We start from the raw sequence: 69,930 nt of genomic DNA, 5'->3' as shown, positions 1-69,930 counted from the left end.
TATCAAATCCTCATCCAAATTGGTGTGTACCACAACTTTTTTTTTTTTAACATTTTTGGATTTGCAAACCTTTGGCTTATAATCTTAACTATTTTAATTTCATGGAATCGATAAATAAAGAAGATAAAATAATAAAAAGAATTAACATATTGATTCACATGGTACACTATTTTATTAGAGGAAAAAAATTAGAATACATAACCAAATGTGCCTCCAACATATGTTAAAGCCTAGAGTCAAAAAGTAAAAAAAATGTAAATAACATAAATATATCAAATAAAATGATTCTATATTTGATTGTTCGAAACAATATATATGAGTTTCAAGACATTTTATCACCTAAATTAAATGATAATAAATATCAATAAAAACGATCTCTACTCAAACCTTACATCCCTTAATTGTGAAAAGTATTTAATTAGTTTAGTTATATTCCAATTGACTAGCAGAGATTCTGTGTGAGGATAATTTCAGAGATTAAATCAATTATTTTATTTTATTTTTCACTTATGATTATTCGATTTATCAATTATTATATACAGCAGGTTGACTGGAAAATAATGTTCACAACTTCCTAGGCATATTTGAATGAAAAATATATACCCATTTCATAGTTAATTTTGAAGCACCAAGCTGCTCATGTGTTAGCCAATGATATTGGAAGGCTCAAATTAGAGTGAAGAATAATGTAGCCGTACATAGAAAGAGTATAGTATTACAACGTGTCCCATAAAATATTACTTTTCTGCTCACAAGCAGACTCATTTCATCACATTCGACCAATTATATGTCATCAGATTCACATATTAGTTGGAGATTCTCTTTTAGATTTGTACTAATTAATTAATCTCAAGATATTAGTGATTAGGAAGAGTGTGTTTGGGGCGAAATTATCGATCAAATCATATTTGGAACTCACAAGAGATGACTAAACTCAAAAGCATGGTGGAAAATTATTTGTTTATATTGTGTAAACTTTTTATAAACTCGATACTTATAACATAATTATTAGAGTGTATGTGCGGGTACGTTGTGTGAAAAAACATTTTCCTCGAATGTGTACAATGCAAGTTTTTATGTAATGTATGTGTATCGTAGGTGAGTTACATATGTTTTATCTTTCCGAGACAAGGCAAAGGAAGAAAATTGATGGGAAACAAAATTAATTTTCCATAGGTTATTAATTTTTAAGGTCATAACTGATAACTCTCTTAAACATAATTAATTCTTTAATTAATTAAGTGAGAAACCTATGTATATTTAATCTCTATTTAGTTTTACTAAGACAGGGAAGATTTAATCTCTAAATCAATGATTGATCACTTGATTTAGATTCATACTCACACAGTATAGCCAAAGCCTCTTCTAATTCACCTTCTTTAGAGTATATAAGATTTGGAAAAATAACCTTCAATTTAAGACTCAAAGTGTAAAAACATTAACATTACATTCAACGATTCATAACCATGACGATCAATTCTTTACATAAACTCCCAAGACAAATAGTCTAGTCATCCATATCCATAAAATAACAACAAATCCAACGTAATTTGCAATGAAGTGATCAATGAAAAAAATTCAGGTAACTTTTCAATACCACTAATAAAATCTCGTGCTTTCTCAAAATAAAAAAAAAAATATGGCATCGAAATATCATGAATATTAGGAACCAATAAGTTGATGTAAAATGCACCTATGCACTTATGGTTGATAAATAAACTTGTATTTGACATCTTCATAGAGTTGAGTCGTTATCACTCTATATTAATAGGTTGTTTGGCTTGGACTTTTGACTTTAACTTTGTGAGACCGCTTGAGATAGATTCTCTCGTTTTGATTTTTGTTTATCTTTTTCGATTATTTAAAAAAATGATTTCCTTTTTCATTATAACATCCTATTAAATTATGTTTTTGCTCCAAGTACTTAGTTTCTATACAAACAAACTGTATATATACTTGAATCCAATGAGTACCAACGTAAATATCTCATCATCGTGTGCACCATCAAACTTAGCACTACATAACTTGTGTGCATGCTTGAACTTTATCAAATAAAGAGTATCCATCATACAAATTAAATGAAATTGAAATTTGAATTAAAGTAGGATTCACATTTGGACTAGCTTTATTTTTGATACTTTGAGGCCACCTAATTTGAATCAATATTAATGGAAGACAAAACCTTTTCTTTGTTGAGGGCTTGCTATGAGTGCCTGAGTAAAGATAATCTATCTAAATATATAGAAAAAGACTTTTTATTAGTATAAGAAAAGATGTTAAAACTTTAAATCAATACTGTGTAAAAATTGAGCCAAAATTTATACTTTAGTGAAAAGATTGGAAAACTTATATATAAATTGTATTTTTATGTGGTTTCAAAACAGAAGTTGATTGATAAGCCTAATGGAAGGGGTTTTCTCAATCAAAAGGGGGAATAAAATTGATTAAAGAGAGGTATAGAAAGACTCATCCATCATCATGGTGTCTCAAATGCTCATCCTAAATTGTTGCCTATTTACTCAATCTTCTTTTCCTATAATTATTCCTAATCACCATCAACCATTTCCCAAAAGAATAAACATAAAATATCTCCAAGTATGTTTGGATATTGATCGATGGTCCAAATTCTGTTATTTTTTATTTTTGAATTATTAACTTCAACAAATATAATTCTAAATTAATATCCAAAATTTATTTACCAAGAATTTTGTAATCCAAAACAGTGTTTTTTTTTTGTCTTTTTATTTCATCAATATTATGAATTTTCAAATTTAAATCGTAGAATTATGTTAAATTAAGATAAAAATATCTAGCATTAGAAACTCAATTCATTTAAATAATAATAAAATGCATTATGTTATGTATGTGTTTTAAATTATATAATATTACACACTAAATTATAATTAAAAATTGTTTTAATTTAAAACTATTATCTTAATTTAAAATTTTGATTTTAATTTTAGTTGGTACCTAAAATTCCAATCAATAAGAATATTTCTAAACTTTTTTTTCATATCAAAAGTATTTTTTAAAATTTTCAATAGTTTAAGTATATTTTTTAAACAAAATTTTAACAATTTCAATCCAAAAAATAGTAAACATTTTGATTTTTTTCATATATATTTATATATTATTTTAATTTTTAACTATTAAAATTCTTCATTTTCATTTTTATAAACAATTTTCAACTGGTCATTAAACTTGCTAACACTTGTTTTATAGTTTTTAAGTTTTGAAAATTATGACAAATAAATTTTCAATGATTCAATTTTTTATTTTTTAATTTTAACAAAGTCTAACTCTCAGTTTTATACCTAGGTATATTTTTAAATAAAATAATATAATATAATATAATATAATAATATATCATTGATTTATAATAAATATTTCCTACAATTTTACCGTCTACGATAATTTTTCTAATATATATATGAAATATTAAAATGTAGAAATGACCAAATTTTAGACCAATTTTTTTTCCTATTACACAAAAATTAAGAAGGCATGTATCTACTTAACATTTTCTAAAGTTTAAAAACTATATGTGTATATATATATATATATATATAGATACAAATCTAAACATTTAAATTAACATGTTTGTTCCTCTATAATGAATTTTTAGATATGCAATCCGGTAACACATTTTATTTCTCTAACTATACTAATAATTAACTTCTGCATTAATTTTGAGATTATGCCCAAAAATAGGGTTGAGGTTGAGTATCAAAACCAACATCAAATTAATTTTAAAGTAATTGAGAAACAATAATCTAAACCTAATTTATGAGGTATAACATGAGTATTAAACCTAGATTATTGAAGATTAAGAATACAAAATATCAAATTAAAACATAATTAAATCATTAAAAATTAGAAAAAAAGTAGGCTTAAATTTGAGGTGAAAATCGATCATTTATAAGAAGTCACGTGCGTTGTCAAGTGGTCACGTGCTACCACCCGACACGGAGACAGTTGGGATCTCATGCGACAAATACTCATAGGACTTTGCAGCTTAGTGTGGTTTTGTCAAAATGCCTTTTTTATTTTTTATTTTTTTCCTAAATTGTTATACTTATATTTATTTTTAAAATTCAGCTCTCTTTCTCATGTGCCCAAATACAATTCGTTAAAGAAAAATCTATATTGTTATTTACTTCACCTTTTTAGCTAAAATTTTGCTTGCTTTTACAGATAATAAACAAAATTATTGATGCCCATAACTTTTCCTTTATTTATCTTATACATTATTGCCACCAATAACATTTTACTTGGAAAAAAAAGAAACTTTTTGGTTTAATTCTTTTAACCCAAAAAGGTTAGAAAGATATCTACTCAACTCTATCTATCAACTGACTAAAGTTAAAAAGATTTATGAAGTCTCAACAAAGTTGATTTGGACAAAAAAAAAGAAAAAAAAAAGAAAAAAAAAAGAAGGAATTATCGCTCGAAAAAATTTATATTTTTAATGTTACACTTCAAAATAATTCCATTATGATTCTAATGATCTTGTACAAATTTATTAATAAAGTACATATTTAGTCTACATGGAATTAATTAATTGTGAAATTGAGCCTTCCATACATAAATTTTTTGAAAATTAACATTTTGAAACAAAAAGGTTAATTTTTTTGTAATGAAAATTATTGTCTGACTTCCATGTAAGCAACATTTAGGTGATTGGTTCAAAGAGAAGGGTATAAAAATTGCTTCCAATTATATTAATTGTTCAAGAGAGAAAAGAAAAGAAAACTAAGAAACAAAGTCATAATTAATTTGAGTGTAGGAATGTAGGGTTTTATGGAGTGGATTACTTTATTTAATTGATGTGTTGAAAATTGTGGCAAATGTGGGGCATTTCTCCATTTTTACCATAATTATATTTGAGTACACTAACTACTTTGATTTTTGTATTTTCAAAATTAATAATTTGCTCTTTTTGCCTTTAACTTTATGACCTCTCTCAATTATCATCCTTTAATTTATTTTGGGGTCATTATACTCTCTACACATGTAAGGTATAATCATTTGTACATGTGCTTAAATGAATAATAAATACAAGTAATTAGTATTTGATGACCAAAATCCATTCACCCTCCCCCCATTATTTAAAATTTGGCAAAGTTCAAAAGTACCCTTTCCTTTTTGACCTAAAGTACTAGCTATAAAAAGTTTGACCTCCATTTTATATTATTTATCAATTGAAAGGCTAGATCAACTAATTTTAAACACAAACAATCAAAAATCAAAAAATCAAATTTCCTTTCCAAAAATTTGAAGTAAGTCAATTTTAAAAATAAATATTATATCTTGTAGAGATATACTTTCTTTTAAGATATATAAATAAATAAATTTTTGTTTCTAAATTTAATTAGTTGGCGGTATTAAATTAGTTATTTGAATATAATTTATAGAGGGTGAAATGGTGATTTGAGATGGGGGCAGGATGCCCCTAAGTTCTAAAAGAGGGTGGCTATATGTCTTTTAAGACATTGTATAGAATCTTATAATGAGATATGGTAGGTGTAGTAGCTTAGCAAAAAAGCAACTTATATAATTGGATCCTTCTTTTTTATTTTTATTTTATTTATTACTAAAATAAACATATTATTATTATCATTATTATTATTATAATAATAACAATTATTATTATTAAAGGAAATGCCACGTGTTTTTTTGTACGGTTCACGTGACATTATTTATTAAACACATTATTCTAATTCTATTTTCAGGTACAAAGTTCTTCAACAATATGATGAGTAATAATCACTATTTCTTAAGGTTCAATCAAAACTAAATATCATTTCATATCATATAAATTATACATTAATTATTCAGTTTATATTGATTCATTTATTTGTCGTTGACATCTATTATTGAAAATTCCTTTCTTCCCACTTTATTGAATTTTCAATTTGGGATAAGAAAAAAAAAAAAACAATAATGAATCTATCTAGTGTGTGATGATTTTCTTTGATTTAACTAGGAATTTTTTTTTGGCAAATTCTAATAATGGTGGGTACTATATATAGACCATATATATAAATTAAAGTTATTGATTCATAATTGATTAGTTGTAAAATTCAAGGAGTGGATAAAAAATGTGATACAATATTACATAAGTCTATTGAAGGGACAAAAAAATGTGTTTAATTAACATTCTTACAACGATAAACTATTGGAAAATATGAAACTTTAGAAGTAGGAACTAAAGTCGTATAAATGCAACCAACAACGAATGAGTGGTTACATACCAAACAACTTTTGGTAGATAAAACTGGTTGTTCTTTTTTAAAAAATATAACTTATCATATGATTTCTTATAAATTTGGATTAAATTAAAACTCTTTCTTGAGAAGAAAAATATAATTTTTTTGCCTCGTTGAAATACTTAATCAAATCGAATTGATTCAACATTATATTTAATTGATTTTAAGATGTAATATTTTTCAAACGAATGATGAAAGATTCAAATTTAGTAAAAAGAGGGAAAATAAAAAGGCTTGGAAATTGTAAGTTACACATTTGACTAAAGAATCAAAGGACAAATCCTTAAAAGAAAATTAAAGGGAATATCTTTAGAAAAGGCTAAAGTTGGTTAGATGAATCGGAGGGGTTGTTAGGACTCTTAAAGTTCTATTGATTATTGGATGAGGAGCCATATATATTGATTGAAGGACATGATGCTTTTATATATGAAGAAGGTCAAAGTTCTCAATAACACCACTCATTATGGACAAAAAAAAAAAAAAAAAAAAAAATAGAATCTATGTCTAGGGTTTTAATTGAAATTTAGATCTGTACCATTTTTTTCTCTCTTAATAATTTCATGATTTCTTGAATAAAATCTCTAATTTTCTAGTTGATAATAAAAATATTATGTTAATTAAACTACGTCAATTTGAATTCTCTAAATTTTAAAAATATTGAAAAAAATCAAAAACAACACAAAATTATCATCTAAGGATCCCAAAGTTTAAATTTTGTGTTTTTAAAAATCATATAAGATGTCAAAAATAGTTCAAAAAACAAAAAAGGAACCCCAACAAATTTTAATTTTAAAAAAAACCAAAAACACTACCAATAAAAACAGTCTCATATGTGTGGGTTTTATGAAGTCACATGCACATGCATGTTATTCTAATAGTAAGAAGGGAAAAAAAAAGACAAGTTTGAGATTTATGTGTATGACTTGAAATGGAAAGAAGTATAAATTATTGATGGGGTTGAAAATATGAGAGGATGTGTAAAAGATATAGCGAGTGAGACAACAAACAAACAGCATTTAGGGTTATTTAGGAACTTAACTTTGCACACCTAATTAGCATGTGATTCATTTTTCAAACATTAATTGCTTTTGACTCATAATTTCTACTCATTTTCCACCTATATAATTATTTGTTTTAGACCCAAACCAAAGTTATAGAATTTGTCCTCCAAGTAATCAATTTTTTTCCATCTCAAATTTATGTAGGAGGGTGAGACTCTCTACCTACATATACATATTAATAGAGTTGCAAAGAAACAAATTTGAAAAATAATTGAATCAAATTGATCAACTGGTTTGGTTTCATTTTGGATTAGTATAAAATCGAACCATTTGATTTATATTTGGAGAAAACAAGAAGTTACAAATTTGAAACGATTGTTTATTAAAAATTAACACCGACCATATGTCTCTTTTAGAATTTTAATTATTATGGTGCATGTGCATGTATTTTTGTCATTGTTTAGAACAAGAATCAATTGTTATGGTAAATGTATGTTTGTTCTTTTTTTTTTAATAACCCAGAATAAAAATGTCTATCTTTATTCCATAGAAAAAGAAATAGGCTAAAATTTAACTTTAAAATAGCAAAAATGAACAATTTAAAATTAAAAGTGAGAGTTTTGAACACAAAAATATAAGATAAAAATTCAAGAACCAAATTGATAATTAACCGAATCAAATAAAACTTAATTCATTGGTTTTGTTTTATTATTATTATTATTATTATTATTGGACATTGGTTCAACCTTTTCTTTTTTATAAAATCCAATTGGTTTAGTTTGATTCTTAATTGATCCCAAGCCCATTCAAATTGAATCGTTAAGTGTTCCAAAATTTCTATTGTTGATGTCAAAATCTGGAAAGAAAAATTCGTTTATAACAATCATATATATGAGAACAACGGTAAATTTATAATCCGAAAAATAACATGACTTGCAATATGGAAAAATTTGCACGACGTTATGGTGCTTGTCACACATGCCCAATGGTTAAGTCGGGAAGTTGTGTTCAGAAAGTAGAGAACTTGTGTATTTGAAAGAACTTTAATTTTCTTCAAAGTTATCATGATGAAACTATAGGTGCAGCTGATCACCTATGCCCTTCCCCATTTGAAATTTTGCTTTGGATTGGAGTTATCTTTTGACTTTTGGATTGGGGCAATCGATGACTAACGCTTCGGTTAGCTTGGCCTCAACTAATTAAGTCGAACTCTTTTGGGCCTAAAGCAATTCCTTTGGTCAGAGCATATGCATGAGACATGTCTTATTAGGACTTTTGTTAGGGTTAACTTTACCTTGATTTTGGTCGAAGTCGAGCACTCTAGCTTGGCCCAAGGCCTATGCTAGCCTCATTCTTTAAATCCAATTTAAGAAGGTTTTAGGGTATATTCAACTTCGACTTTTTTTTTTTTCCATCTTTGTTATTTTCGTCTTGTTGATTATGACCTTTTATCTAAAATCGCCCATGACCACCTATTATAACATAAGTTTTAAAGAATGGAAGAATTAGAGGCCATGACGATAAAGTTGTTGTATCTGTATAGACGATGGTAGTTAGTCTTCCTTATAACTCTTCCAATCTTTTTCATCTATGGATAGTGTCTTATTTGTCTGTATTTATCATAAATGTTTATGAACACTATAACCCTTAAACTTGAATTTTGGGTTGTTGGGTCTTGAAACTAACAATAATCATAACTAGTTTAAATTAATTTCAGATATATGGATCGAGAGAATATAGTTTACTAGATAAGACGTTAATTACATTATAATCTTAAAATGTTTACAATTTCAATTTTTTATTATTGTTGAATAAATAAAAATAAATATTCAAATATATGAGAAATTCTAAATTTACTCACACAAAATATATATAGTCTGTCATGATAAAACCAAAATTTTATATATCAATAGTCATTGATTAAAATATCTATCAAAATGTTGATATATCTTTAAATTGAAAGGCTCAATATCAAGCGCGTTTATCTTTTATAAATATTTGTAATACGAAAAAAAAAGCCTATTTAATCTAATATGAACAGCAATACAAACACGTACGTTTTAGTTTGAGCGCAAAAATAACATTATAATTAGTCAAAATAATATTTATAAATATTTTATCAACATACGAGCAAAATGCAAATATTGATACCATCGATATTAATACTTAAAACTTTGGTTTCCTAGAAAAATAATAATGACAATAATTTTTTAAAATAACATAAAGAAAGAAACGTCAATACATTAAAATTTATTTAAAATATGAAACTCAACGATAAAAACGTCCTTCAGACACGTGTCGCCTAGTTAATTGTCCACGTTTTGCTATTCAAAACCACAACTTTCACTCCTCAGTTTCCCTCCACTTTTCTTCTCTTTCCTCGCCTCCGAAGTCCGATGATCGCACGCAGGTTCGAAATTTCTACAATTTGTCTTAACACTCTCTCCGCTGCGCTGCCGCCCCATTTTTCCGGCCAAACTACTGGCAACTTAAACTCCTCTTCCAGGTTCCTTCCCTGTTCGAACAGGAATGGCCTCAACCCTCTCGAATTCTGTTCAACCGGGTCGGTTTCGGGTTCTCAAAGATGGAACGGGTTCTCTTGGTCCAGTGGTTTATTGGATGTTCAGAGATCAAAGGGTAAAAGACAATTGGGCGTTGATACACGCCGTTGATGAAGCGAACAGAGCAAATGTCCCTGTTGCTGTTGCCTTCAATTTGTTCGATCGATTTTTGGGGGCGAAATCCCGGCAACTAGGGTTCATGCTTAGGGGTCTGCAACAACTTCAACATGATATTGAAGAAACGCTTCAAATACCTTTCTTCTTGTTCCAGGCAAGTTCATTTACTGTAAATGTTTAGGCACTAATGTTATTTGTTACCATTATCCTTTTCTTATAGAATCTGGGAAATGACGTAATTTTTTATTTAGTTTAAATTCATAAATATACATTTTCTGTGACTGTTTGGTGCAGTAACTACAATTTAGTGAATGAATGAAGGGGAGTGTTCCCTCCTGCTAGTTTGTGGTACTGGGTTCTCATTACGATTTTATACGGTGATTATTTTTTCTGTTCTCATTTTGGGCTCTATGTCGTCTGGGCCTACATTGTTTAAGGTTTAGGGGTGTAATATATAATCCTCTATTCTTTAAATGTAGTGATTTTTGTACTTTATACTATGTTCCTTTTCGAGATAATAAAACAGTTTCTCTTCTTACTATTGATCTACGTAAATCTGTGTGTCAATTTCTTCTTATTTGATTCTTTGCTTGAGTGTTTCTGTCATCACACATTACCCATGTTGTATGTTTCACCATGCCTTTTAGATTTGTGTCATTGATTTCTTTGAGATAAATTTTGCTAGCAACGCGAAGATAGATTGCTGTAGTTTTGTATTACATTGACTAATAGTTTTCAGGGTTGACATTCCTTAAGGGGGAAGCTGAACAGACTATACCAAATTTTATTAGAGAATGTGGGGCTTCACTTCTAGTCACAGACTTCTCACCCTTGAGAGAGGTTCGAAAGTGTAAAGAAGAAATTTGTAAGAGGGTAGAGGAATCAGTTAAAGTACATGAAGTCGATGCTCACAATGTAGTACCTATTTGGGTTGCATCCGAGAAATTGGAGTACAGTGCAAAAACTTTAAGGGGGAAGATAAACAAAAAGCTCCCGGATTACCTTATAGATTACCCTTCTACGGTCATACCAACTAGAAAATGGCCTTCCTCTAATAAGTTTATTGATTGGGATAGACTTATTGTTGATAACTTGAGGTTAGAGCATTGTTTTCTCCTTCATTTTATTATTGACTTCAAGTTTGTTTAAGTTGACATTTCCCCATTACTAGGAAAGGAGCAGATGTTCCTGAACTTGAATGGTGTAAACCAGGGGAAAAGGCTGCAATGGAAGTATTGATGGGTAGTAAAGATGGGTTTTTGACTAAGAGGTTGAAGGGCTATGCAATTGATAGGAACAATCCATTGAAACCCAAGGGGCTCTCTGGCCTCTCCCCATATTTGCATTTTGGGCAAATATCCGCACAACGTTGTGCCTTAGAAGCACGCAATGTTCGAAAACTTAATCCACAGGTAAACCAAAGAAAAGGATTGGTAGTAACCCTTTCTATCGTTTAATGGAATACTATTGCTGCAAATGTTAGCTTGTAAGTATACGTTCATTTAAACTATTAGTTTAGTTTGTCTAATCCTTCTATTATCTTCAATTTTGCATCATTTTTAAGGCAGTTGATGTGTTTCTTGAGGAGTTGATTGTTAGAAGGGAACTTGCTGATAATTACTGCTACTACCAACCTCAGTATGATTCACTGCTTGGGGCTTGGGAATGGGCACGTAAAACCCTGATGGATCATGCTTCCGATAAGCGAGAATATATTTACACGTAGTGGGCTTTTCCTGTAATTGCTTTACTATTATCCAATTTTAATCGGTTTTGAAATTATGAAGTTGCTGCTGAATTTTCAGGAGGGAGCAACTGGAGAAGGCGCAAACTGCTGACCCAGTTAATACATGAACTCTTAGAATTATTATCTTCTCAGTACTCGTTGCTTTGATTCTTTTAATTTTTTGCTGTTGTTTCTATTGGAAAACTCACCTTTACTATAACACTTATCAGCTCTGGAATGCTTCTCAATTGGAGATGGTCCACCATGGGAAGATGCATGGTTTTATGAGGCAAGTATTGATGAATTTTGCAGTCACAGTATTGTTTTATTATATTAAATCCAGCATCTTCTGTTTGAAACATTAGTTCTCCTTTTCTCTTTCGTTGTCCTTTGATGTTATTTTTCTGCTCCCAAAGCCCTGGAATGTAATTAATAGAATTCCATTCATCGTGCAGAATGTACTGGGCCAAAAAGATTTTGGAGTGGACAAGAGGACCTGAGGAAGCCCTTGAAATCTGCATATACTTGAATGACAAGGTATATTGTTACTAATTTACACTTTCATTCGCTTCTGTTGAAGTATCTAATCAAGAAGGGGAAATGCAGTATGAAATAGATGGAAGGGATCCGAATGGATACGTTGGCTGCATGTGGTCAATCTGCGGTGTTCACGACCAGGTTTATCATCACTTTTCATTTAGTATCAACTACTCTTCCTCATTGAATAACCTAGTTGCTAGGATATTTTTCTTGCATAGTCTACTTGTTTATGTGTTTATTTCTCAAGTGACTACCTTGTTACGTTTTCAGTTTGGTCACAAAAAACCGATAGTTGATCTTATAAAGTTTGTGATTTTTGGCGTTTCAGGGTTGGAAAGAGCGACCGGTATTTGGGAAGATACGATACATGAACTTTGCTGGGTGCAAGAGGAAATTTGATGTTGATGGCTACATTGCCTATGTGAAGAGACTAGTGGGCGAAATCAAGAAAAGAAAATCAGAGGAAGCTCTGCTGGTTAGAAAGCCAAAGGAAATTCGTTGCTAGTTAATGAATTTCAAGGCGTTGAGAAGCCTAACAGTGGTGACAGTTACATGAAAGGTAATACTAATACATTTTTACTATGAGCAAGCTCTCTAGCCCCTTAACTAAGTTCAATATGTTACAAATAACATATTGTTATTTGTAACTTGTAAGCCATAATTCTTTGATAAGCTCCTTTGTCGTGGCTTTATTTCACCTTCCCTTTTGCTGATGAATCCATTAATTGACTTTTTGATTTTGTCGTCTTGAATCTATTTTTTGTTTTTCAAAACGTTTTATTACTGTTTTCCCATTTAACATGTTAAAGGTTTTCCAAGTTTATGTGTTAAAAGTTTTTTTTTTAATCTCGAAACTGTTGGTCTTGTGATCTTAAAACATTTCTCAAATGGATTTTTTTGGCTTGCACGTGACGTAGAGGTTTCTTTGGCTTCTGCTGCTTCTTTTTTTGTCGTTGTGTTCTTTTGAGCAATGTATTACCTTTTCTTTTCTTTTTCTCGACGAGTGTTGTTTATTGAAGGTATTGTGTTAACATTAGGTAGCAATCAACATGAGACGGTTAACACTAAATTCGGATCAAAATTATAATCAGAAAAAGCAAATTAGACATTGAGGGATGGAAAATGACGATAGTGATGAGAATGCTAAAGAAACTACACGTAAAAGTGGGAGAAAATTAGTAATTTTGTGAGTTTACCTTGGTATTTTGAAAACCTTTGATGAATGAAGATTTGCTGTTGCCTTATTGAGAGTGGATGTTCGTAAAAATCACCGAAGCAATATAATCCTTTGCGGATCCTTCTTCCATCGATATTTATACCTATGTTCTTGCTTCATTGTTTTTGCTTGAATAGTTCTTCTCTACTGCTATATTCACAAGTTTTTGAGCTCCATATAATCCTTTGTTTTGCTTCATTGTCTTTCCTTGCAAGTTCGAGTCTTTGACAGTAAATACACAACAATTAAGTAAAGTTTCTTTTGATATGTTGTTTATGTGATTTGTAGTAAAAACGTTGAGGAAAAGCAAACCATAAAAGTGGATAGAGAAGTCTAATGCGAGATAATATTTTGATTGACGGCTCACTTTTCGCTAGCAACTTTCTAACCAACACATTACACCATGCAAGTAAACCCTTTTTTTTTTTTTTTTTTATTTACACAATGGACTTTTTTACACAATGAAGGACTCAATAATTTCGTTTTTCATGAGAGGATAAAGAGATCTAAGTAATATTACAACCAAAACCAAGATAGGAAGGTCCTTAAACTATGGCTTAAGGGATATTTTTTGGTCCATTAAAATTTTAAGAAATTTCTGGATTGTTGTAAAATTGAAAAATATTTAGAAATGTAACAAAATGTCATCTCTATCTATGAAAGGATAGACTATAATATTTTGATATTTTTATAAATATTTTTGTTTATTTTATTACATTTCAAAATGATCATATTTTAAAAATAAAAATTGACTATTTTTTAAAATACATTATTTAAAATTTATTTAGATATTTATCTTGACCCTACAAAAGTTTCTCGTTGAATGGGCTTTTATTATAGTTATCTGTAAATTATATAAAAATGAATAATAAAACATTTCAATAATATTTCATCAAGAAAAGGGAAACTTTCATAAATGTAATAAAACATCAAACTATTACTCCTTGATTTTTTTACATTGTCTTTCTTCCTCTCGTATTTCTTTTTTACGTCGTTTAATCTTTTTTTAATGTGATTTCTTTTCACCGTCTTTTTTTTTTTTTTTTTTTTACATTGTTTAAATTTGGGTAATCAAATATGAACGACCGTATATAGCAAAATCTAACGGATTTTGTATAAAGAAATTTGAAAAAAATATCATTTAGATAAAAATAAAAGATCGTGTATAAAGAGTCTTGAAAAAAATAATTTAAATTGGAGTAGCCAAATGTAAATGATCGTGTAAAAAAAATAAACGACCGGGTAGAAAAATAAAATATTGTGTATAAACAATCTCGAAAATAAATCATTTAGATTGAAGTAGTCAAATGTAAACGATCGTTTTAAAAAATAAATTATCATTTAGAGAAATCTAAACGATGGTGTACAAGAAGAATTAAGAAAATCGTGTACCAAATTTTGAAAAAAAAATCGTTAGATTTGGGTTTCCAAATTTAATCGATCAAATCTAAAAAAACTAAATTTAAACGTAACTAAATTAAATGATCGCGTAACAAAATTACATCATAGAGTTAAAAAGATAAATTGTAGTCATATGTAAACGATCACGTACCAAACAATAACCAAATCTAAACGATAGCAAAAATATTACGCGCACGTCGTTGAAGATGTGGTTGACGAGGCATTTTTGGCATTTTACATGATGAGTCTCTTTTTTCATTTTCGAAATTGTTTTATACAGTATAAATTACTTTGCTGCTTTGTTATATTTTTTAAAAGATTCCTTAAGAAAAATCTATAATATGGTCTCGAGATTTTAACTTTATAAAATTTTCATAAAATGTTGCTAGTGAATCAGTGAGATTATTTTGAAAAAGATTATAAAAAACAGAAATAAAAAAAAAGTAATTGATAAATAAATCTATTATGAATATTAAACGATTTAACATACCTATTATTTGTATTATATTTGCATCAGCAAAATATTCTTGCTTATTTTTTATTTTTGGTAAAAGTTTCTATCACATAATTAGAATATTGATTCATCTCTTTTGTCAACAGTATTACAATTATAAAAATGTGAAAACATTGAAAAAATATCTAACATGTGGATAAAAAATTAATATAATGGAGTAATCCAATGGAAAAATGTAAGGGTATTGGGAGACCTATCCAATGAAGGTTAGGCTCTTGAGCTAAGGCTTGGGGTTTTTAGTTGGTGAGATCCAGCCAACCAATTATGAGGATGGCCAGATGGGATTTTACTTCAAGTAGATATTAAGTATGAAATAGAGAGAATAAAGTTTAATTATAACTTTAGATAAAGGAAATGGAAGTTTTTATTTTTTATTTTTGGTTTTTGGCATTCTCTCCTTGATGAATAAGCACAAATTAAGACAAAAACCATTGATGTAGTAGTTAAACTCAAATCTAAGGTGGATTCAATCTCCACAATAAATCTTATTACTTCATGTTTCAATTTTTTTTCAAAAAGAAAATAATAATTGGTTGAAAATAAAGCAATCAAATTTCAAAAGTTTCAAACATATAATATAATTAAAAAAAATGAAAATGTAGAAAAGTTTATAATTTGTTTTCAAAATCTATCAATGATAGACCAAATATCATATAGGAGCTTACCGATGACAAAGTCTATCATTAATTGGAGTTTATCAACAATCGATAAACTTTATTATATTTACAGTTTTTTAAAAAATATTGTTATGCACTCGATTCTGAAACTTGAAAATGTTACCTATTGCAATTATTCTAAGAAAAAGAAATATAAACTTGGTATGAGGGTAAAAGTTAATTGTGGGAAAAAAATAAGATATGGATGTTATGACTTGAAGTCAAAGTAGTGTTTTGCAATAAATTAATTTGAAACATAGTCTATTCTAAAATTAAGCAAGAACCAAAAGGATTAATTTACTCTTAGATTATTGGTTGAAGGAAAATATGGTTGGAATCCTTTTAGTACAACAATTATCAGATTCAGAATTATATCTTCACTGTCATGTCAATAGTATTGAATCAAACACAATTTGATAAAGAAGGAAGATATAAAGTTTTTGACCTATCTTTCACTTTTGCAAGGCTTTTACTACTCTAACCTCTTTATACAAGTTTTTCTCAAAGAAAAAAGAAACCTTTATTCAAATACTTACTTGCCTTTTTACAAAGGCTTAACCCTTTTTTTTTTTTTTTAATAAAACAATTTATTTATGAATCAAACGAAATTGAGAACAAGATAGGAAAAGGACCAAACATTGGGTAATTGGAGAGAAGAAAAAACCACCAATGATAGATAATCTTTTTTGAGAATTGATGTATGCGAGCATGGGCATAAGGAAGCCAACTAAAGAGCTTGGTTGGGATTGATCAGGTTGTTGGGCTCGTCTAATTTTTTAAATACTCCTGTCAATAGCTTTTAAACTAAGTCTTTGTTTAAACATATGTGAGGATAGAGAATCGAACATCTCTCATCTCTAGATGAAAGATCACATGATTACCGTTGAACTAAGCTTACTTTGACTTGTATGTGTTGAAGACTTGAATTTGTAACATAATAGTTTGGAAGAATTTATAGGTAGGTGTCTTGTTGAATGATGTGTGATGAGTGTTCATGGATTTGGTGCCTAATGATGTATGTTCAATTTTGTTCATGTCAAAATTTGGTCACCTTCACGTGACATCAATGATAAATTTGTGCTTTCAAGAAGAGAGAACATGCAAAATAAAGGGAAAAAAAAGCTTTGATGACTAAGTCAAATATAAAAAATAATATGTAGAGAAGAAATTGAACTTCTGAGTCAACTTTTCCTATGCCTAAATCACCTATTTTATAAGGTTTTCATACTCTCAATTCTCCTTGGAATAAGAATCTCTTATCCCTAATTGACTTTGGGTTTCAAATTATTTTATGCTTGACCTCAGTTTTGGAATAGATTGGTGTTACGAAATCAACAATTAATTAAGCAATAGAAGAACGTAAAAATCGATACATAGATATATATACATGGTTTACTAACAATGTGTTAACTATGTCTACGGGTAGAGAGAGAACAAATATTATTAAGGAATGTCTCCAAATTACAATATGGCGCCACTAGGTTAGAGAGACCCCTGTACTAGGTTGTTCGTAGCAATACATAACAAATTCAAGGCATATTCCAAAAGTTGGGCATATTAATGTGGGTTTTTCTAGCAATCTTCTCAACTCATACCTGGCTTAGGTTGGGTCGAGCTAAACTGCAATTGTTTCATTTGACTTGCCTTCGACCATGTCGAGCCTTTTCTTTTGGGCTCGTGCTCGACTCGAGTTGGGCCAACCTAGCCTGTAACTATTCATTTGGGTGCACCCTCAACGAGGTAAAGCCTATTCTTCTGGGCTTGTGCTCAGTTTTGGTTGGATCTATCCAGCAATCGTACTTTAGGGGTTAGCTCCGAGCAAGCTGAAGCAAGTTGAGTCTATTTCGGCTGCCAATTACTCTGTCCAAAAACCCCCATTTTACCCTTCAATCCAAATTATCCCATGACAAAGTTCTCCTTCAAAATATATTATGTGTTTATATATATAGGAATCCTGTTTTTAAAACAAAAACGTATCAATATGATACGTCCTTAAGTACTGGGAATTAATAGTACTTATATTCTAATGCTTGCTAGGATTCCAAAAGAGTTTGAAAACAAAAATAAAGCTAAAGAAAGAAAACCTACCCCTAAAAAGTTATCACAAATTTATAGTTGGAAAGTTTTGTAAACGGTTATAAGACATTACCATTCATTGATTGCAATTATATAAAAAGAATGATACCCTAAAAATGCTATCTAAAGCTATATATATAAAGTGCTACGGTCGATTTACACGATTCTATTTGGTAAGATCTACTTATTTTACTTTGATTTTTATAATTTGTTATTAAAATTTCACATTTTAAATTACAACTAAAGTTAAAATTACTTTACAATTAATGAATTGCAATTTTTCAAACCTATCTTGAACGGTGAAAATGTCATAAAGGTTTCACAGGCATTAAAAGTGAAAGAGATTAAAGAAAGTAAAAAACAAACACTATAGATACTATGAAATATATGAAGTTAAGTTTTTGGCAAAATATTAGAAGCATCGTCCGTTAAAAAAATATGAGCTCCTAGTCACTATAAACAAAGCTTAAGATTTTAGCTCCCGTTAGCGGTTTTCAAAATCTTAACTTGTTTAGCCCTCATCTTATAAGAATATGCATATTTGGTTTCTAAATTTTTAAGAGGTAATATTTTAGCATAAATTTGTAAGGATAAGTTTGAAAGGATATTGTCCTACAAAAGACAAAGGTTGAAGAGAACTATGAATTCAAAGTTTAAAAAGATTGAAAAGAGGTTCAGAAGTGAAAGCAACTTGACTCACATGGATGCATCCCTTCATCTTCCTTGGATCTCTCTTCAACAACAAAAAGCCAAAGCTATTTCTCAAATTCCCAAAACAAAACAAAGAATTAGAAAAGTAGACCACACAAAACAATAGATCCCAAAATAATAATTCACAAAAGAAATTGCAAATTTGTTCCTCTTCAAACTTTATTGTTATTATTATTATTATTATTCAAACACTAAATTAGCAAACCCCACACCGCTAATAAGTAATAATCCTAAAATTCTACTTTCATTATACCAAAATTCAATCACTCCTAAACTAATGGATAAAACCAAAAACAAAACAAAATGAGCGATAAATTCTGTTTTTTTTTTTTTTTTCTTCTCCCCTAGATTACGGTGACAATACGGGGGCGGTTACGGCGGAGGCGGCCGCGGCGTTATACCTGCACAACACCTTGCATTTAACTACACTGCCGTAAACATAGAAACCAGGGGAAATCATTATTCTGACCAACGACGGTATCAGCTTTCTTGCCTTATCGCCGCCCATGTCCTCCATGTAAACGGAATCGAAATCGGCTTCTTTCTCCACTCTGAAAATTGGCAGATTTGGATGTACGGAGTTTGCTAATAGGTGCAGAAGCCACACGCTCTTCGACGCGCTGAAGAACGCCTGCAGCAGCGGCTCCGGCCAGGCTCTGTTCCATCCCAGCATCGCCACGATCTCGCTCATTTTCCGGTCGCAAAACCGGCTGAAATCCTCGCTGAAATGCTTTGTGCCTTTGCTTAGAACCTCCTCCCAGGTTAATTCATGGAGAAAATTGAAACATTCGAAATTCGCTTCGCATCTTTCGATTGGATTTAGAACTTGAGTCGATGCGTTCTTTTGAAATCCAATTGATTCGAAATCCTCGAAGAATGCTTGGTTGAGTAGAGCTTCAAGGTAGAAAAGCATGCTTCTAGGGTTTTTGGAGAATGAGATTTTGATATCGTAAGGTTGAAGAAGAAGGGAAATTCGTTCGTATACTTTGGCTCCGACGTGACGGAGTTGCAGAGTCAGTGAACGACTAAGAAGACGAATCGAAGATCGAGATTCCGATACCGAAACTAAGAAATGTTCTATTACTTGCTTCTGATTACTCTGTTGAAAACTCTGGATTTGATTATACTTCCCAATTTGGCAAGGCGAATTACCGCTACATTCTTCGATCCCGGATTTCAAACTATGGCAATACGTCTCGAGTTTGTCCAGTTTTTTCTCCAGTTCAGCCATGGCGTATTTTAATCTAGAAGCTTCCATAACAGCCTCATCTCTCTTCCTTGTCGCCTGAACTAGCTTCTGCGACAACTCCGTCACGGCAGCTCTCCATTGCTCCTCTCGAGCCGTGAGAGCCGAAGACTCATTAATCGATTTCGGACTCTTACGCGTTAACGAAGAAATTAGCGATTTGAAAATACCATTAGGACTCGCCATGGAGAAATACGTTTGTTTATTAACACCATTGCTGTTATCCAAAGGAACGACAGAGATCTTCTCCCTTGCGTGAGGACGACACCGGTTACACGACACCGGCCCGTCAGAACTGGAGACAGAATCAGACTCCGACTCGGACCGTTTCTTAACCGTCTGTGATTTCCCATTCATGTTCCGATTCAAGGGCGTCGGGTAAAGCTTCGGACTAGTTCCCAGGTCCGTACATCCACCGGCGGCGGCTGAGGTATCCTCCCGCTCTTCTCTGTCGCATTCTTGAATCTGCAATGAAATTCATCAAATGGGGGGAGGGAAAAGAGAAAACATGGGAAATTGTAGAAAAAATGTTGGGGAAGAGACTCACCGGCGTGAAATGGGAAGAAGAAATGAAGGAAGTGGGTGAAGGAGCAGCCATGGCGGAAATGAGAAAAGGGAAAGGCAGAGCCACATCCAGTTTGTTTGTTTGTTGGGAGGAAGAGGTACGTGGGAGAGAAAGAGGGAATTAATGGCGATTGAAGCAATCTTTTTCGTTGGGTTTCATTTTCTTAGGTAGCAGTTTCGTCGTGTTGTAATGATGAATTTGGATTCAGAGCTGTGGTCAGCGAAAAGATTAAAAACAAAACGGTCTGAATTTTTTTTTCTCTTTTCTTTCGAGAGGTGAAGTAGAGGAAGAAGAAGAAGAAGAAGAAGAAGAAGGGAAAATGATGAGACCCAATTTAGTTTCCATTCCCAATAAACCTATTTAATTGGAAATTCGATAAATAACTTTCTTTTTTGAAAGGACTATTTTAATTAATTATCATCACTCATTTCAGTACTAAAACTAAGTTTTATTTCAAAATTTTATTACATAAGATTGAGAGTAGAAAGAGTTAATAAACACTTCATAAGACTTCAAACATTCATATGAAATAGATAGATCCACAAACATTAAACAATAATCCAAAAGAAATAATAGTTCAAGCCCCCCCTTTTTTTTTTCTTTTTCTTTTTGTTCTATAGAGGTAATGAATCCAAATTTTGTTTCTTTTTTATTTGGATAAATGCAATGAGTCCAAACTTTAAGGCACGAATTGTCCGAAGATTAATTAATCATATAGTTCTCAAAAGCTCTAAACAAAGAGATTCTATATTAGGCCCTATTCTATATATATGTGTGTTATTATTTTGTACCAATAATAATGATTGTATATATATTGAGGGCTTATAAAAATAGATTCTATTTAGGCAGCTTCACCTACAGATTAGATGCCCCCAATGCCTAAATTTATCAATGTGACTTTTACTTTTCTAATTCCAATAATAATTAATCAAACCAATTTAGAAAAGGTAATCATAAATGTATTTCTGTAATAGGGTGAATGAATTATAATTTATTAATTTAACCAATTGACTTTTTTTACAAGACATAATTTAGACAATATTTTAAATCTTAGGCTAATTTTGTTGTATTAAAAGGTTGTTATTTGGATTCTTTTTTCATTTAAAATTAACTAAAACAAGATTCAAAACTTTGTTACTGTAGTGTTATAGAGAATGAAGGAGATTCATGATTAGTATGAATACAAAATCAAACGTTCATTAATATATTAATCTCTTTTGTAATTTTTTTTTTTTTTTGGAAAAATGAAAAATATACTGGAATTATATACGAATATAGATAAAAAAAAACTTGATCATAAAAGGTTGAATTTGAAATATATTTATTTAGGGATATTTTGATTGAATATTGTTTAGGGTAAAAAAGAGAAAAGGGATAGGAGGAGGAGGAGGAGGAGGTTGGAAAGAAATAAATGAAGGGAGTGGTGGAAGGTGGAGAAGGAGAGTTAAATGAAAATGGAATGGGAAGGAAGCATTTAATAATGAGAGTGTAGGCTTAGGCTTATGTGGTTGTTGTCAACATTTAACTCTCACATCCAATCCTTCCCCTCTCCACCTGTCCTCATTTATTACTCTTTTTTTCTCTCTCTCTCATTTCATTCTCCAAATATTATTTAATGAACTTTCCTACTATTTTTATTTTATTTTTCCAAAGAAAAAGATTGTCTATTACTTTTACAGGGATTGTGGATGATCATCATTTTTAATACAACTTTTATCATTATGTAGAAAGAAAATTATGACCATACCCATGATCAAGAGGTTAGAGTCCTATTTCTTATAATGGATTTGTGAAAGATTTGATGGATGTATCACTCTTAATTTATGGTTGATCTAACAAAATTACGAATACAGAAACCATTTCTAATACAACTTCTCGTTATTTAGAAAGTATTTTATTTAAATTTGTGCCAAAAGCCAACAATAAGGTTTGTACGTGAATCTATACTTTAATGGTTAGGACTTCTTTTTTTCTTTACTTCTTTTCAATATATCATTAGGGTTGATATTTATTTATGGATATGGTTGATCATGTGTGTTATAGTTTGAAATGAATTTAAACGACAATTTAGTAGTTTTTTTAGTGCAATTTTACGTAAATATTTGAACTATAAAACTTGTAATAATTAGTGATAGACTTATATGTCAAATGAAATATGTGTTTTAGTTAACACTTAAAAATTGTAATGAATAAAGTGATGTAAATAAATAAATAAATATATGTTATAAGACTTTGTTGATTGAATCAATTAAAATAAACTTACTCTCTATAGACTATTGTTAATTTATTCACTTAATTTCGATAAAATAAGACAACCATAAAGTTACTTAAATGTATATATTACAATACAATAATTATTAAGTAGTTCTTTCTAAAAAAGTAAAAAGAAGTCAGGGAAATAGCTCGAATACTTGACTTCAATATTTACCTGTAAAGTACATCAATCCTTATTTTTAAAAATTTTATTGATTTGTTTATAAAAGATGTTTAAATCTATAAACATTTGGGTGTCAATAAACTAATTAGGCCAATAAATTAAATTCAAACAGCTAGATAAGAAACAAAAATAGGCTTCATTAAAGTTTGATTTTTCATGTCCAACAAGTTTAGAAAAATATCAATCCCTACAAAATTAATGCCTAGAAACAAAATAAAATTAGGCAAAATTTTAAAGATATATCATTGTTAAGAAGTTTTGATCTATCAATTTATTAATTAAATAAAGAAGAAATTATCTAAAGATAGAGTTGTTTCAATGTCAATGAGTTTGATGCACACATTTCGATTATTTGGCCAAAAAATTTAAATCAGATGTCAATGATATAGAGTTAAGATATTTGTTGTTTATCTATTTAAACTGTCATTAGACACATCTTATAAAATAATCATGTATTTAATTATTTTTTCAATATTTTCCTAATCACGATATATTCTATGATTATATAAACAATCTCTTTATCTTTAAACTTCTTGCATTCTTAATCCTTTTTATCAATATTTTAAACACTTAAACAAATATAAAAAATGAAAAATCCACGCGCAATTTTCTCAACTATTTTACTTGTAACAAAAGTTGCAAATCGTAATAAGAAATCGAGAAAAAATAAATTTAATCTTGAACAAGAACAGAAAAATCTAATGATTATCACATGTAACCGAACGTGTGATAAAAAAATTGAATGGATGAGGATAGGGAGCGGACTCAAAGACGGCAGAAAGGAAGTGTATTGTAGCGCAAGGGATAGCCGTTTGGCCTTTGGGTTTGGCAGCCCCACTTGTGGGCACAGCCACAGCCACAGTCTTTGCCCAAAACCCTTGGATTGGTTCTTTGTTGTAATATTTTGTACTGCCATTCTGCCCCCACTTTCCATTTTACTCCCACATTTATAATCCACTCTTCCTTTGAAAACAATCGCAAAAAAAAGAACAATTCTTTTCAGGTGGTGCACCCAAGTCTTTCTCAAAAGCAACAATTCAAAAAGAAAACCAACCCCACTAAAAAAAAAAAAAAAAACCATTTCCATTTTAATCACTTGCTTATTATAATATTCCCTTTCTTAAAGGGTTGAATTCTTTGAAATTCATTTTTCTTTTCTAACATTTTAATGATGATTTCTTGCTAGCCGCCAATCACCTCCATACTTGTGTTTGTTGTTTCTTATTCTTACCATCATTTTAATTCCTTCCCTTTCAAGTGGGATTGGAATTTGGGACCATACATTCGTCACGTTTTTAGGTTGTAGGTTTTAGTTTTTGAAAAACAATTTAATTCAACTTTACTTTTGAAACTTTAATCAAAGCTTAAGTGAAAGTAATTAACATTTACAAGATCAAATATTTTTTTTTTTTTTTATATTGTTAGTACACTAAGAAGATGAATAAGAAATTGGACATTCAATCTTAAGAAGGTAATATATGCAAATTACACTTTAGTTTTTTTTTTTTTTTTTTTAATGTAATTTAGGATTTTACAAATGCATAATGGTATAGTTTTTAGAAAGAAAAAGAAGTTAATAAATGAATTAATGTGGTAGCTGCATCTTTTCATAGTTTAATGTACTAAATTTTCTGTTTATATATTATGAATGTTTTGGACTACCCAACACAAAAACCGATGTCAAGTAGGTTGGCTTATTCAAAAGGATCATAACTACTTTGTATGTCCAACCAAAGATTTGAAATTTTGTATAAACTAGAGCAAGTACTGTTGAATGGCACAACAAAATCACTTGGACAATTTTTATTTAAAAGGAAAGTCTGGAAAAATAGGAAGGATTGACATTGTTCTTTTTGTATGTGAATGAACATTTATTGAAATTTTGAACCTTTTCGGTGTTAGGAGAGGAAGAAGAGTACGTGTCGTTTACGTACTTTCAAGGGCACTTTTGATGTCAAAAGATTATATTGCGAGAGAACTCACACCATTTAATCCTTGGATTGATTTTCAAGAATTGAGTTTATTTCAAATTCAATTTTTCTCGTAAATTATGAGATTTGAAACTTATGGTTGGAAATTTTCATGAATAGTTCTTACCAGATGAAATAAATGGGAATGATAGTCGGTTACCCAAGTTTTTGTTCCCTACTCTTTTAGAATTTCCTCAAGTAGCTAATTGGTCATGTAATAAAGTGATATCTTCCTCCTTAGCTTTTGTTGAATATTAATTGGAAATTTTTATTGGTTGTGTGTGGTTTATGTGTGTACGATAGAATCATTATTGGATGTTGTTTGATACAGTTTGCTAGGAGCAAATAGTTTATAGCAAATAGCTTATGTTTTAATAGAAATATTGAATATTGTTGGATGTAATTTGTTGGATTTGTAAACTTGCATGCTTCTATAAGCCTCTTCAAATGATCCTTAACAAGAGAAGTTATAATTTTCTCTAACTATTCAATATTGTAAAATTTAAAACTCTCATACTATTAGTTGAGCTTATATTCAAATCTTGATTCGGTAATGTCATAGTAGGTGATATATGAAAGAAAAAACTGTAATTTATTTTTTAGTGGGTTATATATATGTGAGTTCACTATAATGCTCTAGCTAGTGAGCTTGGCCTACGGATAACAATATTGACATGCAGTAGTCGAGAAAGCTACTCAAATCTCAAAGGATAAAAAGGATAATTTACCGAATTTGCAATGATTACTTTTAAAAAAATATGACAAACAGTTATATTTCAAATTGTTGGAGACAACAAAACAACTTATACAATTAGTAATAAACATGATATTTATGATTAGTAGCGATTTAAAATTAAATTAAAATTAGTTCCTTGGCTATTACTTCTGTCTCTTCATTCGAAAACATTTTAAAGATAATTAGTTTACATACTACATACCGGCTTTTACACTGTAGAAGAACCTTAAGACAAGCTTTAATTAGTTTTAGTCTGTATTATTGTATTCTAGTTTATAATTATCTTTTGTTTAATCCCCAACTTAAATACAACTTAAATCCATTATTCCCTAAATGATGTGTTAAACAAAAAAAGAACAATTATTTAACATCATAAATAACATTGTAACTTTATAATCATTATAACTTTACTGAGTCATAGTAAATTATTACGGTCCAAATTTTAGTGTATAATTAATGTTTTTAATATAATGATTACAAAAATGACAAGAAAGAGAGAGTACATTTTAATTAACATTAAATAAATTTTTCTTTATATTTTATATGATAGGTTAGAGTAGGGTTATTTCTTTCTTTTTTTTTTTTTTTTATTATTATTATTATTATTCCTTAATACTTAGTAGTAGTAAGTTGTGGTAATTGTGGCATGCTCTTTTTCTTCCCAAGAGATTTGATTTTCACAAAAATTGCAATTGTGGTATACAAATTATACAACACTTTGTACAAATGAAGAAAGAAGAAGAATCAAAATGATGAAAGAAGTAAGGATTGAGATATAGTGCCTCACCTCAAGGATTGATTGATAAACAACCACAGTTGAAAAAGAAATCCAAAATTGATTGAAATCGTGCTTGAGTCTACGAGCAAATTAAATTTCCGTAAAATACAATTTAATAAGTAACCAAAGAATAATACTTTCCTCAAAATAAATAAATAAATAAATTAATCCGGACGCACACGGGTTTGTTCTTTGTTGTTTTCGTACTAAAACGACGCGTCGGAACATATGGAAACGTATAATCGGAATTATCTTCTTCATAATTTTGTATTAGGGGCAATTTCGAGTTTCTTCATCCGGAATTAGTCCTCCGCCGTTGGTCGATCTTTCGATCCCCCACTGTTCGATTTTCTTCATTTCTCTCTTCCAATTCGAATTCTTAATTATTCCAAAATGTTTCCCAATCGGCTCTGAAATCGCAACTTCGATCATATTCGCAGCTGGTTTCTGATTCCGATTTCGCATTCCCTTCGTCATTTCTCATCCTTTCCCTTTGCGAGATCAGAATCAGGAGCAGAAATGTCTTGGAATGTCTTCAAATTCTGCTCGGCACTGCGTGCTTTGGGTTCCATCATGATTCTCTTAGTTCTAGGTATAATTGGTCTCTCCTATTACGCTTTGGTCGTCGTCAACTATGGTCCGGCTCTCTTTCGCGGAGGCCTCAATTCGCTTACCGCTCTCCTAGTCTTGCTCTTGTTTCATTCTTTGGTAAGTCTACTTTTCCCCCCTTTTTCAGCTTCTATGGCATTTGTATACTGCTAGCCCAACTTAATTTGACTTCCACAATTTAGCTTCTTGTGGACCTTGGCAGTTCCTGCCTTTTCTTTTTCTCGTCTAGGTTATACGAATTTCAACTTTGCTTTAAGATGAGTTACTTAGGAAATGTAAACTTGTAGAAAATTTAACATCCTAATGCAGAAAGTAATTGCTTGTTGCATGTTGTTTCTTAGTTTTGGGGCTTAGGGGGACTAATATTTCAGATGATTCTTCAAATTTCTCTATCTTGTAGATTTTTTAATTGCTCTAGGTGACCACCGTTTGCTTTTTGATTTCTTTGTTAGCTCGTAGAAGAGCTTTATGCAGAGAATAAAATTTCTATGGGATTCTTCTTTTTGGTTTGTTTTGGAAAATGGCGGTACTTTGGGCCGGAATAACTAAAAAGAGAATAAACACTATGCCTTATTCTGAAGTTGAAAAGATGTGTTGTGATAATGTTGTGGGTTCATCTTTAAAATAGCAAATGTATATTTCATATAGTTTGAAACCTTTGATTTACCAATCTGTTTATGTAGCTGGTGATGCTATTATGGAGCTACTTTTCGGTTGTACTAACAAATCCGGGATTTGTTCCCCCTTATTGGAGACCTGAATCGGATGAAGAGAAAGGTGATGCTGATCCCTTAATGGCATCAGAATACAATGGTCCTGGTGCAGGGCCAGAACAAGGTACTATGCCAAGTGATTCTTCAAATCAAAAAGTACGATTTTGTCGCAAGTGCAACCAGTTTAAACCACCTCGTTGCCATCATTGTTCTGTTTGTAAGCTCTTCAATCTCCTACTTTTTTTTTAAAATTTCATGTAGAAGCTTACTATGGTCCTAGCTAGTAAACATGGTGTAAATACCGATTATGCTTTCTTTGGTAGGTGGAAGGTGTGTATTGAAAATGGACCATCATTGTGTATGGGTTGTCAATTGTGTCGGAGCGAAGAACTACAAGTACTTCCTGCTTTTTTTGGTATGAACAACCATAGTATTTGCTTCCTCCTGATATCTAGTTCTTTGTTTCCAATTTCATGGTTCTCGTGATGGATTATCCATTTAGAAAATTAATGATGCTACATATATATGCATGGGTATATTCTAGTTCTTTGGAAAATTTTCAGTTGATAATTGATATAATCTTTCATTATTGATGTTCTACTTGTGCTATAGTAATATTTTCTGTTTTTGTTATGGCAGCATCATTGCATTTCTTGTTTGTTTTTATGATCCGTGTAAGATAAAAACATTTTATCTCGACAGTAGTTGATAATCTAACTTCTTCTTCTGGCATTTCTTATGTCCAGTTACTATTTTGTTTCATCGCTTAATAAGAAGTGCATAGCTAATTAGAGATATATGGAAGTTTCACTAATCATCTCATCCTGTTTATTTTTATGCAGTTTTACACATTTCTTGAAACAACCCTCGTCACTGTGTCATTATTGCCATACTTCTTAGCCTTTTTCTCTGATGGTGATATAACGGGAACACCTGGTAGCCTTGCAGCCATATTTATCACATTTAGTAAGTGCATAACTGAAAACTTTGTTCAACAGTTACGATAATTCGACATATCTCTAATTTTCTTTGCTTTTGCCGTACAGTTTTAAATTTAACATTTGCATTGAGTGTTATGGGTTTTCTGATATTGCACGTATCACTAGTAGTAGCCAATACTACCACGATAGAGGTAAGGCCTTTACCTTCGAGAAATAGTATTTTGTTTGCTTTGCTTTAATACATTTAAAAGGGGCTGAATTGGCCTATGGGATATTTTATTTGCCGTTGTCAGGCATATGAGAAGAAAACCACTCCGAAATGGCATTATGACCTCGGTCGCAGAAAAAATTTTGAGCAGGTACCTTCCTCTCAACTCACTGGTCTCTTTCTTGCGGACATTCTTTTTTTCACTTATTGGTCGTGTAGTTATCTGTTGGTGCTAAACAGCTAGACGCTGATTTTTTTTATTGATATCCTTATTTAGTTACGAGTACCCAAAGTTTCCGGAGGCTTGATACTCTCTCCCTACCAGAGTGGCTTTTATAGTACTTAATCTTCCTTATCTTTCGCAAGACAGATTTGTCTGTATTCCAAAATGACATATTGGTCCCAACTATCCGAATCTTAGATTCGTAACAACCAACAAACTCTACTTCGCTGCTCCCTTACCTTTTTAGGGTGCAGGAAAGATAAATTGGCTGGCATTATTCCTATCAGTATTCTGTATTTAGTTTTCAATTATATTCAGTTAAGCCAAAATGCATCTATGTTCAAATATTTTAGGATAACAAACCCAACTTTTCATCATCTGCGAAGACTTATATCAATAATATCCTCAAGGACCCAACTTTTTTGTAATATTATCTTCAATTCCATTGTTTTTATAGTAATATCCAACTATCCATTTATAGGAAATCTTAAAAGTTGAATTCAACTTGTGAGACTAAAAATAGATAGCTAGTATCCTAGGATTCCTTCCATCAATTATTTATACATGCTAGAATTCTTTTGCCATTTACACTAAATTAATTCATGAATCAGGTGTTCGGAATGGATAAAAAGTACTGGTTTATCCCTGCATATTCTCAAGAGGACATAAAGCGGATGCCTAATCTCCAAGGCCTCGAGTATCCAATGCGGTCAGACTTGAATCTACTTCAGGAATTGTAAAATCAATCTCAGAGTTAAAATGTGCAAGCTCCCCATTGTCTGGTACATAGAGAAGAATTAAGTGATTGCATCAAGGGGAGAGAGAGAGAGAGAGAGCCTGTGGCCGAAAGATTTCACCTTGTGATCCTTAAATTGAATGAAAGGCCAGTTAAATTCAAAATTCCTGACAATAGAAAAAAAAATCATAAAGAATAGCTTTCTCAGGTGTTGCGCTGTATAATAATAGTTTGAAAACGCCATTTTTCTGCTTAGCGATGCACAAATTATAGTGTTCTCTGCCCAGTTTTAGCTCGATGTCACCTTTTTATTATGTATATTTGTTATTCGTATGTAACCCCACCTTAGTTTTGAGATTATACCCCAAACCCCCCATTATTGGAACTCTTTGCTCTGCCTCTTCTATCTAAATTTCCAAGCTTGTTTTAACGGCACGCCCATGTTTTTGCTGATTATATTATTATCAACAATGAATTGCTTAATCTACTTCAATGTGGTATTAAAGTCAGTTATGGAGGGCTGGGGCTGCGGCGGTCTCCCTCCATGTGCTTGTGAAGGCAAGAGAGATGGAAGTGGCGTCAATATGTTGGAGCTTGAATTTTTAAATTTTTGGAAGGTACGATATTCAAAATTCTAACCATGATTTAAACATTTTGATATTTAATGTGGGACGTATTTATTTATTATTATTGGTTATTATTTTAGAATTCCATGTGCATCTTGAGAGAAAAATTACATCATATTATCTAATTTACGTGAATTCTTGGTTATTATTTTACAAATGAATCACTCACTAACAACTCGTGGGTGTCCATTTACATAAATCTTGATTGGACATGGCGTTGAGATGAATCTTTAGTATTTGTTATCTTTCATGAATGATAATGGATATCACATTATAGTTCATTGGTGTAATACACAATAAATGGAAGGTGTTTTCATACTCCTATAGCCTATTGGATGAGAAAACTTACTCATTTATATCGAAGGTATCTAGGTCCATTGTCGCGATGAAGATTTTTTTTCTTCATCACTTCCAACCAAATTTTATATGTTGAAAAGGATCATTACCAATATAATTTTCATTTAAATATTCTTTAAATTTTTAATAATATTTTTGCATTCAAAACATACAATTAAAATAAAACTTCTAGAAGTTAAATTTTAATATTACAACGATATACTTTTAGAAAGATGCATTTGTTAGAAGAAAATGTTGGATTAAATATCACCCAAGTCCTAACTAGTCACCTCAATAGTGGTTGACATTATTTGATGTGTTTGACAAGATTAAACACTCATTAATCTATATTGTTTTATTAGGATTCTTACAAATTTAATGTAACAACAAAACTCTGTGTTTGACAAGATTAAACACTCATTAAACTATTATTATTTTATTAGATCTCTTACAAATTTAATGAAACAACTAAGCTTCTTTCTCTCTTACAAACAAACAAAAATCAATCAAAAATATATTTAACCAAGTACAAATAAAATTCCACCATACCAAAACATCATATAAATTTTATACCACCACATCAATTTGAAGATTTCAATATATCACCTAAAAAAAGTACATGTTGAACTATAAATTAAATTGATATTATTATACGTAATAATAAAAATTCTATATGATTCTAGAAGATGATTGCAATTTTTCCATTCCTTTAAGGTTGTAATATGAAAATTTTTAAGCAATTAATGAAAAATTCAACGAATATGCTCAAATTTTTCTTTGGTTTTCTTTATAGTCACGCAAACTCTTAATTAATTATCAAAATCTCTTGATTACACTCGAAATTTAGCATACGGTTTAAAATATTAAACACAGCAATTTGATAAACTCAAATAGAGAAGAAGAAGAAGAAGAAGAAGAAGAAGAGGAAAAAAAATGATATGATAATACAATAAAATTTGTCAGTGATGAGTACATTTAATTCCCCCAACCCATTCCCTAAAACACAAAAAGATATGTTTTATACACAAATTATGACAAAACTGTATTCACAAAGGTTGGAAAAATAGAAAGAAAAGAAAGAAGAAAACGACATCGTTTTGGGCTTCACTTCCGAATTACAAACTCCTCGCCTGACCGTCGATCAACATGCTTGATCCATTTTCCTTTCCCTCCGCCGGATCCCGAGTTACCTCCGGCAGCCGCCACGTGCGCTATATCCAAACCCTTCCCCACCGGCAAGAACGCCGATCGGACCAACCGCCGCGTTCCGTTCTCGGTAACACTTTTCCATCTGAAACTCGAATCGCTTCTCGAGTTCGCGTTCTTGCAAATCAAAACCGCGCCTCTAGAACTCAGATTAGCGAGTTTCAAAACTCGGCTGAAATTCCTCCTCTGACTATCCACCACCAGAAAATCTATACCTACTAATCCTTCCATCACCTCCTCTGGCTCTCCCACGATCACTTCCGGCGATAATCCTGCTCTCTCCATCGCTCTCGAATATTCTCCTCTCGATCTCTCATCAGGAACCACACACACGTGTCTCCCTCCGACGTGACGGCGAGCCACCGCTAGACCTATACTAGTGGCAATCGCTCCGCCGCTCGACCACGTCTCCACGATGAATTGCGCGTTCCATCCCGCCGCCATCGCTGAAATCAGTTCGGCAACGCCGGATTCTTGATGGAGATCACACTTTACACAAAACTGAAATACATCAATCATAAGCTCCACAAAAAAAAAAAAAAAAATCAAAATAGAACATAAAATTGAAATGAAATTAAACGAAAAATCTTACAGATTGAACGGTGTCGATGTAGGCTTTGGAGGCCGTCTCAGGGGACCAAACGAGCTTCATTTCTCAAATCGCCTGTACGATTCCTATCCCCCCCTCTCTTTGGATACGATTTGTAATTTAGGGTTTTCCGTTGGGTGTGTTTTTTTCTCTGAAAGTTCACAGTTTGGGTTTGGTTTGTGAGAAACTGAAAATAGTTTTTTCTTTGTTTCTTGAAGGTTGAAGAAGCAGAATTTGGGGGGTAGGGTTTTTATTCTCTATGAGATTAAATAAATGGAAAAATAGATATTGTTGACCGTTGACATTGTGCCCACTTTTTTCCGACGTGGATAGATTGGATTACCACCGTGGTTTCTCTTTTCTTTTATCTTTCCTCTATTTGTCAACTATTATTCTTATTAATTTACCACTCTAAATAATTAAACTTTAGATATATGATTGAATATAAATCTTTAGCTTCAAAACATCTTCAAAAATAACAAAATCATTCCAACTATTATAAAATATAACAAAATTAGTGATATCAAATGACTATTAGACTGTCTTGTAAATTTGCTATTTTTACAATTTTAAAAATGTAGTGATATGAATTCTATTATTATAATTTTTTTTTTGCTATTTTTGCAAATACCCTTAAATACCATTCATCGTTACATTTTTTCTATATATATATAAAACATATTCTGGGATTGTAAATCTATTAAAAACTTTAAATTATTAATTTAAATCCATGTTTTATGTGGAATCAATTTACACATTTCTATCAATCAATACATTTTATGATTTTTTTACAGTTACATAATGTAGATTTTTTCAAACATTAGAGTAAATGCATGACATTTTATAAAAAAAAATCTACCTTTAAGTATTTAAAATAATGTTACGTATACAAGATTTTATTGAAACAATTATTAGTTTAAAATTTAAAATGACACAACAACTTAAAGTCACGATCTTTTCTAAGATTTAGTGAAATAAAATCTAAAACTTAAACTCGTAATCGAACTTTTATTTTTGTAAAAACAGTAAAAAAAAAAAAGAAAAAAAAACAAGTTCCATCCAAGAACTTACAAAACCCATACACACCATATATATTTGATGTCCTCAATACCCTAAAAAAAATAAAATATTTGTAAAAAAAAAAAAATGTAAGTGACACGATTTAAATATCTTATTTCTAATTTATCATCGCTATAATTTCTCCCTAATATATAAACAAAAGTTTATATTATATTGCCGACCTTCATCTTAATATTATATAAATGTCTTTTTAGAATTGATGTTATATTATGATCCACTTGTACGTATTTCTATTGCGCTTCTCGTGTGAGAATTTCATTAGTTAAAATCCACAATGCCTTTTTTTTTTTTTCTTGATCTTATGAAATTTATTTATTTATTTTCATTTAGTTGTTCCCAACTTATAGAGATGATATGTGACCTGTTATTATTATTTTTAACAGTTAGGTTACCTAATTTTTCTTATATATAAAAAAAGGGGTATTTGTAAACGTGTCAAAACACCAAGAATGTATAATCAAAAGTGAAATTGTTTTGATGACTAAACAAAGCTTGTGAAAGGATTTTACTTTAAGGGGATGTGACCCTAAAATATGCTGAGCTTGCACTATAAGGTTGTAATGGCACTTTTTAGTTGTTAGTTTAGTTTGAACAAGGTAGGTTTTAAAAAAAAAATGTGTAGTAAATACACTGAACTTGTATTTAATACGCGACACGAGCCTTAAAATATATAAGTTGAATTTATTTGCCGACTTAAACAAAGTTGGAATACAATAACTTATTATCTCTTACCAAGTTGAAGGTCTGATTTTTTTTTTTTTTTAAAAAAAAAATTAATTATATGAAATTGTTAATAAGTCAAAGTACAACATTTTCGTGAGCTAACATATTTGAAAAGGGTTTGTTTAATTTAACACCCACCCAAATTTGTATTTTTGGATATGTTATTCAATTTTAAATTTTGAAGGGTTGTAAAGTCAAAGAATGAGTTGAAATGATAAGTAATATTTTAGTTTTAGAAAAAAAAAAGGATTTTATTTAAAGAGGAAATAGAAAGGAAGAATCTAGAGAATTTGGGAAAGAGAGAGATGTGATGGAAATATTATTTCAAAGAAAGAGCCGTTTCGATTAGGCCGAATCCATCCGTTGCTATTTCGCCGTATTGACTTCAATTCTTTTTTAATCTCTTTTCTTAAAAATCATTTTTATCATTTTTTCTCTCTCAAATATTTACAATATTTTGCTATATTTCTTAAACAATTTGTCAATTTCTATGATTTGTATAGTTTTCATTCTTGAAGATAAAATTTAATGGAATAGATAAAATAGCCTACTCATGTCCATATGGGCATTTTTGTTCCATCAAAAACATTTTCTTTTTCTTCTCTATTTTATTTTTCAAAGAAATGGTCTATGTGAGACAAGACATTTTCTTTTTCTACCAAACTCTACTAAATCATGCTTCTTTTATATATATATATATATATATATATATATATATATATATATATATATATATATATATATATATATATATATATATATATATATATATATATTTTTTGTCTACCAAACTATACTAAACCATGTTTCCTTTTATATTTTATTTCTTGTTGTCTACCAAACTATACTAAACCATGTTTTTTCTTCTTCTTCTACCAAACTATACTTTACAATAATAAAGTTGGATGTGTGTTTCAAAACGGTCTAACCACATAAATAGTTTGTTTTAGAATCTTACATAGTTGCATTTAAAAATATTCAACACAAAGAGTTTGTTGAAATTTTTTTCTTAAAACTACCTTTTAAGAGAATTTGTTTATTAGTATTTATGTGACAAAACTAAAGCCTAAAAGAAAATTGTTTCATTCTCATCCTTCCATCGTGTGATTGTTTCGGTTGTTTGTTGAGGAAACATATACTAGAAAATGGTGAAAGAGAGATTCAATCATAAATATCAATATATACACATACACGAGGTAGAATTAGATACTTTAATTAAAAAAAACTACCGAAACTCGTTTTTTAATTGAAAAATAACCAATTTTGAAAAAAGAAAGAAAATTATTTTAGATCACAAAACTCTATTTGGAAATATTTAAAGAATATAAGAATAGATTCTATCAAATATAGACACTAATATTGGATACTTCTTTTAGTTATTTTTTATACAACTATGCTAGCCATATTTGCACTATGATCTAGACATTGGGTAGATTGTGTATCTTTTCTAGTCTATTTTTGATAATTTCCCTTTTCAAACACCGTTTATTTTACTTTATTTTAGTATTATAAAAAATATTTGAAACTATCTAGAATACATATAGTTCATTCTGACGTTTTATAACGATCTTAAGTTATCACGTAATAATTTTTTTTTTAAAGTTAACTAAAAATTTCTTATAGTTTAGAGAAATCTATATATTGGATCCAAAATTTGAAAAGTTATCTATTAGGCATAATGTTCAAAATAAAAGAAATTAAATTTAGGGGTGTTTGCAAAAATAGTAAAAAAAATGATAATAAGACCATGACACTATATTTTTTAAATTACTAAAGTAACAAATGTAAAAACAGACAACACTCTGTTATTGACTATTTTTTTTTTTTAATTTCTTTTTGTCATTCGATGCAAATTCCCTAAATTTATAATTTAACTTCTCACGTATTATTTTGTCAAATACGCATATTTTCAAATTTTAAATATAACAATGAAGTATTCCAGGTAAGAAATTTTGGTAAAGTTTCTAAGTGTAAGAGTGATTTTAAAAAAGGTACAATTAATTGGCTTTTTGGCTAGGAATTGAGGATCAAGTGTAAGCACATAATTCAGTGCTTTTTATTAAGGTTATTCTCTTTTTAGTACTTTGACTTTTTAAAAGATAATTTTGATTTAATTCTGATTAATTTACTCAAACCAACTAATCTCAGACTATTTAGGGCACATACTCTCCTTTAATACTTAAATATTTAAATCTCTTCCCCATTATATATTTACGTGGAATTTAGAATTATAATAATAAAATATTTACAAAATAGAACAAACATTTTAAAATTATAATACAATCAAATACATATTTAAAATTTTACAATAATTTAAAAATATTTTAATTAATTTTACTATATTTAAAAAATATTCGGATAACAAGTTTTATTCCTTCCTTATTTGTAGTTTTAAAATAAAGATCTTATATATAGATATTAATTTATTTTTATCTACGTATCATGAATTTTTTTTCCACAATCTTAACCTAAGATTATACGTTTGCTATTTGCTATCTCTGTTGATCGCTCTTCAAACATCTCATCGTATTCTCATTTTCATTGAAATTTAACAAAAAATATATAAATAAAGTAGATAATGTATTTTGCTATTTTCACCTAAAAAAATAAATCCCTATATATCTTATAACATGACTAAACATACATGCAAACAATGACATAAAACTATACATTATGAATCTCGATATAAAAGACATTAATTTGATTGAGAAAAATGAAAATACGGAGAAGTTTCTGGGAAAAAGAATTAGAAATGGTCAAGTTTGAGATATTATATTACATGAGAAGAGGATTATGTTATTGAAGATTTTTAAAATAGTTGAATTTTTGGTGAAGACTTTAAATTGATCACGAGATTCAAGTTTCACATAGGGCTGGCAATGGCAAAGGCAAAGGCAAAGGCAAAATCATCCTCAAACTTTGACTATATACATACATATATATATATATATATATATATATATATATATATATATATATTATTGCAATTGCGCCCATTGTTCCCTTCATTCATACAAAACCAAAACATATACTGTGTCATTAATTTAATGAAATTAAAGATGTGTCATTGTCTGATGGATCTGTTCCCAACCAAACTTCCCCCACTTGGCCCCAAATTCAACTATATCCTATGATCTTATGATGTTCCAATTCATATTGTAGTGTGTCACATTTCATTATCTATTGGATATATCTCTCTCTCTATTTCACATCATTTTCCATATGCTTCTAAATCTCATATTAATTATATCAATTTATTTTTAGTGATCCAAGCTGTATAAAGAAAGACAAAAAAAAAAAAAAAAAAAACTGTGCTTTCAATGTATTATTGCATGTTTCCTATTTACACATAGGTGTGAAAAAGATCATTGAAGCAATATATAGTAATATCTAATCTATAAAGCTTTAGATTTTTATGGGTATTTGTAAGATTTTAGTTCCATTTGATTAATTTTTAGATGATATTATTGTTTTTAGAATGTCCACGAGGTGTGGTTCTTGAATGACGTAGGATGAATTTAAAGTTTAGAATCCAAAACTTCTTGTTTAATACAAATAACACTGATTGATGTAGATGGCCAAGATTAAAAAATTTCAACTTAATTACTTCAGGCTTGAGATGCTATGACTTTTACTCCAACTGCTGCTCTCTTTCTTCAGTTTCTTCTTTTGTTTCAAATAAATAAAAAACGATTGTTAGATTTTAGGGTAAATAAAAATAATGTTGTTGTTGAGTTATTGTGTTTTCATTTGGGCGTAGAAGTTCCCTTTGACGTAATGAATGACAAACAAACCAACACTTCCTAATACTAAACTACGAGGTTCCACGTAGATTTTTTGTTTTAGTTAGTGGGACACATTGGGATGATTTATGTAATTTTTATATTAGTGGATTTTCACTGTTTTCCAAATTTTGGTATAATGCCCACACGATGGTCATGTGTTAGCTAGATGGGATTAATCACCTTTGAACTATATCTTACCTTCCCAATCAGGAAAACTTTACGAACAAGATTTTAATTTGAAATTTTGAAGTGCATTGGTTCTAGGTCATTTTTACCCATTAGAACATGTGTTGAAGAATGATTCATCCTTGAAAAATGAGAATCCACCGTATGAAAAAACGCTTCAAAGAGTTTTTTTCCAACAATTCTTTAGTTATCTGCACTTTTCCATTTTCTTCGCTTAGCTATTGAACACTTAACTTTGTAATGGTGATTTATATTCCAATAAAATCCACACATTTATGGTAATTGAAACATATATAACAATATATATTGTATCTTTTTTTTCTATCAACATTCAAGCCTACTCTTTATTCATCGATACTGGTGCTTCAATTACAATGATTGCATCGTCTTGAAACATTAAATTGAACTAGTCTAAGGTTTATTACTTCTGACATACATGCTTGCACCAACTATATCTATTTTCGTTTTATCATTACAAATCAGTTGAACAATTACTCTACACCTTATGTTAGATTATGAGGTTTTAATTTTGTGTCTAATAAGTTTCCTATATTATGTGTTTACCATGTCCGTTAAGAAAAACTTGAGTAATCTATTTAATATAAAGTTTAGTTTTGTTCTCGAATAATTTCAAAAAAAATTTAATTATGTGCCACACATAGGTCATAATTCTAAAACACGTATAGTGTTCATAAGCCTACTAATTCCACCTTTTTTTTTTTAGTTTTAAGACTAATATTAAAACAAAATTCAAGGAAGCTAATAAATAATCGGAAATCTAAAAGTTCACATTTTGCACGATAATTGTTTTCTGTTTGTATTTTTAGTTTGAGATATTCACGATCGTCTTCCCTTTTCTAACTTATAAGGTTTTTAACAAAAACACGGAAATTTCTTGCTTATTTTAGAAACAAAAGTTAATTTTAATTCTTTTTAGTTTTCAAGTTATGGATTCATCTTTAAAATACTCTTAAAAAAATATTATTTATAAGTTATTTTTCAAAAAAAGAAAAAAAACAAAAACATAATGTACCTAATTTGTTAATAAATTGATTTTTGGTTTTGGAAAAACAAAGCCAATAAGCACTCATTTGGGCTCAAATTTTGTTGTTCTGTAACCGACGGATTAGTGTTCAGAAAATGGCCACAAGTCAGTGGTGGGCTTAGGAAGTAAATGTGGGCTTCAGGGTGAAAGCCCAATACTTGGAGGAGCGGCAAGATACATATTCGGTGTCAGTATAAAATGGTTTGGCATCCCGCGCTAGGGTTTTGGATAGCTGGCCGTCGTAGTAGAGCAACTCTCATCGAACTCCGGAAGCGGAAGCAGGGCCAAGGGAGACAACCATGGGTCGTATGCATAGTCGTGGGTTGGTTTCTAATCTCCGATTTCTTTCCGATTTATTCCGATTTCCTCTTTTCGTTTCATTTGTTGAAAATTTTGCAAAAATTGACTACATTTTCTCATTACAGTAAGGGTATTTCCGCCTCTGCATTGCCCTACAAGAGGACGCCACCAAGTTGGCTCAAGATCTCTTCTACGGATGTAAGTATACTACGGAAAGTTCTGAGTTTTTTAGTTTAACTTCCACAATCTCGTTATTTCTTCTATAAAAGTCATGTTTTTTTTTCTTCCTTTCCATAATGTAATATGAACTTAGGTTGAAGATAATATCTGCAAATTTGCGAAGAAGGGCTTAACCCCTTCTCAAATTGGTGTGATTCTTCGTGATTCTCACGGGATTGCCCAGGTCAAAAGTGTTACCGGAAACAAAATATTGCGTATTCTTAAGGCCCATGGTATTGTTCTTTTTCCTGACGTCGAGTATATAAATTGTATGTTGTTTAGGTCATTTTTTTTTACCGTAGTTTGGGGTTTACTGTCTAGGACTTGCACCTGAGATTCCAGAGGATCTCTATCACTTAATCAAGAAAGCAGTTTCCATCCGTAAGCATTTGGAGAGGAACAGGAAGGACAAAGACTCCAAGTTCAGATTGATTCTCGTGGAGAGCAGAATTCACAGACTTGCTCGTTACTATAAGAAAACCAAGAAGCTTCCACCAGTTTGGAAATAGTAAGTTTTCTTCCAATCGTATGCCATATTTGATAAGATGATGTAATCGTACAATGTAATTCATTACTATGATTTATCTTTGATGCTTTCAAATCATTAATTTTGTTCCATGTTGTAGTGCTTCTTTTGAAGCTTGTGGTATTAAGCATAGTCCAGTTTGAGTTATTTCTTAAATAATATTACCTTTATTCATGTGTATCAAGAATCATATTGACCTTTCTGTAGATAGAGTTTTATGTTAGAATATGCTGTGGTGCATATTCATTCCATAATTCAAACCCGATGGTAACAAGGAAGCATAGAAGGGTAGCATGGAAGATAACATTTTGTCTGTGATACAATAGAAACTGACGTAGAATGGCTTGATATAAAAATTTAGGGCACAAAAATGTGACATTTTGTAGGAAGTCGTTGTATTGATTATTGGTTTTGTATGTTGGGTTATTGACTTGGAGTCTTGTGGTGTTTATCCTTTTGGATTTCGGAGGCTAGTATCCTCCTGTGCATTTGGATCTCCTATTTTTATGTCAATTGTCGGATATTGGTATTTATAAATGATTTAGATGTAGGGTACATTATGATGCTTTATATATGTGTCCATGATTGACAAGCAACTGCCTTATGAAGTTTATTTTTCCCTTGCAGCGAGTCAACGACTGCCAGCACCCTGGTTGCTTAATTTTGATTTTTGAGTGATTTGGTGGCTATACGATTCAATCTGTGATCTGCTTCAGTCATTGTGAGGTCAGGTGGATCAGTGAGAGTTGCAACTTGGTTTCTATTTATGGCATCAGTTTTGATTTCAGTTTTTATTATCGGAATCTGTAGACTTATTTGAACAGATTTAAAAGCAAATCAGAAAGCCTTAATGGTTCGTGTTTCCTCTAAATGATAGTAGTATTATACACTTGAAGCAAAATTAATTTTGTTATTCTGTACTGAGTGATTAGTTCATAATCGAGGAAGATGAACTCAGCTACTCTTAACTCTACTTCGCAAAAAAAATATATTGAACCTTGGTTTCTTAAGTTGTGTTTGAATTTATGTTAGTCACAAGCAGCGTTCTAGGGGTTGGTTTGCAATTATTACGAAAATGACAAAGCAAAATATTACTCATCAAGAGTTGCACAGTTTCTTCACGAGGTTTTATATAGGATCAAAAGAAAAACAGAAATGAACACTTTCAATCCTGTATTAAAAAACCTGTCTGGTCTAATGATTATAACGTATCCAAGAACTACAATATTTCAGCCTGACAAACTTGGTAATGAAAATTTACAACAAATGAAGCTCACAGATGTGAAAGAAATGAAAAAAAAAAAAAAAAATCAAATAAGAATTTGATGAAACCGTGAAACAAACGAACAGAGGGTCAACTTTGCTCACAATAAAACTTGTCTAATCCTACCTGTCTGGTATCAATGACAACAGGTGAGTTGAGTCACTAGCATCCATCATGCTTAGCATCAAACTTACACATATCATCTGAACATATTGTAGTAATATTTTGTTGATTATCACGAGTACCATAGTTTCTCCATGGTTACCCAAATAACAAGCTTTAGCATTGTTAAGTAGCTGATTGTCTATACTATGAGATTCTGAACTCTCTGGAGCTGGAGATACTTGACTTTCGGATGGTGAACTTTCTGTGTGTTCATTGTCATCCTTATGTGTGTCATCACCATCTCTTTCGTCCTTCTTTTCACTCGGACCACTGTCGCTACCTCCTCCTTGTGAAGCAATCTGGACCAAATCTGGACGAGCTTCTACGCCAACACGTCTCAAGTGCAGCTGTTGCAGATAATTTAAGATGAGATAGGGGCAGATTTGAACATAAAAAAAATATTGCGGGGCGTTGTATTCACCTGAAGATGCAAGTTAACTTCATCAGGGCGTGAAAGAAATGGGAAATCACCCCCTGTTTTCAAGTATGCTCTTCTGGCTCCAGGATACCTTTCATTCAGTTGATCTTTGAGTTGCAATGGAACCGCACAATAGTCGTTTGTCTATGGGGGAGAAAAAGGGAAGAAAGTGAGGTTTCTAATCAAGATATCAAGTTACATATAGATACTAAAGCAGCAAGTCTTAGAAGGCATACATCCATTATGGTAATAGACGAATCTGGAAGAAGAAGAGGCCCAATTGAGGCATCATCAACTGTTAGGGTCAGCCTTGATGCCAGATCTTCTTTGGAAAGCGTTTCCACCTGAACTGATAATATTATATTCAGGGCTAAACGAGCTAACCGTTTGCACATGATACATCATCTTTGACTGAGAAAAAGATGAGGCCATTCTCCTAAAGCATGTCATGAAGGGGTGAATGTACATACAATTTCATATAACACGTCCCCATAGGAGTCATGCCAAACTCTCTCTAGGAGATTGGGATTTTTTTATTTGGAAGTCTAAAATATACTGCACACTTCAATCAGAATTACAACATGTTCAACAAAACAAGAAACAGTGAACCATCTAGAAGACCAGAACTGATCCATTACTAACTGAACTGAGTCATAGTTACCTGAGAAACAACAAAGTCTACAGAATCTGCAATGAAAGGTTCATGTGGGCCATCGCGAATTCCTGTTAAGACATACCTTTTCAGCAAAAAAGAGGGTGCCCAACTAACACTGCAGAAAGCAATACCAAAATCCTGCGAGTTAATATTGAAGGAAAATTTTATACTGAAGAACACAAAAATTTGGATGAGACAGATCTACAGGAATATGTACATTATTACATTATAGGTAGATCAGGAACATGTCATGACAGCATTAAAGGTAAGGCTAAAAATTATGCAATAAAACTGCGCTCTGGAAAGAATTTAAAAAAGTTTAGGGAGGTGGACAGGGCGAAGGAACTAGATATATATTCCAAAGTTGCCACCATTAAACTCATTGTACTAATAACATACGATACCAATGAGATCAGATATTGCAGCTTGAGAATGAGAAGTGGTCATAGGGAATCTTCCTTGTACTAATGCAAACATGGATTTACGTTCCATAAGGGGAGGGGGTTGGGGTTATTAGGAACTAAGAAGATTGTAGCACTGGTTTCCGAGTGACGTTCTCTCCCCAAATGGTTTAAAATCCTAAAAATTTAGGAATGACTGCTGGGCTGCTTTTGCTTCTCTCTGCTTGGGGTTGTCCGTCTCTTACTTTTCTATTTTATCAATGGAAATAGTCTTCAGTTTCTGATTTTCTTTTTCAAGTCCAACTGGACAAAATTGGAACTTCTCCAAAATTGCATTTCTAGTTTTTATAGTGGCAGAGATTATGGCAGTAGATGAAGAATAATTGTGGTAATTTACCCAATAACAAAAATTCTTCAGCTCATAAATTTGTACTCAGCAAGGAATAAAGCAAATAACTAAATTTAGAAAGAAAAAAATGGCACCAGAAGCATACATTGGTGACCATGGCATTGCTGCAGAAAAACTTTTAGTCTCAAGATATGAATTCGATAATATCAAAGATTTAACACGTCTTGGCCGATGTTGAGCAAATAGCTGTGCTAGAAATCCCCCAAGTGAAGTGCCATAGAGATGTATCTGTTGAAAGCACGGCCATTAAACTTTAGAAGTCTTTAGTTTGCCAATCAATTCAAAACCATAAATATTGTGCAAATGTTACAGTCGTGAACAGTGAACAACAGCCACAAAATTGATTAACACAACCTGAAGAAACCTATCAACCTATCATCATATAAGACATCTACCGTCAGTCTTCCCTCTCTCATCAAATGCAATCTACTAGAAACAGAATCAGCGAAGAAAATGACCCTCATGCAAATATTTGAGAGACTATGAGGATAAGATAAATCCACTAAATTACATTATATACAAATTCCAGTGGTACTAATAATTTTAGTTGGTACCACAATTTTTTTCTCTCATGCATACCCAAATGACAAGATCAAAATCTACTCAATTTCATGGTATCTAGAAATATTTCTGTTCTTCTCATAGGTTTATGGCTACACATCACCAGAAAACCTAATTAGGGTTGATGTTCGGCAAAATCTTGTTTCTAGAAACTTAAATATAATAACCTCAATAAGTGTGCTGGTTCACACAAAATAAAATCCGTACCATGTCATGCACAAGAGAAGAAGAGAAGTTGTATTAATCACAAGAAAGACAAAGGAAAACAGAATAACATTATGAGATTGACATAAACAAAATACGTACACGATGAACATCTATGGCATCCAAGAACTTTTCAAATGTTTGAATCCACTCTTGATGATTCCATACACGTGGAATGTCAACAGAAATTACCCGGTAACCCTGTATGAATAAAAATGATGTGATTCTGCAATATTTCCCAAGATAGTTGAATGCACAAATTTTGAAGTAAAGGCAAAAACATCTTGGATTTACAAGCAGAAACTAATTAAAAAAACAAAAAGGCAAAAAGATATACTTGAAATCCAAAAGTTCAACAACGGTATAACCTTTGGGTAGCAACAATTCCAAATTCGTATGAAGAATGAACTATTTTCACAAAAAGATTATCTAGTTAAAAATTAAGTGATTTGAATAAAGGTATCTCCAGTCACACGCTATAATCTATGCATGTTCACACAAGAGGAGAAAGCGTTGACCTTGCTCTTTACCTAGCTTGTAAGGAATAGATGAAGATCATTCTACAGAAGCTAAACTTAAAACGCCTACAACATTAAAAACTTACAAACGTTATGCAATAGCCTTATCCTAATCAATTCTTATCTTTACTCAACTTTTCTCTATTCATCTCTAAAAGGGGGAATACTCAACTAGACCATCTCTGCATAAAATAAACACCCTGGAGAGTCAATGTTCTCCGATCTCAACAGACCACAAATCAACATAGAAATCGAGGACAAAGGAAAAATAGTGAATTAAACTACCGAAGTAATCCAAAAACCAAAAGAAAGTGAAAATAAGAAGCTAAGAGTACCTTCATTGAGAGAAACATAATTTGTTTGTAGTAGACATCGGCCGTGCCGGCAATACCAGGAAGGCAGATAAGAGGCGGTACAACTTTAGGGCCAAAATCATAGTATCGCCATTGCTTGGTACCAATCTGGGAGAGTGAACAAAAGGATATGAATAAGAATGAAAAGAAAGGGGGAGAAAGAAAACCCTAGGAAATGGAAATGGAAATAATGGGAAAAGAAAGGAATAGAGAGAGAGAGAGGAACGTACAGGAATCCGGTGAAGGGGAACCTGAGACTTGAAGTAGATGAAATCGCCGGGCGCCGAGGAGACGCCTTTGATTCCCATATTAGAAGATCATGTTAATTTTGATCTGAGATCTATCTCTTCTGAGTTGTTGTGTTTGAAAGAAAAAGCTCTAAAACCTCTATATTATGATGATGATGATGTTGTTGTTGTTGTTGTTCTCTTCTCTTCTCTTCTTAGGCTCTAAACAATTCGTTGGATTTTATTGAATTTGGGTTGATGAGTACCGAAAACCACGTGGCTGGCCCCACTCTTCCAATCCTATCATTTTACTTCACAACGAAAATCCCTTCCCCTTTCCTTCCCTTTTAACCGCCTCCTCCTTCACTTCCTTTTCCTCCTTTCCTTCTTCTTCCTTCTTTATATATATATATATATATATATATATATGAGTAATTTTATATATAAAAAAAAAATTAATTTGTATCGGATAATTGAACTCATAATCTTAATTAATTTTAAATGAATATTGAGTGGCTTGAGATTAATATCTACTAATTATAATTAAAAAATTAAAAATTAATTTTATAATTTGACTTTCCAATTATTTCAAATTTATTTATAGATGTTAAAATATAAGATTAAAAAATAAAGTATTTAGTGAAAAAGGAATGTTTAAAGTGTAATTTTGGAACTTAAAAGATCAAAATGAAAACAAGAAAAGGAAAATGGAGAAAAGTAGATTTTAGTGTGTGTTGGGCCGGCTGTTCTTCCTTGCGTAACTGGGCCTGTTTTAATATCTCATTGCGATTGTTTGGTTAGTGACTGAATTCGGGGCCAAATAAAAAATGCTACAAATTTTTTCGTTTCGAAAGGAGAACGAACAGTCAAAATCACACACACATTTGTCAGACAAACTCTGATGCTTAAATTGAATTCCAACAAAAAGATCAAAGAAAATAGTTTTTAGTAGGAGGACGAACTTACTTTATATATGCTTGTCAGGTTGGTCTTGTTCTGTTCTGTTTATTGTGGGGTTCTATAAGGAGTTCTTTATCAGTTTTGATATTAGCATTCTATCTTCTTTACCCTTTTGAAAACTGGACACACATGGGTTGGATTGGGCCACTAGGAGGTTCCAGATAAATGACCAATTACATATTAGCCTCATGTGAGGGATTCGTTGGTCTTGTCCTTGACCTTTGAGGTTGAGGCAGCCTAATTGCCACGAAGGTCTTATTGGCCTCGACCAACTCGTTTCCTGCCAACCTCGAGTCCGTTCTGGGATTATGTTACTTCTCTTAGTTTTACTTTTAATCTCAATCTTTTTACTGCTTCAAAATCACATGTAACAAAAATAGTGTTGGCCTTTCCAGAAATTTATCAAATTTATGCATCATCCAAAATCCTACATTAACGTAGAAGATTAGACTGTGATCTCTTGTAAAATCAAGGTTGGAAAACATTCCATGAAGTCCCCTGATACGAGTATGAGCCTATTTGAATCTCTTTGACATATTTCAAAGGATTTTATTCTTCCTTGTTCTTTCAAAGATTTATAGTTGGTTTACTTGGTTGCTTACATATTAACGTAACGGATTCATAAATCTTATTGACGCTAGACTTTATAAATTAGTAAAAATAATCTAGGAAAAAGAATGTAAGTAGTGAGGCTTGAAGTTTTTTTATATATAAACAACATAAAGTTAGAAAGGGATTCGAGTCACTTGAACCTGTGTTAAATCCGTCGGTGTGTACTATGTAACCTCATCAACTTACACGATCGTATGTGATCTTGGGCATGCTTGTGTGATTTTGTTTTAGTTGTATATTAAATGGATACCAAGCGTACAATTTTTCTATAGATACGATAAAATTTAAATGGAAACAATATTTATTGGTTTAACATGATTTCACTCCATACAACTTGTAAACGTAAAGGTATGCATTGATATTTATGTGGAAGGTAGAAAAACACTTTGAAAAATCCAAGGGTTATAAGTTTCCTCCGACCATTCATTATGCACGAATTAACGAATCTAAGGTATAGTGTGTGTGGTGATGAAGAGTTGTATTTTTCTTTTCCTTTTTCTAATAATTATACATCTTTTTCAGAGAGATATTCGTGCTTAAGTGTGGTGTCCATAATGTGAAATTTACATTTTGATAGAATTGTTATATGAAGTTGGCCAAGAAAGAAAGTGTATATATATATATATATATAAAGAAAAAAGAAAGAAAGAGACGTTATTGATTAACAAATATTATTGAAGTAAAGTAGACGAGGACATTTCAAATAAAACAATTCTTCCCATTATTATCTTCCTCCCTTATCTTAATTTGTACATTTGTATGATTGTCATTTAAATGCAATTAGCCTTACTTTTAATCATCCTTCAAGAAAATGACTTATTTACTTACATTAATCGAACTCAAACAACGAGAGTTAAAATGTTTTTCTTTTTAATTAAGAATGTGTGTAAGAATTTCCATTAAACAAATATATAAGAAAAAAAAAAAAAAAAAAGGTAGAGAGTGTGAGTAAAATGGGAAAAATAAAAAACTTTCTAAAAGGTGGTTTTTGAAAAACTTTTATAGGTATAAAATTCTGTTCTTACCCTTGGATTAGAATACATCAAACATCTACAAAAATTTCTCCCTACTCTCTTTTCTCCATTTATTTTATATCTTTACTTATTCTTCTCCTCTCTCATTCCAACTTTTTTTCTCTCTTTCAACTTTGATGTCATTGTCAACAACATCTCTTTCTCTATTTCCCTTTCATGCATTTGTCTTCTCTTCTTCTACTTAATTTTCATCTTCTTTTCTCCCCTCTCATCTCACTGTGACTTGAGCCACTGTCTGTGTAATCTGATTTCAACACCAAAATAATTTTCTCTATGTTTAATGGTCAAATAAAAGTTAACCGATGAATTAAACTAAAGCTCATAGTTATCCCCCCTTAAAATTTAAACATCAGATCATTTTGACTTTTGGGGCCTTAAAAATCAAGATTCTTCATCATTATTTTGGTCACAGTTTTAGCATGTGATTTGAAAGAACAAGAAAAATGCATAAACCTAAAGATATGGTTGTATTAAGGAATATTTTTATTTTATCTGTAGAAAAATCAGTATACTACCAATACTGCAATATGTTTGGTATGAAAAGAAAAAAAAAAAAAAAACACTTCTACGTTAGGAGAAAATAACTTATGCCGTCTCCAGGTTGTGTTGGAAATTTTTTTCTCCCAACAGATCTTATGTTTCCAAAAATGGTTTATGTTGATCTAGATATGTGCTTGTGTGGACAGAAAGAGTTTCTTATAATGGCATAAAATGTTAAAATAGCACAAACAAAAATCTTCAAGACAGTTGTAAATTATTAGGGTTGAAAAAAATAAACAAAATACATGTACTTGATTAGGGAAGCCAATATATAAAGTTGGATATTTGTATCTTTGACAATATAGGATATTAAATGTCTATATTAGTCCATTTAAACTAATCATATTAGACAATATAAGGTTTTCGATGAATAGAACTCATATATCTTATAAATATTTAATTGTGAGATTAATTTGTTGGTAATAACTAAATTTTTTGTAAAGGTTCCAAGAAAAGAGATTGTTGTTTTACTATTATTAATGCCTATGGTGAATTATTATTGTTTTGTTCAAGACTCTTATCATAATAGTTGATGTTGCTAACTATTATATATAATCTACAATTAACTTTAAATAATTTTTATATATATTACAATGTTTTTAATTATAGTATTTACTATTTCATATTTAGATTAAAATAGTTCTCACCTTCAAATTAATTAACTCAATTATGCAATGGGTCAAACACGTGAAAGTGTTTGGTGATGAAACAAGTTGTGAAAGATAGATGTTTGGTACAGATAAGATAAACCCATGTGTTTAGCCTAGATTTATGTATTAAAGGTATTTAATTTGAGTATAGTTTTGAAATTTTGATTGTTTATTTATTTATTTATTTATTATATCTTTTTTAATGAACAAACCAATTTTGAAAGCCTTTGATTCATTCAGTATTATTTATAAAGAATTTTTTTTTAGAATTATGCTTTTCCTACCCCTTTATCTTATTCTCATTTATGTTATTTTCTTCCTTACTTATCCCAATTAAAGTCCTTTTTATCTTCATTTCTAAAAAAAGTACCTTTTATCTTTATCTGGACTATTTTTTCTCCCTTTTTTCTGTATAATATTATTAAATTTTCAATGGGACTGCCTTATTTTTATAGTATGTACTCTACTCGTAAGAAAATTGTCAATTAATAGCAAAAAAAAAAAAAAAAAAAAAAAAGTTTTGCTAATAGTTTCAAGCTTAAGTTATTTGCTATATTTGAAAATGTTCATTTTTTTAATCCAAGTTTTGAAATGCAGTCTTAAATCATAAGAGATAATAACAAAAATTTGAAAAATAAAATGATTGTTTTGTAAAATAAATCTATCTATATATATATATATCAAAATTTTAAAATCTATTGATAATTGACGTAGATAATTTTAGTTAGATTCAAAGTTTTATTATATTTATAAATATTTACGTCTCAACGTTGACCGAACACAGAACAAAAGCAAAATCAAAACAATAACGACAATGAAGTAATTGAAGTGTCCTTCATCCACTCTATCTCAATATTGGCTAGGTGCCCTTCAAAATGAAATGTCATTTTCTTCAATACCCACCATATAAAAAATTCCATTTGAATCAGAAAGGAAATATTACATTATGTCATCATCAATGTACCAAAATTTAGGACAAGTGATTTATTTAAGAAAGGACGCATAACTATTAGACGAAGAAAAAAGAGTACATTTTCTCTATGTTCTCATGGCCACCACATACTATATTGAATCAACCCTTTGATTTTTTTTTTTCTATTTTAAATTTTGGGGAAGTATCAATTGTTTATACCTTTCTTTGAATGTTGAATAAAATAAATAATTTCGAACTAATAATGACATCCATTTAGATTGTAATCACTTATTTAATTTTAGATATTTCATAGTTCATGAACATAAATAATATAATGATAATATCCTTCGAAAATTTTATATTAGAATATGTCAAAAACTTTATGTGAAAGTATTTCTCAATAAGTAAAAGACAAAGAAGAGAAAACAAATAAATGAAAAAAAAAAAATCAAATTTAATGACAAATCGTTATTATCTATTTGATTCTAGCATTTGTCTAGAACTAACATTATTTCTTTAACTCTACTGTGAAAGTTATGCTTTTGACAACTTTAAACTTAACTTACTAAAGTTTAAAAATTTAAATCGATGAACTAAAGTTTGATCTATAAAACTTTGTTATTGAAATCGGTAAAAGTACAAAGTAAAAAACAAACCTTTTGGAAGTAGAAACACTACAAATATATAAAAAGGAATTTAGAAAAAACAAAGTAATATTAAAACGTTTTTATTGATTAGAATATATTTTAGCAAATTGGTTTCAAAAGAGTTGAGTTGTAATCTCCACTCTTAATTTGACTTAATATTTTATTTAGCAATTGGAACTAAATAAACATTAATTTAATGAGACAACTTGCATTAGCTACTTCATGAATATTTTCCACACTAAACTCTCAATCTTGGTCACTTTTATTTGGATGAAATAAATGATAAAAAAGAAAAAAAAAACTCACAAATATAATACTATTTTATAGTTTAACAATGATAGATGTGGATTTTATTTTTTTTACATTTTGAGAAAATCTCTAAATTTTTCTTATTTTATTTTAAAAATATATTAAATATTTTTAGTTGGAATATGGGAGGAAAATATAATAAGTCACTAATTGACACATCCTTTCTTATTTATACGCTTGATTTTAATATGAGATGGTACAAAAATGTGTGATGCTCCACTTTATTGCTCAAATGTTAAGACCTAGAAATTGTTGATATAAATATCTTTTGAGATTTCCATTTTTCTTTCACTCTCCTTCTCCTTCTCAACGCCAAGTTGCCCACAAATTGGCTGCTTGACTAAGGTTTGTTTCTCCCTCTCTCTCTCTCATGCTTCGTTAAACTATTTAATTTCTACTTCTTTACCTTTATTGATTGCCCTTCAGCTTTCTCTCACTCTGTTTTCTTCTGATTTTTTCTTCCTACTTGTAATTTTGGTTGCTGCACTTCTTTCTCTGCTTTTTCTTTTTTCTTCTCCTTTTTCTTCGTTATCTACCATAGTCAGCTGAAACTTATGGCTTTCTGGGTGTTTTTGTTTTGGTCTTTGTTTGTACAATACAACCATAGTTGATGTTTATTGGTTGTTCTAAGGTCATGTATCTTATCTTTGGTCCAATCAAGAGCTTTTGACACCTTAAGGTGTCGATGAAGACAATTTTCCCTAATTACATTCTCCATGTTGTTTGATTGGGGTTCTACAACGATATAATAAAATCTTTTGTTCTCTTTTCTTATTTTGAATTTTTTAAGACTTATCTTTTTGTCCACCATTGTCTTTCATTGAAGAAGAAGAAGACAGAGTATCTCCTTCTCTTACAATTTTGCTTTATATTCTTTAATTAATGTAGTTCTCATGCCTATTTTTTATTTGGTCTGACTTTATCATATGGTTGAATTTTTATCAGAAATGTTAGTTTCTTTTTTATAGGTACTAAATAATAACTGGACATGGATTCCTCCCCATAAGACAAGAAAACATCCATTAATAGAAGCTCGAAGCCGAGTGCTAGTTTAAGAAATTTGAATCCATATCAATGGACAAACTTTCATCCTTATGCTTCTTGATCCTTTCGATCGTCACCGTCCTTGTAGTCTCTCGTCTCTGGTTTCCAATTTTTGTAAACCTTCCACCAGAAGACATGAATGATGAAAAACAAAGCTTTGAAAAACACATTAGCCTCATGTCCAAAGCCCCTCACCATCCACTAGATCCACTCACTGTCCAAGAAATCAACAAAGTTAGAGACATTCTATCAAGTTACGAACCATTTTCAAATTCTTTTCCAACAATTCACTCTCTAGCACTAGAAGAGCCAGACAAATCATTAGTATTGAGCTGGGAATTTGGCGACCCACTTCCACCTCGACGAGCAGCCGTTGTCGGAATCCTCCACGAACAAGTCCACGTACTATCTATCGATCTCGAATTACACCGCGTCATTCGACACACAGCGAACCCGACAAGAGGATACCCAATGATCACAATAGAAGAGCTTCTAAGTGCATTCGACGTAGCATTAGCAAATAGTAACGTTCAAAAGAGCATACTCGCACGTGGAGTGAAACTCAAGGATGTAAAATTCCTTTCCCCATCACCAGGCTGGTTCGGAAAAGAGGAAGAAGGAAGACGATTTGCCAAATTACAATTTTACACGCTCCAAGGCACATCAAATTATTACATGAGACCAATTGAAGGACTGACGGTCACGGTAGATCTCAACAAGCAAGAAGTAATCAAAATCGCTGATACTGGAAAAGGAATCCCAATCCCAAGAAGCGCAAATACAGATTATATATACAATGGCGAAAAAGAGCCACCGGAGATCAAACAGATAAACCCGATATCAATAGAGCAACCGAAAGGACCAAGCTTTACAGTTGAGAATGGACATATAGTGAAATGGGGGAGGTGGGAATTTCATATAAAGCCAGATCAACGAGCAGGAATGGTGATCTCAAGGGTAATGGTGAGAGATTCAGAAACAGGGGAGCTCAGAAATGTGATGTATAAAGGGTTTCCATCGGAGCTTTATGTGCCGTACATGGATTTTGATGAACATTGGTATTTTAAGACATATATGGATGCTGGAGAATACGGATTAGGATTGTTGTCGACGTCGTTGGTGCCATTGAATGACTGTCCAAGGAATTCGTATTATATGGATGGGGTGTTTGTGGATGGAAATGGGAAGCCGTATGTTCAAGAAAATATAATATGTGTGTTCGAGAGATATGCTGGAGATATCAGTTGGCGCCATACTGATACCCTTCTTCCAAATGTAAGTCTACATTTCTTTGATAAATGTCTTTTTACTTTATGGTTTCTAGGCTTCACAATGTTTTACATCTTTAGTACCGAGCGTTTGATTTTTATTTCAATTAACTCATCGCATTTCAAAATGTTATATTTAAGTTTTCTTTTAACTTGGTTCACATACCTTTGCTTAATACATCCAAAGACTGGTATATTTTTTTAGCTCGACGGAAACAAAATACTTAAGATTCATATATATATAGTATTACGTCTCAAGAAAATTGTTTTAAAAAATAAAACAGTTGAAAATATTTATAAGTATAATAAAATTTTACTTTTTATTAGTTATAGATCGTGATAGATACAAATAAATCTATCACTAAAATGATAGATGTTTAATTTGAATATTTTAATTCTTAAGATCAAATCCATTTAGTCGCTACACATTTTAATTTTAATGTTTGCTTTTAAAAGATTTATTTTTATATAATAGAATGTTTTGAGTATTAAAGAAAAAAAATGTGACTCAATTGACAAAGTGCTTATCCAATAGGTTGGAGGATTAATTCCTAATCACACACAACTTTAATCACAACTCCTTTGAAGTCGGTTGCATTTTTATTAAAACAAAATATTACTATCACAAAATTTATCAACCATATCCACCAATGTATAAGAAAGATAATCCAAAGTTTGAGTCTAAAATGTTCTTTTAATTTTGAGTTTGAATTGGTAGGCAAAGTCAGGAGAAGCTAGACAAAAAGTGACACTTGTAGCTCGCATGACATCAACCTTGGGAAATTATGACTATATTATTGATTGGGAGTTTCAAACAGATGGTTTAATTCGTGTTGAGGTGAGATGAACTATCTATTCATTAATACATTTTCAATCTTTTAATTAAAATCTAATCTTTCTAATAAGACAACGGTCTGATTAGGTTGGATTATCAGGGATGCTAATGATAAAAGCAACACCAAAAGAGTATACAGAAAACAAAGACAATGAAGGATTTGAACCATTGGTATCAGAAAATGCAATAGGAGTGGTTCATGATCACTACATAACATTTTACCTAGACATGGATGTGGATGGTGTGAATAATTCATTTGTAAACATCGATCTTGTTAAAGAAGAACAAGTTAACAAATCACCAAAATCTTCGCCAAGGAAAAGCATATATAAACCATATAAAAAAGTGGCTAAAATGGAAGATGAGGCTAAAATTATACTAAGCCTTGTTGATCCTTCAGAATTTCATGTGGTGAACCCAACCAAATTGTCCAGATTGGGCAACCCATCGGGGTATAAGATTGTCCCTACAGCCACAGCTGCTAGCTTGCTTGATTTGGACGATCCTCCACAAATCAGAAGTGCTTTTACTAATAACCAGGTACTTGTCCTTACTGCAACTCTTAACGATTAGCATTTTCATTGGAAACATATATATATATATATATATATATATATATATATATATATATATATATCAATGTATATTATTGTAGTTTGAATAATGAAAAACCTTGATAGATTTGGGTAACTCCATACAACAAAAATGAGCAATGGGCGGGTGGGTTTTTGGCGTACCAAAGCAGGGGAGATGACACATTAGCAACCTGGTCTCAAAGGTAACTTTATAAATATATCTATTTTCCTATCTTACTATAAAAATTTACAACGGTTATAATTTGGTTAAACATTGATTATGAAACAGAAACCGTCCCATCGAGAATAGAGACATAGTATTGTGGTATACTTTAGGGTTTCATCACGTCCCATGTCAAGAAGATTTCCCGGTAATGCCAATTGTGTCCTCTAGCTTTGATCTAAAGCCCGTTAATTTCTTCGACAGAAATCCCATTCTTCGAGCAGCCCCTGCTTTCGTGGATGACTTACCTGTGTGTAATGTTCGATCTTCACTAAACTTTTAAGGATGTCTTATTGAACTTAGCTTTGTAGTTTTTGAGGTTGGAGTTTCCGTTACTTATCTACATAGTTACTATGTTAAATAAAAAGGTTATGTAAAGGCTCTATTTAGGTTAATGTACCTAGAACCATGAAAATAAAATGTATTAATTAGTTGGAATTTTATAGTACATATAATTGTTAGTTAATTTATTAAATAATTGTATATCTTTACAAGGTCATAGAAAACGAAATACACCATAGTATGGTGACCATACAAAGTATACAAGAAAGAAATATATTAAAGGAAAGTGCTAATTAGGAGAATTTATAACTCTACATAATCTGTACCTCTCAAGAGGAAGAGATAAACTTCATTTTGAGCCAATATTTTGGATGAGGTTAGAAAAAGATTCTACAGACTTAAATTTCAAAATCCAATACCAACTTCATTTTGAGTCCATATTTCCTTATCATTTCTTTTAACCAAAACATATTTCTATTTCATGCTCTTGAACACATCCCAATGAAACCACACTCAAACTTCCGATGTTAAACATAGATCACAATATCTCACAAGATATCCTTTGTTCAAGAGAAAACACCTGCGTCCACTTGTACGTTCACAATGTAATCCATCACTAATTAATTAACTATTTACTTTCCTTCACATATATTTCTTAGTTTAAGTATTTGTGTCTATGTTTAACAACAAACTTCTAAATCTATACATCATTAAATCATTTTTATTTTGTGTAAACCATGTTTGATAGAACTATTTTTCTTTTCTTTTTTTAACCCATTTCTATAAAGCTTTTAAAAACTTTCTTTTATAATTTTTTATATTTATCTTAGTTTTTCTAGAACATTCTTTATAATATAGACAACAAAATAAAAATATTAAAGGTCTAAACAGTGCTTCTAATAGATTTTTAAACTTAAGTTTTATATATAATATAAGTTCACATGTTAGTAGACTTGTGAGTTTAAGAAATATGTGGAATATGTCAATAGTATATTTTTTTTTTTGGTTGAAGTCAAAATATAAACAATGTCAATATGATCATCAACTCCTCCTTCTTGTAGCAACGACCCTTAATTTTATTTTAGGGAAGAAGGTAACCTAAAGATTAAAAAAAAAATCTACATACTAATATGATGTTTGCCACACATGCTTCCGTGATTAAGTTAGCATGAAAAACACTATTGCAAGTAGAGAATTTTAGTATACGAGTTAACTTCATTTTCTTGAAAGGTTTACTATATTTACAGTTTTCGTTAACCTAAACGTTTTCTTTTAAGGTTTTCAAATCATCTTTTCATTTGATTTTCCTTTCTTGGACTAAGACATTTTTTTTGGATCGTCAAGCTTGTGACGTGCTTTGCTACTTCTTTTTCCCATACTTTATCTTGCTTTGGGCTACTCTTTAACTCAAAGTGTTGCTATTAATATCGTTGTAATATTATTATATGGTTAATGAAATTAGTTATTTAACACAAATTTATGAATCAAAAGCTAAATGGAACGAAGACCTTGAAAACTGCTTTTAAGTATCTATCAAACTATTTATAAATCTTCCTAAAACATATACCATATAAATCATAGAATTACTTTTGACACAAAATTGAAATACCGATGATTTAAAATAAAGAGAAAGAGGTTTAGGGATAAGTTTGTAGTTTAGCAAAATTGAAATACTCTTTCTTTAAACAGAAACTAAAATGACAATAATATCCTTACCTTTGTCATTTTGTGCAATCCAAATTGTCACTAAATTCTCCACCCTCTTTCTTTCTTCCATGATAAATTCCCATCAATCCTCCCTTCCTTCACTACCACTCTCTACTCCAAAAGAAACAGAGAGTAAGAAACAGAGGCCAAAACCATGGCGGCCAGAAGATATCTCCTCTCCTCCTTCCTTTTTCTAACCACAGCCTTTGCCCTGTTTTTCACTTGGCTCCACCTCTCACCTCCACCGCCAAACGCCGCCGAGCTCCTCGACTGCGCCGCCTACTCCCCATGGTGCTCTTCCAAATCCTACCCCACCACTCTCGGTCGTCAGAGTCCCACTCGGCGCCATGACCACTCTTCTGACACCCCACACCACCCACTCGACCCACTCACCGTAACCGAAATTAACAAAGCCCATTCAATCCTCTCCTCTCATCCTCTCTTCAAATCCTCTCCCTTTTCCATCCACTCCTTAGTTCTCGAAGAGCCCAACAAATCTATAGTCCTAAAATGGAAAATCGGCGATCCTCTGCCACCGAGAAAAGCCTTCGTTATAGCACGAGTCAACGGAAACTCCCACGTACTAACCGTTGACCTGACCACGGCGAATGTCGTGATTCGCGAAACCGGCCCACACTCCGGTTATCCGGTGATGACGGTGGAAGAGATGAACAGCGCCACTTTTGTGCCGTTAACGAGCGAAAGTTTCAATCAAACGATTCTCAACCGTGGGATTGCTCTGTCCGACTTGGCCTGCCTCCCGATTTCCACAGGATGGTTCGGCGCCGCGGAGGAGAATAGACGACTGATTAAAGTTCAGTGCTACTCAATGAAAGACACAGCGAATTTCTACATGAGACCCATCGAAGGATTGACCGTTCTGGTTGACTTAGACAGTCTAGAAGTGATTGAAATTTCGGACAAAGGGAAAAACATCCCGATTCCAAAAGCCGCCAACACGGATTACCGATACTCAGCACAGCCGCCGAACAAGGTGATGAAGGTATTGAATCCGATTTCGATCGAGCAACCGAAGGGGCCAAGTTTCACTGTGGAGGAGAATTACTTGGTAAAATGGGGTAATTGGGAGTTTCACTTGAAACCGGACCCGAGAGCCGGGATTGTGATATATGGCGCTAAAATTCGGGACCCGGAAACGGGGGATTTGAGGGATGTAATATACAAAGGATATACGTCGGAGTTGTTTGTGCCTTATATGGATCCGACGGATGCTTGGTATTTCAAGACGTATATGGATGCAGGTGAATATGGATTCGGGTTACAAGCGATGAGTCTTGATCCGCTTAATGATTGCCCGAGAAATGCGTATTATATGGACGGTGTGTTCGCGGCGGTTGATGGAAAGCCGTATCTGCGACGGAATATGATCTGTTTGTTTGAGAGTTACGCCGGCGACATTGGGTGGCGGCATGCAGAGAGTCCGATTACCGGCATGGATGTAAGTCTAAATCTTTCTAAACCCTTTTCCAAATTTTTGTTCCACACTTTTAATTTCAATAAAAATATTATTGACAACTTGAATTCTAAGAGGCTAATATCTCAAAATTTAAAATTAAAGATGTTGTTAACAAAAATCTATTAGAATAAGGTGTAAGAGTAGAATATTGCTAGATAATTATAACAAAGTGAATCTATTTCAAAAATACTGAAAAAGGATATTATAATTCGATATTCAATTGTTATTCATGTATATTCTTTTTTTTTTTAAAAAAAATATATATAAAATGAAATGCACTATTTGGTTATAAAAGTTTAAATCTAGCATTTTTAATTATTTTTTATGGTTGGCCACATTCTATTCATAGTACAAACTTTTACTTATTTTGATTCCCACATTTAAAATATCTTAGATCGTCTGACAACAATTGTTTTCTTAATTAATCTTTTAAAAAATCTTTGCAAATAAAGAGAACAAATGGTTAAAAAAACAATATCAAAAGGTTTTGAAATCAATCACGTGACCCAAAATGGACCAAATTTGAAAAGTAACTTTGTTTTCTTATGCTCTTCCATTGCGGGCGTAAGAATAACCCGATCAATCCGACAATCCAAACAACCCAATCCGAATAAATATAATAAATATAAATATTAATAAATAAATATCATATATTATTTATTTACTCGACAATCCAAATAACCCAACCCGAATAAATATAATAAATATAAATATTAATAAATAAATAAATATCATATATTATTTATTTATTTAATAAAAGTTAAACAATCTTGAATTCCAAGATTTTTTTTTCTTAAGTTGATGTAAGACATATTTACGATTGATGATTTGCATTTATAAACATTAAAATTTAGAAACGAAAAAAGAATAAAAATAATACAATCCTAGACCCAATACAACCTATATTTTAGAGGTCGAGTTGGATTCGAAAATATGGATTGAATTGAGAATGTATCCCAACCCAAACCGTTTATACATCGGCACAAGAAGCTTATATATATATATATATATATATATATATATATATATATATATATATAAACAAAATATCATTTTTGTTACTGAAAAAGAAGAAATTGAAAAAAGATTATATGTGGGAGCAGATCACTGAGGTAAGGCCGAAGGTGACGCTTGTGGCGAGGATGGCGGCCTCTGTGGCCAATTATGATTATATTGTCGATTGGGAGTTTCAAACAGATGGACTCATCAGAATCAAGGTATCATTTTTGTCTTTTTATTTCTAACCTTTTATTCAATTCTAAAGTGTATATATATATATATATAAACTATTTTAATAATGCTATACATAATCGCATCATTTAAGCATAATTAAAGCTAAAGCACATGATCAAACTGCAGGAAAAAAATATTAATATAAGTGAAATAAAGTTTTCGTAGTTTACAAATTTCGACAAAAAGATTCCACTTTGGTGCCAATTTTTTAAAGATTTGTTAATTTTGCTATGCTTTCAAATTATGGAACATTAGATTAGAAATTTGTATAAAAACTTTCTTTGTCTCTAAAAAGTCAATGAATTTGAAGAAGTATGCAATAGCAATTATACGTTTGTAGGATAAGATTAATATTGTAAACTAAAAATACAGGTGGGTCTAAGTGGGATATTAATGGTGAAAGGGACATCATACGAGAACACGAACCAATTCGCCGGAGAAGATCTCCATGGCACACTGTTATCGGAAAACGTAATTGGAGTAATTCACGATCACTACATAACATTCTACTTGGACATGGACATAGACGGCTCCGACAATTCATTTGTGAAGGTGAATCTCCAAAGGCAAAGGACTTCTAAAGGAGAATCTCCCAGAAAAAGTTACTTGAAAGCAGTGAGAAAAGTGGCCAAGACCGAGAAAGAAGCTCAAGTTAAGCTTAGTTTGTACGACCCATCGGAGTTTCATGTGGTCAATCCTTCGGTGAAGACTCGGGTGGGTAACCCGGTCGGGTACAAGGTGGTTCCGGCAGCCACCGCCGGGAACTTGTTGGACCTGGACGATCCGCCGCAGAGGAGAGGAGCGTTTACGAATAATCAAATTTGGGTTACGCCGTATAACCGGAGCGAGGAGTGGGCTGGCGGCCAGTTTGTTTACCAAAGCCACGGCGAGGATACCCTTCAAACTTGGTCCGACCGGTAAGCATTTTTTTTCAAAAAGAAAAGCTTCATAAAATATTTTACTCGATCTAAAGTTTTTTTCTACTCCATAATTCAAAGTGTAACGGTAATGGGGAATAAGTTTATGGATAATAACAAAGTCTATAGTAACATTTTAAACAAATTATAAATTTAACAAAACCTATTGACGTTAGACTTTTATTGCTTATAAACGACATGTAAGATTTATCAATAGTAAACAATTAATTATATAGTTTAGTATCGATAAGTTATGAGAGCTTATCAACAATAAAAGTCATTGGTAGATTTTGTTATATTTGTAATGATCTTAACTTCAATTGAGATGTTCATAGGACAATAATGTTAGGATATGACATTTCAAGTCGGTTGGATGTCCTATTTTCCTTGTCATTGGGTTGGTCGAACCCAACTCAATCCTAAGAAGGACATTATTTGGGCTTTGAATCACTGAACCAAAATTTGACCCATGTGGTTAGTTCCTGGATGTTAGGTCTTGAAAAGATTGAGGGTCGTGGTTTCGCCTCACAAAGTGTAGTTAATAAGTCTAGAGTTGTAAAATAGATTTTTTAATTTAATTATAAAGAGTGGGCATGTGTGTTTTGCAGGGATCGTGAGATAGAAAACAAAGACATAGTTGTGTGGTACACATTAGGGTTCCATCACATACCATGCCAAGAAGATTTTCCAATAATGCCAACTGTGTCAGCAAGTTTCGATTTGAAGCCTGTCAATTTCTTTGAAAGCAATCCAATTCTTTCATTTCCACCAAATACCTTTGAAGACCTTCCTGTTTGCAAGCCTGCTGCCTCAGCTTGATTAACACCACTAGACAGTATTATTAATTCTCTTGTAATGTTACTCTTTTATCACTATTCTCTGTAATGTAACTAACTAATTAAACCATTATCCGTGATCACATTATCCAAATTTTAGTTTTTATACTTTTAAATCTATAATTTTGGTATTTCTTTATTGTCACAGTACATTCGTTTTAATCCGAACATGTGCTTTCGATATATAAGTGTATGTACACCAAAATGAATAAGAAAAAAAAGAAGTTGATGGTATAGAAAACTAGAACTGATGTATAAAAGTGTTTGGAGTATATAATAGAACAAAAGTAACGAAACTCAAGAGATCATTTCAAAATAGAACTCTACAAAAATCAGTCTAAAAATGAAAGTTTTGGAAGGCAATGATACTAATAATCATCCGAACATGGGCTTTAAATAAAATTATAATGACTCACAACATGACAAAAGACAAGTGCTTGGTGCACTAACACGAATGAAAAGACCTCTCACATATAAATCAATCAAGTTCCACTTTTCTTTCTCTTTCTGTATATGTATATATAACTTTACTTTTAAAGCTCATCAATCATTCATTATTTTTAAAATAATCCTTCCATTTAGGCTAATGTTTTCTTGGGTTTTCACTGCATAAAGTGTGAGAAATATATAGAGGTCAAATTTCCGGCCTCTCTAAAGAAAATCAGCATAAAATTCCACCAAATTCTAAATTTAAAATCTTTACTCAAACTTACGATAAATAACATTTGATTCTTAAGATTTTTTAGATGTTTTCTTACTTTTTTTTCCAAATAATTGTAAATTTAATAATTAGATTCAATCTATTAACATAGATAATAACATTTTTTAAAAAATACAAATATAGAAAAATTATTTATTGAAATCTAACAATGATGGAAGTCTATCATTGATCGATAATAAGAGTCTACCAACAATAGGTCCATTGTTATTGATAAACTTTGCTGTATATAAACTCATGATTATTATCTCTAAAATATAAAATTTTATTATATTTTATAAATATTTTGCTTTATTTCACTATATTTAGAATCGAGAAAACAAAACTCATTTTGTTAGAATAGATAATTAGATAAGCGATGAAACTAGTTTGTCCTTATCATAATGTACGAGAATAAATTAATGATCAACATCCAACTTTTTGGTGAAGATTCCAAGTTGATATTGCTTTGGTTGAGTGTCTTATTGATATATACCAACAGAGGTTGAATTGTCTTTCTCAATTGCTAACAAAAGACTTTCTCTACTTCCACAAAAATATTAAACCAAGTCTTTCACATATAAAGGCATAATATAAGAGTTCATTCTGATTACTAATGTTGCAATAAGTTATGTTTATTATTATTATTTTTTTATGCATCATTAAATGTTAAGATTTTATTTATAGTAATAGGGTGGCATGATTGGAAACCAATCAACTTTTATGTATTTGTGGATAGGATTCAATTTCACATTACCCAACTTTATCTATGTCATATTTGGGTTGTGCTATGTTGCCAACCATTCACTATTTTGGTAAACTCTTTTGGATATCAATTAAAATTTCCAATTAAACCGACCTAGAAATAAGTATTTCTTTTAGTTATTATCCTTATTTTGATTTTAACAAATTAATAATATAGCTTTAATATGTACATTGCGTGTTCACATTACAAATTTGAGAACTAATTAATTAATAAATTTCCGAGTAAAAATATATTATAATAATAATAATAATAATAATAACTAAAAATATTTTTTCTTACTTTTATAATTAAATTCATTTACCAAACATGGTAATACATCTTTCCAAGTTTGCCAAATTTTGCAGCATGCAATAACAACTACTAGTCTTTTAGAAAGCTAGCTACAAACTTAGAATAACATACCCAAACTATAATATAAATTATTGATTCCCTATTTTAGGCCAAGTAGAGGTCCGAATTGGAGAGTGTTGGTGTAGGAATAGCAACCAAAGGGTTCAACTTCTTATTGACAATTCCAAATTTCTCTTTAAAATCAATCACTGAATCCTTAGGCAATTCCCAGTCAAAAGAATGCAACAAAGATGCCAATATGAACATCAGCATCCTCTCGGCCAATGCGACCCCTGCACATGATTTTTTTCCATATCCAAATGGGTAAAACTCCATGGCGTTATCATTGTTATTGTTTATGAACCTTTCTGGCATAAACTTGGAGGGATTATCCCAAGTCTTAGGATCTCTTTGAATGGCCCAAAGGTTGAAGTAGAGGGTTGAATCCTTTGGGATGTAGTACCCTCCAAGAGTGGTTGAAGAAGTAAGAGATCGAGGCACTAATAGAAAAATCGGTGGATGTAAACGAAGTGTCTCTTTAATCACGGCATTTAAATAGCATAATTTGGAGAAGTGAAATTCTTCTACTACTGCGTTTAAACCTATCACTTTCTTTAGTTCTTCTTTCACTTTCTTTATTGTATTTGGATGTTGCATCAATTCTGCCATTGCCCACTCAACTGTAGTCGCTGTTGTTTCCGTTCCACCAATCACAATGTCCTATATCACAAACACACAAATAAAAAACATAACAAATCTAAAGATAATGGTTTTATACAATCATTAAGTGATAAAATTAGGATACTTTTTAGTTCTTGTGATTCAAAGTTAATATTTTTATATACTTTCGACCGGAAAAAAAAAACTTGGGGTACATCTAGGTACAACTATCTCATGCGTTTTCCATCTTTCCACCATACAAAAATAAAAATTATCAAATACTTTTTTTGAAAAAATTATTTTTATATGGTGAAGAGATGTGAAACACAACATCGATAAGTCCATCCACCTAATCATTATAATTGACCTATTTTAATGAAGTTGTAATTACACAGTAATATATAATTAAGGGAAAATTTTGTTGATTTGTGTGTGTTTTTATTGAGTTAGTTATAATAAAAATATTTGTTAAATTCATAGTGGTTAGAAATTATTGTGTTCCTATTGAATAATATAATGAGCAATAACGTTAGAGTTGGTTACACCGTCATTGTGTCTTTTTCAAGGCCACGCAATTTATACAATAGAGAAATTTTAGAAAGTATTGATAAAGTACAAAAGGATAGGTGGAATCTCATCAATAGGTGTCTTTTTAAATTCCAACCTCAAATTGATGAACTCGATCCATAATTCAATGTTTCTTTCTTATCTCTTTCCAATAAAAAAAGTAAAACTTTTTAAATATCTTTAATAATTTTTATTTTTATGTGATAGAGATGAGAAAAGTTATTTGAGATGGAGTGACGATTTAATTTCTTTTTCTTTTATCCTAAATTGCAGAGTTGTTTTCTTTTCTTTTTTAAACGTTTGGAACATAGTCAATCTATTATGGTTAAATCTAAGGATTTTTTTTCTTCTCGAGCTAGAAGGTGAATATTGTTTGAACGTTAACACATATATTATAGAATAAAAATGGAATTTATCATGTTATTTAAAAAAAAAATTAAGCAAAAAATTAATTTCAAACTCATAAGTTTGATTTCTTAGTGATTTTCAAACATTGAAACATGAATTGAGCTTCAAAGGTAAAACCTCACAAACAAGTCTTGTTGTTCAGTTTGCAAAGTGGCAATTTTATTATATTTTTTTTATTGTAATTATTATTTATAAAAGTGAGAGATATGCATGCCAATTTATTTTTCCAAGAAAGTCTTACCAATAGCAAAGCTTTGAGTTGGTCATTCGTAATGCACTCTGAATTATCTTCATTATCCTGAAGCTCCAACAACAACTGCAAGTACCCTCCTTTTCCTTCACCATTTCCTTTTCCTCCCATCTTCCTTTGCTCTTCAATGGAAAAATTCAGAATCCCATCCAACACACCCATCACCTTCTTCGTCCTCCTTCCAATTCCCTGCAAATCAAACCGACCTAACACCGGAAAAACATCCGACACATTCGGACTTCCAAGCAACACCATCAGTTCATCCATCATTTCCCTAAACTTCTCTTCCAAACCAACCCCATCCTCTCCCATCAGCCGCCCCGAATCGCCCCATGTCATTGCTAGAACCGATTTCATTGTCGCATGGAAACTCACCTTCCCAATGTCTATTTGTGTTCCCACCGATTCGAACACACCTTTAATCACTTTTCTCACCTCTTGTCTTCGAACAAAGTAGGACGCGTCGAGGTTTGACTTGCTAATCATTTTCCGGGTGAAGATTTTTCTTAGCTTCTTCCAATCCCCCTCATCCTGGGCAAAGACAATGCCCGAACCGCCGTAGCCGGAGAGAAGAGCACAAACGGTGGTGTCTCGATTGGGAAAGAGAGTTTCTTGGTGGTGGAAGGCTTCTTTGACGGAAGCTGGGGAATTGAGAACGATGCAGAGCTTGGGCCCAAGACGGAGCTTGTAAACTGGGCCGTAGATTTTGGCCAAATGGGTTAATTTGTGGTGGGGATTGCCTGATAAAAATGGAAGGTAACCGACCAGCGGCAGGCCACAGGGACCTGGAGGCAAACAGGGACGCCAGAATTTGGGTCGGAACCGGAAGAGAGTGAGAACGAGGAAGACTAAGAGAATGGAGATTGAAATTTGATTGTTTTCATTGAAATATGTAGACCAAAATGAGGGGAGAATGGAGAAGGAGAGATCAGCTGAGATTGACATAGGAATTACACCAATGGGGTTTTGGAAAAGTAAATGCTTTGAAGGTTGGGGAAGATCTTTAAACAAATTTGAAGATGTTAGAACTTGAAACATTGGTAGCCTTTATATAGTACTGGTAGATTGTCTGAAGTGCAACACCACAAATATAATAATAATTATGTCCCAAACCCTCCTCCCTCCCTCTGACCTCTGTCCCATAATTTAAGAAAGATAAGTATATGGCAACGTGACAATATTCCATTGCGAGCAGTAAGGGTTGTACAGTAGGGTAGTTGCGTTAGGCTACAAACATAAATTCCTCGTTGTCTCCACAGTAATATAATATTACCTACAAACCATAAAATTAGATGTCTATACTTATATTATACGTTCATGCTTGTTCATTTCCTAACTATTGTACAACTTTGTCTACGCTCCTAACAAGTTTTCTCTCTAACAAAATATCATCTTGAGTCTTCTTACTCCCGGTTGATTTCGTATGAGAATTAACTAAGATCCAGTTGCAAAACCAAATAAAGTAGAATGCAACCACAAAGCATTTTTGTCGAATCCACTTGGTGTCTGTCCATTGACGTTGCACTCTCGATCTCTTCCCGTTGACTCGTTTACCAGTGAGCTAAGGTTAATAGAGTTTCTTACTTACTTGCGACTCCAAACACTTCGGGCCATGTTTGGGGGAGGGTTAACATAACCCTCCATAACACTCTCATAATCTCTCGTAATCATCCTCCATAACACCTATTTGTCTTTATTCTTAAATTTTCATAACTCGATTATTTTTGTATTAGTGAAATTTTGTAAATATTAAAAATGATATACAATTTTATTTTTCATTTTTAAAAAGTATTAAAATTTTAAGTTTTTTAACTCGGTATTGTATTTTAAAATATTAGTAGAGGATGGACAATAAAATTAAAAAAAAAAAAAGAAACTTGTGAAAATTAATTTTATAAGAATATTCTAAAAAATAGAAAATAAAATATTTAGACCATTTCATACCAATAATCATTTAGTTTTTATTTTTTTTTAATAAGAATTTAGCTTATTAACAATTTTTTATTGACTAATTACCTACTTTACAAATATTTTAAAAGAATTAAATTGAAATTTGCTTGTTATTACTTTTTACTATTGTTTTACCGAATAAAAATGTGAGGAACTAAAAAAATCAAAGGTTGTTTTATAAATATTACAAAAGAATAAGCATTAAATTTAATAAATATTATAAAAAATTGTAACAAAATAATTTTAATAAGAAATAGAAAACAGAAATTTATCTAATGAGATTTGTTTTTTAAGCACAAAAAAAAAAAAAAAAAACCTTAAAGACCCAGAAGAAATCTTTTTAAAAAATAACTTTTTGCGGTTAAAATTACTTTACAATATGATTTATTAAAATAATATATTAAATTTGTTCCTTGGATGTACATTGAAAAAAAATTCATAACACCAACTGTTATAATCATTTCCCTAAACACATCCCATCATAACACTATCAATAATAAACTTTTCCCAAACACATATTATCATAACCCTTATTCTCAAAACTTTACCCATCCCTCAAACGCCCCCTTATTATTCATCCACATGAATCATTAATTTTATTCGAAATGTTTGAAGATTTGACTCATAGAAATAAAATTTGTAACGTTTCCTCACATGTTTCAATAGTACTGAATAATATTTTTCTTAAATAAAATATACTCAGATTATTGGAATATTTGTTGTTTTTAATGTTCCTTTGAAATCTCTACCTCTTATTAAAAACCTTTTTTTTTTTTTAAATTCAGCATTTATTGGAAATACGTACTAAGATAAGACTAGACATTAAAATTAATTTTTCCCTACCTTAGACTTAAAATTTATACCTAATTTTTTCTACCTTAAACTTAAAACCTAAACTTTATGAAATAATTGTTTGCAGTATTCAGTTAGTTATAATAGTAGGCAAAGTTGAATAAGATTATGTTTGAATGTAAAAGTATTTTAATCAAATTCATGAATTCTATATTTTGAGGTGTTTATTTATTTTATAAGTTCTAAAATATGAGCTTAGACCGATAATTTTTTTTCTTTGGTATTATAGAAATAATGGTTTTATTAAACTTATAAGAGTGAGAGAAGTCGTCTTTGAAATAGATATAACAACCAATAAAAGAAATAAAAAACTTAATTTAAACTTATTTTTTCATTTTTCTTAAAATAAAATTTTAGTTAATAACTAACTATTAGGCACATCATAACATGGACAAATTGAAACACTAATTAGATAAGGTTAGATTACGTGTTTTCTTTTTCTTTATTGAAATAATGGATGTACTACATTTAATATTATTGTTTGTTTTATATAATTTTATTTTATATTATAATTCTTGGTTCAATATTCCAATAGTTATTTCATACCAACACCATTTTTTTAACATTTCAAATGCGAAATGGGGATTCACACTTCACATTTCAATGATTAATGAGTAGATGATTTAGTTGTTAGATTTATGTAATTTATGGAAATTGTCAAAAATTGTAAAAAAAGACAAACTATTTACACTTTAAAATAAATAAATAAAATGTTTGAGAGTTAAAATGTTTTTCTTTTTAATTAAGAATGTGTGTAAGAATTTCCATTAAACAAATATATAAGGAAAAAAAAAAAAAGGTAGAGAGTGTGAGTAAAATGGGAAAAATAAAAAACTTTCTAAAAGGTGGTTTTTGAAAAACTTTTGTAGGTATAAAATTCTGTTCTTACCCTTTGGATTAGAATACATCAAACATCTACAAAAATTTCTCCCTACTCTCTTTTCTCCATTTCTTTTATATCTTTACTTATTCTTCTCCTCTCTCATTCCAACTTTTTTTCTTTCTCTTTCAACTTTGATGTCATTGTCAACAACATCTCTTTCTCTATTTCCCTTTCATGCATTTGTCTTCTCTTCTTCTACTTAATTTTCATCTTCTTTTCTCCCCTCTCATCTCACTGTGACTTGAGCCACTGTCTGTGTAATCTGATTTCAACACCAAAATAATTTTCTCTATGTTTAATGGTCAAATAAAAGTTAAAAGATATAGATTTTCAAGATCTTACACACGATAAAGACATCCAATTTAACCAATGAATTAAACTAAAGCTCATAGTTATCCCCCCTTAAAATTTAAACATCAGATCATTTTGACTTTTGGGGCCTTAAAAATCAAGATTCTTCATCATTATTTTGGTCACAGTTTTAGCATGTGATTTGAAAGAACAAGAAAAATGCATAAACCTAAAGACATGGTTGTATTAAGGAATATTTTTATTGTATCTGTAGAAAAATCAGTATACTACCAATACTGCAATATGTTTGGTATGAAAAGAAAAAAAAAAAAAAAAATAAAACACTTCTACGTTAGGAGAAAATAACTTATGCCGTCTCCAGGTTGTGTTGGAATTTTTTTTCTCCCAACAGATCTTATGTTTCCAAAAATGGTTTATGTTGATCTAGATATGTACTTGTGTGGACAA

The 69,930-nt window shown here is 31.0% G+C and overlaps 9 protein-coding genes across 13 annotated transcripts; 5 read left to right on the top strand and 4 right to left on the bottom strand.

Moving 5' to 3' along the window:
* The first annotated feature begins 9,647 nt into the window (after window positions 1-9,647).
* On the top strand, window positions 9,648-12,931 carry LOC103482663 (deoxyribodipyrimidine photo-lyase). Its single transcript, XM_008438933.3, has 9 exons — window positions 9,648-10,102; window positions 10,705-11,045; window positions 11,120-11,360; window positions 11,513-11,670; window positions 11,754-11,790; window positions 11,905-11,963; window positions 12,130-12,211; window positions 12,281-12,352; window positions 12,543-12,931. Exons 1-9 carry the CDS (start codon window positions 9,800-9,802, stop codon window positions 12,717-12,719), a joined length of 1,470 nt encoding a protein of 489 aa, XP_008437155.1. The 5' UTR covers window positions 9,648-9,799; the 3' UTR covers window positions 12,720-12,931.
* A 5,998-nt stretch (window positions 12,932-18,929) lies between these two features.
* LOC103482662 (IRK-interacting protein) lies at window positions 18,930-20,935 on the bottom strand. The gene is made up of 2 exons (XM_008438932.3): window positions 20,582-20,935; window positions 18,930-20,499 (listed from the first exon to the last, which is right to left on the bottom strand). Exons 1-2 carry the CDS (start codon window positions 20,630-20,632, stop codon window positions 19,138-19,140), a joined length of 1,413 nt encoding a protein of 470 aa, XP_008437154.1. The 5' UTR covers window positions 20,633-20,935; the 3' UTR covers window positions 18,930-19,137.
* A 5,785-nt stretch (window positions 20,936-26,720) lies between these two features.
* On the top strand, window positions 26,721-30,385 carry LOC103482661 (probable protein S-acyltransferase 14). Its single transcript, XM_008438931.3, has 7 exons — window positions 26,721-27,228; window positions 27,813-28,059; window positions 28,166-28,257; window positions 28,685-28,808; window positions 28,889-28,974; window positions 29,077-29,142; window positions 29,826-30,385. The coding sequence occupies exons 1-7, from the start codon at window positions 27,040-27,042 to the stop codon at window positions 29,952-29,954; spliced, it is 933 nt and encodes a 310-aa protein (XP_008437153.1). The 5' UTR covers window positions 26,721-27,039; the 3' UTR covers window positions 29,955-30,385.
* Window positions 30,386-31,832: 1,447 nt separating this feature from the next.
* LOC103482660 (uncharacterized) lies at window positions 31,833-32,956 on the bottom strand. Of its 2 annotated transcripts, none has more exons than XM_008438928.3 (2): window positions 32,711-32,956; window positions 31,833-32,619 (listed from the first exon to the last, which is right to left on the bottom strand). In XM_008438928.3, the coding sequence occupies exons 1-2, from the start codon at window positions 32,768-32,770 to the stop codon at window positions 32,017-32,019; spliced, it is 663 nt and encodes a 220-aa protein (XP_008437150.1). In that variant the 5' UTR covers window positions 32,771-32,956; the 3' UTR covers window positions 31,833-32,016. The 2 variants fall into 2 exon arrangements, with proteins under 2 accessions (XP_008437150.1, XP_008437151.1); XM_008438929.3 differs by having other exon boundaries at window positions 31,833-32,607.
* Window positions 32,957-39,568: 6,612 nt separating this feature from the next.
* Window positions 39,569-41,442, top strand: LOC103482656 (40S ribosomal protein S13-like). The gene is made up of 5 exons (XM_008438924.3): window positions 39,569-39,848; window positions 39,952-40,024; window positions 40,140-40,278; window positions 40,367-40,553; window positions 41,199-41,442. The coding sequence occupies exons 1-5, from the start codon at window positions 39,826-39,828 to the stop codon at window positions 41,230-41,232; spliced, it is 456 nt and encodes a 151-aa protein (XP_008437146.1). The 5' UTR covers window positions 39,569-39,825; the 3' UTR covers window positions 41,233-41,442.
* Window positions 41,443-41,722: 280 nt separating this feature from the next.
* On the bottom strand, window positions 41,723-45,962 carry LOC103483062 (uncharacterized). Its single transcript, XM_051089844.1, has 8 exons — window positions 45,750-45,962; window positions 45,502-45,627; window positions 44,751-44,849; window positions 43,969-44,111; window positions 43,080-43,188; window positions 42,655-42,762; window positions 42,422-42,562; window positions 41,723-42,347 (listed from the first exon to the last, which is right to left on the bottom strand). Exons 1-8 carry the CDS (start codon window positions 45,825-45,827, stop codon window positions 41,958-41,960), a joined length of 1,194 nt encoding a protein of 397 aa, XP_050945801.1. The 5' UTR covers window positions 45,828-45,962; the 3' UTR covers window positions 41,723-41,957.
* A 5,628-nt stretch (window positions 45,963-51,590) lies between these two features.
* On the top strand, window positions 51,591-55,794 carry LOC103482657 (amine oxidase [copper-containing] gamma 1-like). 4 transcript variants are annotated; one of them, XM_008438925.3, is made up of 6 exons: window positions 51,591-51,756; window positions 52,380-53,730; window positions 54,442-54,561; window positions 54,646-55,098; window positions 55,239-55,336; window positions 55,423-55,794. In XM_008438925.3, exons 2-6 carry the CDS (start codon window positions 52,486-52,488, stop codon window positions 55,637-55,639), a joined length of 2,133 nt encoding a protein of 710 aa, XP_008437147.1. In that variant the 5' UTR covers window positions 51,591-51,756; window positions 52,380-52,485; the 3' UTR covers window positions 55,640-55,794. The 4 variants fall into 4 exon arrangements, with proteins under 4 accessions (XP_008437147.1, XP_050945800.1, XP_050945798.1 ...); XM_051089841.1 differs by having other exon boundaries at window positions 51,707-51,756; window positions 52,366-53,730; XM_051089842.1 differs by having other exon boundaries at window positions 51,724-51,756; window positions 52,357-53,730.
* A 1,479-nt stretch (window positions 55,795-57,273) lies between these two features.
* LOC103482659 (amine oxidase [copper-containing] gamma 2-like) lies at window positions 57,274-61,916 on the top strand. The gene is made up of 4 exons (XM_008438927.3): window positions 57,274-58,804; window positions 59,926-60,039; window positions 60,428-60,972; window positions 61,581-61,916. Exons 1-4 carry the CDS (start codon window positions 57,500-57,502, stop codon window positions 61,789-61,791), a joined length of 2,175 nt encoding a protein of 724 aa, XP_008437149.1. The 5' UTR covers window positions 57,274-57,499; the 3' UTR covers window positions 61,792-61,916.
* A 1,608-nt stretch (window positions 61,917-63,524) lies between these two features.
* Window positions 63,525-66,874, bottom strand: LOC103482655 (carnosic acid synthase-like). The gene is made up of 2 exons (XM_008438923.3): window positions 65,478-66,874; window positions 63,525-64,321 (listed from the first exon to the last, which is right to left on the bottom strand). Exons 1-2 carry the CDS (start codon window positions 66,522-66,524, stop codon window positions 63,707-63,709), a joined length of 1,662 nt encoding a protein of 553 aa, XP_008437145.1. The 5' UTR covers window positions 66,525-66,874; the 3' UTR covers window positions 63,525-63,706.
* Between the last annotated feature and the right edge of the window lie 3,056 nt (window positions 66,875-69,930).

Source organism: Cucumis melo, chromosome 9 (assembly GCF_025177605.1).
Source record: "Cucumis melo cultivar AY chromosome 9, USDA_Cmelo_AY_1.0, whole genome shotgun sequence".
Taxonomy (NCBI): domain Eukaryota; kingdom Viridiplantae; phylum Streptophyta; class Magnoliopsida; order Cucurbitales; family Cucurbitaceae; genus Cucumis; species Cucumis melo.
The sequence above is the reverse complement of the archived record's forward strand: the minus strand, read 5'-3'. Positions and strand labels throughout refer to the sequence as shown.

Excerpts from the sequence above, each read along its gene's own strand:
- LOC103482663 (XM_008438933.3), top strand. The coding sequence starts at position 9,800 with ATGGCCTCAACCCTCTCGAATTCTGTTCAACCGGGTCGGTTTCGGGTT. Across the intron at positions 11,361-11,512 it reads TTCGAAAACTTAATCCACAG|GCAGTTGATGTGTTTCTTGA; the intron begins GTAAACCAAAGA and ends ATCATTTTTAAG. Across the intron at positions 11,791-11,904 it reads AGGCGCAAACTGCTGACCCA|CTCTGGAATGCTTCTCAATT; the intron begins GTTAATACATGA and ends AACACTTATCAG.
- LOC103482662 (XM_008438932.3), bottom strand. The coding sequence starts at position 20,632 with ATGGCTGCTCCTTCACCCACTTCCTTCATTTCTTCTTCCCATTTCACG. Across the intron at positions 20,500-20,581 it reads CTTCTTCCCATTTCACGCCG|ATTCAAGAATGCGACAGAGA; the intron begins GTGAGTCTCTTC and ends ATTTCATTGCAG.
- LOC103482661 (XM_008438931.3), top strand. The coding sequence starts at position 27,040 with ATGTCTTGGAATGTCTTCAAATTCTGCTCGGCACTGCGTGCTTTGGGT. Across the intron at positions 27,229-27,812 it reads TGCTCTTGTTTCATTCTTTG|CTGGTGATGCTATTATGGAG; the intron begins GTAAGTCTACTT and ends CTGTTTATGTAG. Across the intron at positions 28,060-28,165 it reads TTGCCATCATTGTTCTGTTT|GTGGAAGGTGTGTATTGAAA; the intron begins GTAAGCTCTTCA and ends TTTCTTTGGTAG.
- LOC103482660 (XM_008438928.3), bottom strand. The coding sequence starts at position 32,770 with ATGAAGCTCGTTTGGTCCCCTGAGACGGCCTCCAAAGCCTACATCGAC. Across the intron at positions 32,620-32,710 it reads ACATCGACACCGTTCAATCT|TTTTGTGTAAAGTGTGATCT; the intron begins GTAAGATTTTTC and ends GATGTATTTCAG.
- LOC103482656 (XM_008438924.3), top strand. The coding sequence starts at position 39,826 with ATGGGTCGTATGCATAGTCGTGG. Across the intron at positions 39,849-39,951 it reads GGTCGTATGCATAGTCGTGG|TAAGGGTATTTCCGCCTCTG; the intron begins GTTGGTTTCTAA and ends TTCTCATTACAG. Across the intron at positions 40,554-41,198 it reads CTTCCACCAGTTTGGAAATA|CGAGTCAACGACTGCCAGCA; the intron begins GTAAGTTTTCTT and ends TTTCCCTTGCAG.
- LOC103483062 (XM_051089844.1), bottom strand. The coding sequence starts at position 45,827 with ATGGGAATCAAAGGCGTCTCCTCGGCGCCCGGCGATTTCATCTACTTC. Across the intron at positions 44,850-45,501 it reads TTATGTTTCTCTCAATGAAG|GGTTACCGGGTAATTTCTGT; the intron begins GTACTCTTAGCT and ends TTATTCATACAG. Across the intron at positions 42,563-42,654 it reads CGTCTATTACCATAATGGAT|ACAAACGACTATTGTGCGGT; the intron begins GTATGCCTTCTA and ends TCTCCCCCATAG.
- LOC103482657 (XM_008438925.3), top strand. The coding sequence starts at position 52,486 with ATGGACAAACTTTCATCCTTATGCTTCTTGATCCTTTCGATCGTCACC. Across the intron at positions 53,731-54,441 it reads CTGATACCCTTCTTCCAAAT|GCAAAGTCAGGAGAAGCTAG; the intron begins GTAAGTCTACAT and ends TTGAATTGGTAG. Across the intron at positions 55,099-55,238 it reads GTGCTTTTACTAATAACCAG|ATTTGGGTAACTCCATACAA; the intron begins GTACTTGTCCTT and ends AAACCTTGATAG.
- LOC103482659 (XM_008438927.3), top strand. The coding sequence starts at position 57,500 with ATGGCGGCCAGAAGATATCTCCTCTCCTCCTTCCTTTTTCTAACCACA. Across the intron at positions 58,805-59,925 it reads GTCCGATTACCGGCATGGAT|ATCACTGAGGTAAGGCCGAA; the intron begins GTAAGTCTAAAT and ends ATGTGGGAGCAG. Across the intron at positions 60,973-61,580 it reads CTTCAAACTTGGTCCGACCG|GGATCGTGAGATAGAAAACA; the intron begins GTAAGCATTTTT and ends TGTGTTTTGCAG.
- LOC103482655 (XM_008438923.3), bottom strand. The coding sequence starts at position 66,524 with ATGTTTCAAGTTCTAACATCTTCAAATTTGTTTAAAGATCTTCCCCAA. Across the intron at positions 64,322-65,477 it reads AACTCAAAGCTTTGCTATTG|GACATTGTGATTGGTGGAAC; the intron begins GTAAGACTTTCT and ends TTTGTGATATAG.